The sequence below is a fragment of the Sciurus carolinensis genome, chromosome 2 (assembly GCF_902686445.1).
Source record: "Sciurus carolinensis chromosome 2, mSciCar1.2, whole genome shotgun sequence".
Taxonomy (NCBI): Eukaryota; Metazoa; Chordata; class Mammalia; order Rodentia; family Sciuridae; genus Sciurus; species Sciurus carolinensis.
The window spans coordinates 169,093,304-169,155,281 of record NC_062214.1 but is presented as its reverse complement, the minus strand read 5'-3'; the positions used below and the strand labels follow the sequence as shown (position 1 = coordinate 169,155,281).

General features: G+C 37.7%; 2 protein-coding genes, 1 non-coding gene and 1 pseudogene across 5 annotated transcripts; 3 read left to right on the top strand and 1 right to left on the bottom strand.

Annotated features, from left to right (window-relative positions):
* Positions 1-6,829: 6,829 nt before the first annotated feature.
* Positions 6,830-29,159, top strand: LOC124977440 (cytochrome c oxidase assembly protein COX16 homolog, mitochondrial). 2 transcript variants are annotated; one of them, XR_007107187.1, is made up of 5 exons: positions 6,830-6,968; positions 14,598-14,669; positions 21,692-21,754; positions 24,749-25,000; positions 25,280-29,159. XR_007107187.1 is itself a non-coding variant. In XM_047540997.1 (4 exons), the coding sequence occupies exons 1-4, from the start codon at positions 6,900-6,902 to the stop codon at positions 24,863-24,865; spliced, it is 321 nt and encodes a 106-aa protein (XP_047396953.1). In that variant the 5' UTR covers positions 6,830-6,899; the 3' UTR covers positions 24,866-25,259. The 2 variants fall into 2 exon arrangements, 1 of the variants encoding a protein (XP_047396953.1); XM_047540997.1 differs by lacking the exon at positions 25,280-29,159 and having other exon boundaries at positions 24,749-25,259.
* On the bottom strand, positions 9,182-12,008 carry LOC124974058 (14-3-3 protein epsilon-like; annotated as a pseudogene).
* On the top strand, positions 17,917-17,988 carry Trnad-guc (transfer RNA aspartic acid (anticodon GUC)). The gene has a single exon. It is a non-coding gene; the product is annotated as a tRNA-Asp (tRNA).
* Positions 29,160-60,031: 30,872 nt separating the features above from the next.
* Positions 60,032-61,291, top strand: LOC124978202 (mitogen-activated protein kinase 14-like). Of its 2 annotated transcripts, XM_047542366.1 has the most exons (2): positions 60,032-60,883; positions 60,963-61,126. In XM_047542366.1, exons 1-2 carry the CDS (start codon positions 60,124-60,126, stop codon positions 61,124-61,126), a joined length of 924 nt encoding a protein of 307 aa, XP_047398322.1. In that variant the 5' UTR covers positions 60,032-60,123. The 2 variants fall into 2 exon arrangements, with proteins under 2 accessions (XP_047398322.1, XP_047398321.1); XM_047542365.1 differs by having other exon boundaries at positions 60,032-61,291.
* The last annotated feature ends 687 nt before the right edge of the window (positions 61,292-61,978 follow it).

Here is a 61,978-nt window from a genome sequence, read left to right as displayed (position 1 = left end):
CCTCTGCTACGTTCCCTGGGGACTGGAGCTACCATCTGGGCCTCGGACCCTCACTCTGCGTCGAAGCTTCTCGCTGTGCGGCACTCCTCTGCAATGCTCCCAGTTGACTGGGTTCTCTGCTCCAGCATGGGTCTCCCTGGGCCACTCTACTCCAGGAAGTTCCCTGCATTTCGGGACTACTGCCCCATCTGGGGAGCCCAACCAGTGGAAGAGACTCACCTGTTGGCTCTGAGTTGGTCCTGAATCTCTCAATACCTCCTCTTCTTGGCTCCTGGGTCTTGTTAAAGGTCCTCTATTTCCTATAGGTGTCTCTGGAAGGGAGCTGCCCTTCCAATGATGATGGCCATGCCCTCAGGAATAATTCAAAATGCCTACAACCAGCCTATAAAGAAGCCTCTGGCTAGCTCCGGGATGCAGGCGGGCTTGCTCTGAGATTGTGACAGACCTCAGCGTGGTGGTCGGGTGGGGTTGCTCAGTTATGGCGTCTGTGCTTGGCCTGGTGGTTGGGCGGGTTGGCTGCCCACCGCCTAGCTCCTCAAGGCAGGTGGGTTGGGTGCCCACCGGCTACCTCTGTGATGCAGACGGCCTGACTCACCCGCCAGCTCACTCCACGACTACGACCCGGTCATTGAATCTTTACAATCTTTTTCGTCACCTTATTTGGAAGACTGGTGATTAAATATCTCCTTATTTTTCTGTTACCTTCTTAGATCAACACCTGACAGAACAATGGGGAAAGAGGAAACAAATCAGTGATCAATTTGAGGCTTAACTTTGACATAGGAGATAAGGAATAGAACACTTATGTTCTGCTAATAATAAAAATTGGCTAACCGTTATTAAGCTCTTGCCAGTAGTTATTGTAGTTATTGTTCTAAGTTCTTCACATTTATTCATTTAAGCTTCATGACTAAGATAACTGATATTTTATTGGCCAAAGCAAGTCATGGCCAAGACTGGAGACACGCAGGAAGGGGACACTAACTCTCGGTGGAAGTAGTGCAGACTGTGGGCATTTATATTCACCACATAAAGAAATCAGACTTCAAGTAGCAAATTTTTTCTTGAAGAGCCAGATAGTGAATATTTTAGGATTGCAAGACCTTGGGTCTTTTCACTTGTGAAAGCCACCATGGACAAATATTTAAGCAAAAGGGTGTGACTGTGTTCCAGTAAAACTTCATAGTCATTGGTCACTTAACCAGCACACATTCTGTGCATACTTAGCTGATTTTGTCATTGTTGCAAATTTATGTAATTATGCAAACCTAGAAGGTGTAACTATTTCTCCTAGGCTACAAATTTATATAGCATGTTATGTACTTCATACTGTAAGCAATTGTAATATAATGGTAAGTGTTTCTATTATCTAAACATAGAAAAGATAGAGTAAAAATGCAAGGTAATAGGAATTTTTCAACTCCATTTCAGTTTTATGGAACCATCATCCAATACATGTTGTTTTGTTGACTCAAAGGACATCATGTAGTACGTTACTCTAGTTCCCAAAACAGTAGTCCTTGTTAGTTTATTTGAGGATCAGTGCCAAAACCTATTGCAGATCGAGATTGCCTTTAGGAGTAAAAAGGAGAGGAGAAATCTCCCCAATGTTGAGTCTTTGAGCCCAAGTTTGAAAAGCATTGACATTTTCTAGGAGTAACTCTTTAAAAATCTGACCTCTAAGAAATAAGAACCAGGGAAAGTTCAACAGTTTCCCCTATTGTAATTTTGGAACTGAGGCGAATTGTGACCCTTGTCAGACTTGATTGTGGGCTCCCATTATAGCCAAAATACTATTTGAGATTCAAGGATTAACATAAAAATAGTAACTATATTGAGTACATACATTATTTCCTTTAATGCTTAAAATATGCCAATCAAATCATATTCCCTCTACTTTAAAGATAAGAAAATAAGATTTTAGAGAAAAGTTTCTATTTCTAGTTAATATTTACATTTTGAGAGTCAAGATTTGAAGCTAGCACCAGAACTTTCTGAACATGTGCCATGCGAAGAGCTTGAGGTTTTGTTAGGATTGCACAGGCATCATTTACTTCACTTTTCCATACTGCCACCTTTCTTTTGTTGCCTTAGATCACCCAACTTCTTTACCCACCCCCCGAAAATCCCAGAATCCTATCTCTGGGGAGGTGGATTTGAGACCTGCTGTCCTGTCTTCACATGAGGTCACCTAGTGAATAAAACTCCTCTGCAAAACTTGTTTCAGTTATTGGCATATTGTATGAGAGCAAAATAGGCCTGGTTCAGTAATACTATTTGATTTTTGAAGTGGTTACTTGAGGAAGTGGTTACTTTGAGGTGTCAAGTTCTAGTTTTTATTAGATTAATGTGCTTTTTGTTTGTTTTACAGGAAACTGTGTACAATGATAGTTGACCAGTCTTTTAAAACTAGTGGTGGACAACAGATGATATTCAAACAATATAAAGTGTACATAGAGACGGACCTTTTTTAATGGTGTCCTTTTCAAAAAGTTTATCTTGAGATTAAAGTATACTGGCTCTGGAGTCAAACATTTATGTTTCTAAATTGTTTCTGGAAAGTTTAAAAACCAACAAATTGCAATAAATAAATAAAATTCTGTTTAACCATTGACTTTTATCACAAAGCACACATTCACCTACCCAAGAAAGAAACTATTGTTAACATAATTGACGATATTTAGACAGAAAGCTTTCAGATGAAGTTTTAGGCCTATTGCAACTGGAAGGCTATAGAGATCCTGCTTTGTCCCACCTGATGAACTCTTTAACCCAGGTAACAGTGTACTTTGAGACACTGCACTTAACTTTGTTCCTTACAGATTCGTTAGTCTATACAGAAGAGATCGCTACCACTTTTGTACAGTATAGTTAACCCTTGATTTTCTCTAAAATGTAACAGAGAAGGTTTTTGCTTGGTTTGGGAATCACAGAATTCTTAACTATACAGTATGCTATGGGAAGCTTTTACCATTTAATTTGTTTTTAAATATAAGTTGTGATTTAGCATTATAAGGAAGTCATGAAAGAAGTGTATTAGGCATGGTTCCATTTATCCCATAACTTACACCCCATAAAAAGTAATATGGCAGTAGAGGAATAATTCTAAGACTATAATGTTCATGATCACTGTTACAAGAGAAATGTGAACTAAAGGAGAAACAGTTGATTTTCTAGTTGAATAATGTCAAGGAATTTTAATTGGTTTCAAGTTGAACTGAAGTCTCAGCTACTTTAATTCTAGCCATAGAAATTAAATCGAAGAGAACGCCCAAACTATATCTTTGGTGGCATATTGACCTTGAACGGTTAGAAAAACATTCAAACTCTGGTTTCAGTTTCTGGAAATGTAGCAGAAGTCATCTACACTGTGATAAAATTTGAAGTCAAAATGAAAATTGAATTTATTTAGGGAAAGCAGAGTAGTGGTTCTCTCAATATAGTCCCTGGACCAGCATTATCAGCATCACCTAGAAGGTTGTAGAAAAGCAGATTTTCAGGCTCCATCCCCTATCTGCTGAATCAGAAACTCTGGTGATGGGGCTCAGCAGTCTGTGTTTTAGTTCTTGGGGGGATTTTGAAGCACTCTGGGCCAGAGGAAGAAAATGGAAAAGCACTAAAGATTCCAGTTAACATTTGCAAGGCTAGACAAGAAGTCTCAGTTGGAAAGGATCCTTGGAAGTAAAATACCCATGGAAACCACAGGAGGAGTGAATTTTAAGGAGTTAGTCAGTAATCGATATTGTCAAATTCTATGGGAAGGTTGGTTGTATTTGGGATATTCGTATACTTTACAAAGTGTGGCCTTGTACAAGCCTTTAAGCCTTGCTGAGTCTCAGCTCACTATAAAATAAATCATGCTTCAAATCTTACAATGACTTTGAGTTAAATTATATGGTAGGTATCAATGGCATTATGAAACCAAAGATTCTTGAAATAACTAGCCTTTCCCTACAATAACCATGAATTTTGGCCATAATTCTAAAACCTTTAACTCAGTGCTAAAATTCTCAAAAAGGCCTGGTGTTTTTCTAACAATGCTCCCATGTACTTAAATGCTGGTAGAGCAGACAGTGGGTGTCTGCTAGATATCTGGATAACTTGCTTAGAAATCGAGAATATACTTATCCTTAGGGACTGGCATGGGTCGTAGAGATTTCTTCTTTCGTGGATAGAAATTTTATATCTTCCCATTTGTGTGACAGTTAAGATGATCACTGTACACTGAAACATAGAAATTGAGTTATATTTTTAGAAAGGCAACAGATTCCATACCGATGAGAAATTTTTTTCTTTTGGGGAGTGAGAATTATGAAATGACAGCCAGTTATCACTTACTCTGATTTACCAGATGGAGAAAAAGGTATACAACAGTGATGCTTAAGATGAGCAGTAAGCATAGACAGTAGAGATTACCACAGAGAGTATGACTTGATAGGTGCTTAAATTCCCGATTGCCTCGAAATTTGTCCCCTGACACTCTGCTAGTATACTTGTAATTCCTGCTATTATATTTACTGGTACTCCTTCAGGATTATTGCAAAGTTCTCAGTAAATGCTTATTTAAATGAACAAACAAGAGACTAGAGACCTAAAGTCACTTCAGTTGGATATATGCCTTATCTGAAAAGGGCAACAGACTATTGGCAATAGCATTATCCAGAATATATGTGTGCAATTTAATTCATTAACTACTAGCCGGGTGCAGGGCTTTGGTGAAGTAGGAGCCAGTAGGATAATTTTTTAGGTAGTGAATAGGTAGGAAAATGACTGGAGTTTTTGGGCATTCCTCTTGTCTTCTAGGATCTGAGGGAAAGTGGGGGAAAATAATACATTTATGTAACCTGGATGTTACATGAATTTTGAAATATCAAAGGGAAGTGAAACTGTGTGGTGGTGCATACCTGTAATCCCAGCAACTCAGGAGACTGAGACAGGAGGATCTCACCTTCAAGTCCAGCCTCAGCAACTTAAGTAACTTAGTGAGACCGTTTCTCAAAATTTTTTTAAAAAAGGGCTGAAGATGTAGCTCAGTGATAAAACCTCAGAGCTCCACCCCAATACCACCCCCCAAAAAAAAGGGTAGTGAATAAAGTGAAAATTAAACTATGCGTTATACACTTAATAAATTATTTACTCCTGCAGCCCCATATGGTCATCTCTACACAGAGATGAGTTAAAAGACAACAAAAACATACATCAATCCAAAATACAGTATAAACACCAACATTAAAGGAGATCTTATTCATAAGCCATAGCAACCCTGTGTATATACCTATTCCTCCAGTTCTAAATTCTGCTCCAGAATTTTCCCCACTAATCTACACAATTTCCTATTTGCCTGTGTGGTTTAACTTAACCTTTTAGGCTAAGGCCTCCATCTTTCTACTGCTTCTGTCCCGGCATTTGTGAATTCCCTCTTCCATAGTCAAGTGGGGTAAGGCAAGGCTTAGCAAACAGTCACTTTGAACCTTGTTCTGATCACTTCCAAGTCTTCCTTCCCTTAATGCAAGTGATGCTTCCCCTCCCCTCAACTTTTATGTCCAAATTGGAATATTCTTCCCATTCTGTTTTAATCTTGCTTATATGCTAGTTCAAGTGATAATTACCTAATACACTAAAAAATGATAATGCAGTGTGACAGGACTGTGTGATATTAGTCAAAGATTACTGGAACTCTGGGAAGGGAATGATTTACATTGGAGAGTAATAGGGATTTCAAATATTGGTGTCCTGGGAGCTGCATATAGAAGATATAGAATTTCATAAAATACTCAAGAAATAGTATGTTCTCCAGGAATGGAGCATGGAGTGAACAGTGGCAGGCCACAGTCACATTAAAAAGGGTCTTAAGTTTCTTGCTAAGGAAATTGAAGGAACACTGAGCAAAAGCAGAATCTTATCAGATTATGTCTTCCAGCAGTGTGAAGAATCTCTTTAAAATTTGACCCTAGTCCTATTAGACTTGGTGTCACTGGAGCAGCATAAAAGTAGATCTGGCATTTCTCCTCTAGAGAAATTCATTAGAAGGCTGCTTTAGTAGGTGGAAAGATGATAACCAGGAACATTTCAGTGACAGGGACAGAGGGAAAGATTTCAGAGATAGTATGGGAGACATTGATAGAATGGGAGACATTGATTGCTCTATGTCATCTGCACTCTAGCTGAAGTTTTCTCTGATTTCATTCTGGCAAATGACACCGTGGTGGCTTTTTTTCCTAGGTTATCACAGTACTTTAGACGTGTTCATTTTTTTCCTCATTAGATCGCCACCTTCTTTAAGGCGGGAATATCTTTTCATCTGTATTCCTAGAGTCTTTCAATGGCATGCAAAAAGGTACCGTGGTGGTTGAAACAGCAGAAAATAGGCATTCATAAATAGTTGAAGATTGGAGGCTACCTCACAGATACAGCATTAGCATTTACATTTCGGTGCTAACCGGTAAGATATCATAGTGATTATATTCAATCAAAACTTTCTAGCGATTTACTTTTATTAAGCTGTTAAATTTCCCATCCCACAGGTAGGCATAGCTTCAAAAATTGCTTTTTCTTCTTTTCCTTAGCTGAGTTTATCGAGTGGCTGTGCCAGGGAGTATTCTAAGACGTCAGTCAAGACCCAGAATATTCGAGGTATTGGCTTCCGCACCAATTTGAAGGGGATCGGGAACCAGATTCAAGCCCCTAAACGCCCTCAATTGCTCGCCGGCATCACGGAACTAAAGCGCCGACTCCCCAACTTCCGGGCGGTCGAGGGAGTGTGTTACGATGAATCGATTACTTCTGCCTGGCGGGACTGGAAACCCGGACCAAAGGAAAGGAGGTGAGTCCGCCATGCATTTCGGAGACCGCACTGGGTCGACTTGGAGGGGCGTCTGAGCGGGCGGGAGAGTTCAGTCATGGTGGCGCCCGCGGTGTTGCGTGCTTTGCGCAAAAACAAGACCCTTAGCTACGGAGTCCCGATGTTGGTGAGTGGATTGAGGCCCGAACTCTGGAGGCGGGCGGAGGGGAGCGGTTCCTGGTTGGCTGGATCCAACCTGCTTAAGTCGGCAGGAGAGTGCGGCGACCGAGATCGGGCTAGGAGTGGGCGGGCGACAGGTTTGAGAATGTCCAGGCAGTGGTTTTCCTCCTCTTCTCGCCCCACTCAGGTCGGCTCTCCAGGCCCGCTGGTAGTTACCAGGACCTGTGCAGCCTCTTTTCCACAGGGGACGCGATTGTTAGTATCCCCAGCTCATAGTTAAGTAGGTGAATCTCGGAAAACTATCAACCAGAGTTTAGCCCAGTCCTGGATGTTACTAGCTTGTTTCATGGGTTTTGTGATGTAAATAAAATGTTCAGTACGGTGCCTGCCACATTGTGACAACACTCAAATGGTCACAGTGTTAGTTTATATTTCTAAAGCACTTTCGCTTTGGTGTTTATATGGTTGCTTCGAATTCTACCCTGAGTTCCTGTGATATGTCATGAGGGTACGGGTTCAGGCTGACATAAGACCAGTCAGAGCTGGAATCCAGACAACTACTTTTATTTGCTGTCGAATCATGTACGAGTTATTTCGCTTCAGCAAGCCATAGTAAATGAAAATCATTTAAGTCAAGCGTATGAAGAAAAGCTGCTTTAAAACTACTTTACTTTGGTGTGGTTATTGTCACAGGTGAACTTACCACCTTCTGCATATTAAGCAGGACTAAAGGGGAATATTTTTTCATCTTTAGAAAACTTTTTAACATTTTTTAAAAAGTTTAAAGATAAATGTCTTTGTAAAAATAACATAGAAATTATATTGGTGTAGGTGTTGGTGTATAAAACACTGCCCTCTGCGGATTCCTCTGCCATTTGGAAACATTGAGGTTGTGGTCATTGGCTTTTCAGTAAGCAGCATGTTCCTTTGGAGTCCAGTTTGAGTTTCTTACCTTTCAAAATTATCAAAGCCAAGGTTATAAAACCACTGCACACTGAAGTACCATCTAGGGTTTTCTCTTTTGTTTTTAGTTCATGAACTGAAACGTACTTCAAGTAGCTTTCTTCGTAAGTATGTAACCCTGGACTGCTTTGTATGTTTGTATTGTCCCTAAACATGTAAATAATTTTGTAGAGAAAAATGCTGTATTTGGTATTCTAAAATCTAAACCTACTGGGAAGAAAAGATACATCCTTTTGCCAAATATTCTTAATTACTATGCTACATTTATCTTCAAGTTGGTATTTTTTTCTCTTGGGTAAATGTTAATGCTTCATAGAAATCTTTATTCAACAACATACAGAAGAGGATTTAGAATACCAGGTATTTGCTGATAATGCCCTCCTTATCTTTCTTCCAAAATACTTGAAAAACTTGGGCAGCTGAGAAGAAAGTGAATTCAGCTGTTTTTGGATGAAATAGGCTATAGATGTTTTTTTAGGTTCATTTGATAATATTTTTTAGGTCTGAAGTAGTCTTTACTGATTTTTATGTCTGGATGATTATCTAGTGGTAAGAGAGGTATGTTGAAATCATTCAATACTTACGTATTGGAGTCTGTGTGGTGTAGAGTTTGTTTTATGTAAGGGGGTGCACTGATAGTTTACTAGCATTATATCTTCTTGTTGGATAGTTCTGCTTATGTAAGTATGAGGTGACCTTTGTTTGTTCTGATTAATTTGACTTGAAGTCAATTTTGTCAATTATGAAAGTAGCTGCTTCTGTTTGTTTTCATTTTGTCCATTTTGGGGGGACTGAATCCAGATGTACTTAACCACCCAGCCACATCCCCAGCCATTTCTAGTTTTATTTTTGAGACAGGGTCTTGCTAAGTTGCTTAGGACCTCGCTCAATTGCTAAAGCTGGCTTTGAGCTTGCAGTCCTCCTGCCTCAGCCTTCCAAGTCACTGGGATTGCAGGTATGTGCCACCATGCCTGGCAGTTTGCGCATATTTTAATCTAACTATGTTTTCCTTTTATTGAACAGAGGTTTCCTTAAAAACTTAAACCAGTAAATCTCCCAGCCTTATGGGCATGCCCAAACAAGGGATTCCATGTGCTTGTTTGGGCATGCCTTCAACATTTAGCCATACAATTTACCATTCTGCCTTAAGCCTTCATTTCTTGTTTGGTGTGAGCTTCAAATTTAGTCAAAGGTGAGATTTAGGGCCTTCTCAGATGTTTCCTGATCATACACAGTGCTCTGGGCATGTGCACTGTTCTACTCAGGTATATGACTTTCTACATTTCCAGGAATGTTTGAGCTTTTCAACACCCTGTGGTCAGAGTTTCTCTTGATGGCTTTTATGTCTCGCTGATTCTCATCTTCAACTTTCTGCAGCTCTTCTTTATTCTGCTCTTCACCATCACCCTGCATGTCTGAAAATCCATGGTATCAGATTATTATATGGTGACTAAATGATCAGTATAGAGTCCTTACAGTTTTTGTTTTAACTTGGCATGTAAAGTTATGCAGTTGCATCATCAAAAGCACTTTTGCCAACCTGTAAATGTGGTTAGGGGAATTAAAAATTTTATAGTAAAAATTAGAAAAATTGAGAGCAAGATCTAAATGAATGGGAGGTGACGGTGAAAGTTCTGTCATTGCAATATCACTAGCAACTTTATAAGCCAGTTGTCTATTCCCAGCAGCCTCTTTTCTGTCATTTCCTTTGACAGATTCAGCCAGATACTTAGGGTAGTCCCTTTTCATTTTATAGTAGAAAATCTTGGACTTGCCACCGTGAGCTGCTGGAATGAGGTATTTCCCAGTATATCCAGAATGTCACATTAGTTTAACTTTAGCTCAATCTCAGCTGTTTGCCTGATATTGACAGATCACTTTTAGCTTGTCTTCTGTTTTTCCTTATTTCTGTTCATTGCTGCTGATTATTCTTTAGAAGACTCTTCTAGATCCTGTCATATTTTTGGACACAACAAATGAGAAGTGTCTTTTTCAGGGGTCAGCTCCATGTCTATCCATGTTACTTTCTCCCTTGACTTCACAATTTTGTTGTTTCACTTAGCCTTCTCGGCCCTGTGTACCTCCTAAGCTGATGCTTCTGATCATCCATAGTGGCAGTGGCTCTGGCAAGGTCTGCATAATGGACAGGAACCAGTAGAGCCTCCTGCTCCCTCAGTCTCCCTGTGTTTAGGCATTTTAGGCATAAAAAATATGGTTCTTTCTTATATGTTTTATGTTTTTGAGTTTTTTCTAAATTTTCATTTATTTTTTTTAAAAAACCTGTAATTAATATGATCCTCCCCCCACCACCTCTACTACTAGAAATTAAACCTGAGCCTCGAAAATGCCAGGCAAGTGCTGTATTACTGAGCCATATCCCAGTCCTGTAATTGTTCTTGGAAGTATTTTTATGATTTCCCCTTTAAAATATTTGTCAGATAATTAATTCTAACATTAAATTAATCTACATGTTTTCAACATTTGATAGTCTCTTTTTGTTCAAGTTATTCTCATGATATATATATATATATATATATATATATATATATATACCAGGAATTGAACCCAGAGGCACTTAATCACTGAGCCACATCCCAGCCTTTTTTTTTTTTTTTTTTTTTTTTGAGATAGTGGTCTCACTGAATTGCTGAGACTGGCTTTGAATTTGTGATACTCCTGCCTCAGCCTCCCAAGTCAGTGTGACTACAGGTGTGTTTTACCAGGCCTGGCTATTCTCCTGATTATGATGATGATGATGATGATGATGATAATGATGATTCTTCTTCTTCTTCTTCTCCTTTTCTTCTTCTTCTTCTTCTTCTTCTTCTTCTTCTTCTTCTTCTTCTTCTTCTTCCTCCTCCTCCTCTTCCTCTTCCTCTTCCTCTTCCTCTCCTTCTCCTTTTCCTCCTCCTCCTCCTCCTCCTGTTGTAGATGGACACAGTACCTACCTACCCCCCCCCTTTATTTATTTTTATGTAGTGCTGAGGATCGAACCCAGTGCCTCACATGTGCTAGGCAAGTGCTTACCACTGAGCTAAATCCCAGCCTCTATTCTCTTGATTCTTGACAAGTGAATTTTTATTGTATCTAGACATTTTGAATGTTAGATTAGAAAACTATATCCTATCCTATTTGTCTTCTGCTTTAGCAAGCAGTCACCATGTTTAGGATTAGCTTATAGGTAGTAGACTAATGCTTTAGGCTATTTCCTGATAATTTAGGTTCCAGGGCCTTTGCGGTGCTAATGTAGTCTGTTATTCTCTTGGTAGCACTGTGACTTCTGCTTAATCACATCTGTGTGGAATGTTGGGATCACAAAAAAAGTGAATATAGATAGAGAAAAAGACCAACTAGAGGGTTGAACTGTACAGTAGATTTCAGATTGATTCTGAAATAAAAGAAAAACCAAGTGTGAGGGAAGAGGAGAGTATGATTGAGTTTGTCAAATTTTGTTCACAAAATAAGATGAGGATGGAGAGTTAATTATTAGATTTAGTACTGTGGATGTCAATGATGGTTGAAATGGATCTAAAAGAGTGGGAGGAGCATTAGGTATAAACAACTCATTTGAGAAATTTTACTGTAAATAGAAATAAAGAAATAGATGTTGGGAAAGTGAGATCTAGAAAAATTTGTTAGTAGGAGAAATAATAGCCTTTTATGATATTTCAGGAAGAACTGAGCAAAATTTTGATGATACAGAAGAAGGGAAAAGTGATGAATCGGTATACTTTAGTGGATGAGGGAAGATGGGATCTAGTGCAGAAATTAAGATTCTTAGGAGTGTGGATTTTAAGGTAAAAGTGGGTGGTGCAGTGCAGTGTGTATGCTAAATCGCAGTGTCTGGATAGACTGTACAACCTGACAGCACAACCCTCCACAGAGCTCTCGCTTCAGGTGTAAGCTCTGGGATTTTCAAACTAACTGTTGCTTCTGAACAACTGGTTACAAATTCAGATGTTCCCAGTATTACCTCAGGTTCAGAATTGACTGTAATGACACAGAACACAGGTGAGCTTTTGCTCACAAATTCTGTTTCATTATAGAGCTTATGAATTAGGACTAGCCAGAAGAGGAGGCACATAGGGCAAGATATAGGAAGGTCCTGAATGTGAAGCTTCTGTGTCCTCCTTTGGAATCACAGCATGTCACTCTTCTAGCACATTGATGTGTTCACCAATCAGGAAGCTCAACCAAGCCTCAGAATCCAGACTTTTTATTGGGGTTCATTATTGAGACAGGAATTATTAGACTTATTGACCACATGATTGCATTCAGTCTCCACCCCTGTCCTCCCCCTCCTGGAAGTTTGGAGGTCAGGTTGATAACACTCAGCTCAAAACCCTAGCTACTAGTCACATGGTTGATCTTACCAGCATGACCAGTCTCTCTCTATTCTGAAACTGTCTAGGGGTCCCCCATGAGTCATCTCCTTAATATATATGTCCTAGCATTTGCCATAACAAAGATACTCCTATCACTTAGGAAACTGCAAGTTTGAAGCAACTTCCCAGAAACCTAGGGCAATGACCAAATACTTACTTATTCATTATGTGGGTTCTGTGAATGAAGTAGTCTAGGAAAGAGATGATGGTAGCCTGAACTAGGGTATTAGAACATACTACACTAAGAAATTGTCAGATTCAAGAAATATTTTGAAAGTAGAAGTGACAAAAAGTAGAGATGAACTAGATAGGTGAAATAAAAACCAGAAACTTAAGATGACAACAAAGAAGTTGACTTCAAGAACTGGATGAAAGTAATTGACATTTACTGGGCTCAGAAAGATTGGTTAGAGGTGGATTGGGGTAAGGATCTAGTATTATTTGTATATACTTGTTAGACTTTGAAGTGGAGATGTCAAATAGGAAAGCAGGTATTCAGTTTGGTATAATATTTCCCACTGAAAATACACATTTGGAGGTTGCTGGGCCATAGAGGCTGTTTAAATCAGTGGAACTGGGTAACATCACCTAGGGGCTCAGTGTTGGTTGAGAACAGGCAGAAGCAATGAAAAGACTTGGCCTTTTGGGGTGTTCCAACATTGGGAAGATAAAAGGAGGATAAAAGGAGACTGAGAGTAGGTAGGGAAACCAGGGATGTGTGTTTTCATATTGAAAGTAAGGTGCAAAAGTTACTTATGTGATAAATTTCTTACACATTGACATTGCAGGTATTAAACACGTAACATATACCAGATATTTTTCCTGATTTGTTTTCTTTTGATTTTGTGTCCTTTTGTTTTATTTGTCAAGGTAGAAGTTTTAGATTTTTATGTGGTCACATGTATTGGACTGAAAAATCATAGCTTCAAAAACTTGTTGATACTCCCTTCAAAATTGTAAAAAAGTTTATAATTTATAATGTTTAATACTTTTTATATTTAATTCTTTTAATCAGTAGTATATTAATATAAAAAGTAAGATAGGAATCAAACCTTTTTCCAGATGGCTAGACTTTAGTAGCTTTAGAATGAAAGATTAAGGCTAGTTAGATTTTTAGAGATGGTAAAGCTGCAATGACAATTGAGGGATTTTTAAAACAATTCACCAAATACTAAGAAGTGTGGCATATTTCATATGGTTCCTTTGTCACTAGGTAAGAAAATGAGACAATGTTTTCAAGTTGGCTTATTTTGCAAAATCATAAAATTGAAAGAATCCTGAATTTAAAGAAATAAGGTCAGAGTTTTATTCCTTTGCTTACCCCGAGTAGTCTTTATATTAAAAGAAAAACTTTAAAGGAAACAAACTTTGCAGTATTTGAGCAAAGAAGGTTCATGAGTCAGGCAGCATTCAGAACCAGAAAAGGTTTGGGGATTTCCCTTCTGGGACCTGGGCAATGAATATTTATAGACAGAACAAGGAAATAAAGTACAGAAATAGATTGATTGGTAACAGCTGGGCATTTGCCTTATTTGGCCATGGTCTGATAAAATTTGTTTACCTACTAAGTTAGATTGGTAGGAATTCTAAGTATAGAAACAGTCTCAGGCCAAATTTGATATAACAATGGGCTAGTCATTTATAGTTAGCTGGGCTTTTATTTCCTCATCTGTTAAATGGCTCTTCCCCCCCTTAGCAGATAGGTCTGTTGTAAGGATCAAGTGATATGTGTTTGACTTATAATTTAAACCATAAGATCAAGTACAGGTTATAAGGTGCAATTTTCGTATTTGATAACAATGTAATTTTTCCAAGACAGTTACAGTGGCCTTTCTTATCTCAGGTTTCACTTTCTATGATTTAACAGTCAAATGCTATCTGAAAATATTTAATGGTAAATTCCAGATATAAACAATTTATGTCTTAAGCAGCTTTTATTATAGTATATTATCACAACTGTTCTATTTTATTATTATAGTTATTGTTGTTAATCTTATTGTGCCTAATTTATAAATTAAACTTTATCATAGATATATATATATATATATATATATATATATATATATATGTATCTAGGAAAATACAGTATATACAGGTTCAGTATTATCTGAGGTTTCAGGCTCCTATGGAATATCTTCAAATTGTATCCACTTTGTCTACTCTGAAAAGACTCACAGGAAAAATAATCTATAGGATTTGTAGAGTCTGTCTCTGTTGTTGTTTAGATAAATAATCTATACATAAATTCTACTCTTCTATTTTGTTTAACTTTCCTTTCTTTGTTTTAGTTGCTGGTTGTTGGAGGTTCTTTTGGTCTTCGTGAATTTTCACAAATCCGATATGATGCTGTGAAGATTAAAGTAAGAATTATAATTAGAGTTTGACTTGTGTCTGTGTGTATGTATATTTTGGTTTAGAAGTATATGTTCTGAGTACTTAGCAGTCTGAGTTTGTTTTGTTTTTCAAAGTCAATATTCAGTTTCTCTAAATACCTCTACATTCTCTTATTTATTTTTTTTGGTACTGAGGATTTAACCCAGGGGTGCTTTACCACTGAGCTAAATCACCATCCCTTTTTATATTTTATTTTGAGACATGGTCTTGCTAAGTTGTTTAGAACCTTGCTAAGTTGCTGAGGCTGGCTTTGAACTTAGAGTCCTCCTGCTTCAGCCTCCCTAGCTGGTCAGATTACAGGTGTGTGCCACAGTGCTCCGCTTACTCTTTTTTTTTGCACCAGAGATTGAACCCAGGGGCACTTAACCACTGAGGCACACCCCAAACCCTTTTTTGTATTTTATTTAGAGACAGGGTTTCACTGAGTTTCTTAGGGCCTCCCTAAGTTGCTCAGGCTGACTTTGAACTTGTGGTCCTCCTGCCTCAGCCTCCTGAGCTGCTAGAATTACAGGTGTGCACTGCTGCGCCTGGTCTTTATTCTTTAAAATCATTAATGATCACATGGAAGTGAATCATGTAAATAATTTAGTAATCTTTCTCTCTGTTCACTAGGAAATTTGAATTATCATTAGCTTTCTCCCACACATTGGTGTAGTTGTTTCTGGGATTTAAAAGGGACTAAAGAACATGGATCAACAATCTTCATTTTATTTCTCCAGTTAAAATTTATTTCTCCAATTAAAATTAATTATTTTATATTAATACTAGTAATTTTTATGAATTATATTGATATGTATCTTTTGTAGTTGATACTGAAAGAAAGGAAAATATCTTTTTTTTAATTTTTATTTTGGTTGTAGATGGACAGAATTTTTTAAATTTTATTTCTAATGTTTTTATTTTTATGTGGTGCTGCTGAGGATTGAACCCAGTGCTTCACATGTGCTAGGCAAGTGCTCTGCCACTGAACTGCAGCCCCAGCCCCCCAAAATTATCTTTTATTATAAGTAAAGATAGCTGTCTTTTCATATGGTCTACTTTGTGCTAGAACTATGCTAATTCCTTCATTTTACATGTGAGGAAAATGAGCTTTCTAAGACTCAGAAAACTTAAGTATCTTGCCTGAAATCATGTGACTGAATTAGTGTAGAGTTAGGAGTCTCACCTTCTATTATTACACATTTACTGTCAAATTCATGTCAGGTGTTACAAAAGAATTATAATTAGAGTTTACAATGAGAGTTTATAATTACAATTAGAGTTTATAATTAGAGTTTATAATTACAAAAGAGCTCAGTGTTCATTGAGAAGTATATAGTTTTTATTTGCATCACATATTTGATATTGGAAGCTTTTTCCAAGTAATTTATGAATATCAATTTTCATTTTAGAAATATCTCTCTTGCAGTGGAGTAGAGGGTAGGTGGGGACAGGGAGAACAATATAGAAGGGAAGAGATTGTTTAAAGAGACTTGTTAGAACTCTTTGGTAGCAGAGTACATGAACAATAATGGCACCCAAAATAAAGCATTTGCAATGAAAATAAAGAAAAATGAATGGGTTCCAGAATAAATTTTAGCAGCAAATTGATTGTATCTGATGGACAATGTGATGTATGTCATATGAAAATAAGAATGATTCTAGAATGTTTCTAAGTTTTGATTTTGAGGACTGGGTAAATTGTGGTGTGAATTATCCAGTTAAAGAGAGAGAATGTGGAAGGTTGGGATGAAAGGAGAAGCCTAGACGGTGGGGGCAAAATAAAGAAAAAAATGTAAATAAGGTCAAGACAGTGAGGTTGATTGATTGATTGAAGTTTAGGAGATAAAGTCAATTGAAGTCAAGAGAATAAGGTTAAAAGACTGAGGTCAGGCTTTCTGCTCGTGGACTCTGCAAAGAAAGCATCATTAAAGTCTCTCTTCCTACTGCCATCATGTCTAAATCAGAGTCCCCTGAAGAGCCCGAAGAGCTGTGGAAGCTGTTCATCAGAGGGCTGAGCTTTGAAACAACTGATGAGAGTCTGAGAAGCCATTGTGAGCAATGGGGAACATTCATGGACTGTGTGGTAATGACAGACCCAAACACCAAGTGCTCCAGGGGCTTTGGTTTGTCACTTAAGCCACTGTGGAGGAAATGGATGCAGCCATGAATGCAGGACCACACAAGGGATGGAAGAGTTGTGGAACCAGAGAGAGCTGTCTCAAGAGAAGATTCTCAGAGTCCAGGGGCGCACTTAACTGTGAAAAAGATCTTTATTGGTGGAAGACACTGAAGAACATCATCTATGAGGTTATTTTGAACAGTATGGGAAATTTGAAGTTATTGAAATCATGACTGGCTGAGGCAGTGGAGAAAAGAGGGGCTTTGCTTTTGTAACTTTTGATGACCTTGGCTCCATGGATAAGACTGTCATTTAGAAACACCATACTGAGAGTGGCCACAACTGTGAAGTGAGGAAAGCCCTGTCAACGCAAGAGGTGGCCAGGGCTTCAACTAGCCAAAGAGGTTGACGTGGTTCTGGAACCTTTGGTGGTGGTTGTGGAGGTGGGTGGAAATGACAATTTTGGTCACGGAGGAAACTAGTGACCATGGTGGCTTTGGTGGCAGCTGTGGTGGTGATGGATGTGGTGGCAGCAAAGATGGCTACAATGAATTTGGTAATAATGGAAGCAATTTTGATGGTGGTGGAAGCTACAATGACTTTGGCAATTACTACAGTCATCAAATTTTGGACCCATGAAGGGTAGAAACTCTGGAGGCAGAAACTCTGGACCTTATGGTGGTAGAGGCCAATACTTTGCTAAACCATGACACCAAAGTGACTGTGGTGGTTCCAGCAGCAGCAGTAGTTATGGCAGTGGCAGAACGTTTAAATACTGCCAGGAAACAAAGCTTAGCAGGAGAGGAGAGCCAGAGAAGGGACAGGGAAGCTACAGGTTACCACAGATCTATGAACTCAGCCAAGCACAGTGGTGGCAGGGCCTCGCTGCTACAAAGAAGACAATACTCATGTTTATGGGCAAAAAAACTGGAGGACTGTATTTGTGACTAACTATTTTAGTTTCTGTTCTGTGGAAAGTGTAAAGCATTCCAACAAAGGGTTTTAATGTAGACTTTTTTTTTGCACCCATGCTGTTGATTGCTAAGTGTAATAGTCTGATCATGACGCTGAATAAATGGGTCTTACAAAAAAAAAAAAAGAATGAGGGGGCTGGGAGTGTAGCTCAGTTGGTAGAGTGCTTGCCTGTCAAGCACAAGGCCTGGGTTCAATCCCCAGCACTGCAAAATAAAAAATAAATAAATAAATTAAAAAGAATGAGGTCAGATCTGTATATAGGAGAGGATGGGCGGGCAAGGTTGAGGTGAGAAGGATCTGAGGACAAGGCCAACCGAGACTGAGAGGTTGAGGGTGGTTAATGATGAGAAATCAAATTCAGATGAAATCAAGAGTTCAGTGATTGGTTGAGGCCTACTTCAAATCAAGGATGAGGCGGGCTCATGTTGAGAGGATAAATTTGGACCTTAAGAGTTGAGAGCATGAGATTACTTGACGTTGATGGTAGTAAGGGTCAAGAAGTTGAGGTCAGGACGCGGCATGGTTAAGAGGGCAAATTGCTAGGACCAATGCAGATTGAGACTAGGGTCTAAAGGACAAAGTCAGCTGATTTTTTTTTTTTTTTTAATTTTGTTCTAGGTGTCAAACCCAGGGCCATATGGATGCTAGGCAAGCCCTCTACCACTGAGCTACATCCTCAGCACCAGACAAAGCTAGTTGAGAAAGAAACAAGGGAGAATGAGTTCAGTGGAGAAACTGGGAGAAGGAAGGAGAAGACAGTAATGGTACAAGGTGACCAGAGATTGTAAATTTTCCCTGAGATTGTTCTCATTTTCATACTGAAAGTTTAGCATCCCAAGACACAAAACTCCTTTTCAGTAATGGGTACTTAAAAGTTGAGAGGATTGTAGAAGACCCACAAAAAAGTAAGAGCTGGAAGGAGTATCTTTTCGTTTTTAATGTGATGTTTTTGTGGTAGTTTGCTATCAATAGGGGCTGTTGCTTTTTTTCCCCCTGAATGCTGATGCCAATAGTCATGGATCTGTGATAATGGATCATCCATTGTTGGATCACTCCAAGTGATGTGATTTAAGTGTGCAGATTAAGTACATTGCATTCATAACTTGCACTTGACATCATGGAAAAATAAAGCTAAATAATCCTGTTATTTTAATGACAGATGAAAAGGACACATACAGTTGAATTAGGGAGTTAAATAACCAAAACAGAGCGTATGCAAAAAAGAAATTGAAATTGGGCATATTGGAGATAGGGATTTGAAAATACAATGAAGATTGAATCTCACATATCCAGGGTGAGACAGGCAAGTAGGCAGGTATTTATAAATCAATCATAAGTTTATTTATCCCCCCCAAACAAAATACTCAGTCTAAAATAGCTCACTTAACTTGTGCAGACCATGCTAATAAAATAAGCATTTATTATTTTTTAAAATAAGAACATTCATTTTTATTTTCCTTGATTGACCTATGAAACTGGGTAAAGTTACTTTTTAAATTTTTTTCCTACTTTTTTTTGGTACTAGGGATTTAATCCAGGGTTGCTCTACCACTGACTTACATCCCTAACTCTTACTATTTTTTTATTTTGTGACAAGGTCTCACTAAGTTGCTCAGACTAGCCTTGCTATCCTCTTGTCTCAGCCTCCCAAATTTCTGAGATTACAGGCTTGTGCCATAGTGCCTGGCTACATTTTTCTGATTCAGAGATTAGAACTAAACTATCCTTGGGTGAACAAAAGGGAAAATTCTAACACCAGATCTCTTGACCTCCTACCGTGTATAACTGATTGTGTAAAATTATACCAAGTATCATGCTTTCTGTTTTGTACCAAGCAATGAACTGTGTTATGGCAACAGGAAATGTTTACCATAATTCTTAAGTACTCTGATTTGGAAAAAAAAAAATAGAGTTTCAAATTGTCTTCTGATTTCTTTGAAAAATTTAAATGAAACCACGTGAAAGTAATTGTCAATGTCTTATAAAATGTTACTTTTGCCCAATTTTCTACTTCTCTTACGAGACTTCATCAAGATGCACATTAGACTATTTAAGTATATCTAACATTTTTTTGTTTAGCTTCTTCCCTCACTCATTTTTTTTTCTTTCTCTGTTTTCATTTGTATATGTTCTGTTGTTTTATCTTCTAGTCACTAAACATGTCTTTTGCTTGTTCAATCTTTAAAGCTATCCCTTGACTTTGTGATTTGTTAACTATATTTTTTTTACTTCTGAACGTACGTTTAATTCTTATCTATTCCAGTATTCTGGAGAAATCTTCGGTGATACCATATTTTTATCTGCTTTTTCCCTTCATGTCTTGAATATATATGAATTATAGTTACTTTAAAGTACTGTCTCCAACATCAGGATCAAGAGTAGACTTACTTTTATTGTCTGTTTTTTGTCTTTATTTTTTTTTTGGCAGCATGACTATCTTTGAACATGCCTTATGATTTTTAAGTTAAACATTAAATATTGGTCATTGTTTGTAAACAACTGTAGAGGTTCCAGGTAGTATTGTTTTCTTCCAGAAAGGTTGTTTGTTTGTTTGCTAGGCATATAGAGTGGGGAGGCAATCCACACAGTATCTGGGAGTGATCCAGGTCATGGCTTGATGGAAGTTTTAAAGTATGACGTAGTCTCTTTCTGTTCTTCCTCATGCCTTGAACGCAGTCCTAGGTAACATTCAGTTGGGACTTCAGGATACTTAGCTTTACTTTTCAGAGATTTTCCAGCCTATCTGTATAATCTTGACTTATGTAGTTCAGAACTGCTTTGAGGGAGATGGCCATTGTGAGTTCTTTGATCTGTTTTTGTTATTAAAGGCCTGGATGATGTCTCTAACCCCATTAGCAGCCATCTATTTGGCGTCAAGCCTTGGTTCTCATTCTGTGGCTTTACCAGCTTTGGCATGTGTGCCCAAAGACAAAATGGGCTTGCAGCCCCAATTCTCATCTCTTGTGAAATCCTTCCCCCCAAGTGGGTCTTTATTTCTTAAGCCCAAAGAATGGCTTTTCTGGTTTTGTTTTGTTGCAAATTACTTTGACATCATTGGACACATTTTTAATCATATCTGATAAAAAATAAAGACACAGGAAGATGGTGTATCAAAATGTTATATAGTCTATATCTTTATGCATCATTCTAGTGGAATCCTGGATATACTTCTAACTTACCAATTGCTCTTGGGGTCTATGGAATCATCACAGCATCTGCTGTGCCTTTTAATTTAACTTATTGTTGTTGTTTATTTATTTTAGCAATCATACTCTTCTAAAGATTTTCCATGAACAGGTAACATGGCATCAACCCCTATGGTACCACTATGGAATCTTAATATTTTCATAGCTATCTCTTTATTTCTGGTCTGTGGAAGGTGTTTTTTTTAATTTTTTTCAAGTGCAGTAATATATTTACTACCATTTTTAATATTATTTCTGTGTAACATAATTTAGGTTGGTGGTTAATAGTTTGACCTCTCAAGGCAAAGGGTCAATACTCACTGCCAAGTTATTCCAATTCCTTGTGTCCTGTTTTCCTTACATGTAATAATGGAGATAAAGATAAGACAGGCTTTATGAAGATTAAACAATGTACATGTCAATGCCTTGCACATAACAAGTGCTCAATAAATATCAGAAACTGTTGTTGTAGTGGTGGTGGTTAATATCATTATGTGACTGGAGTGGATGGTGGAGGTTTTGCCATGTGTTTTAAATAAGCTTTTTTTGTTTTTTGTTTTTTGGGTGTTTTTTGGTGCTGGGGATTGAACCTAGGGCTTTGTGCATGCGAGACCATGTGTTTTAAATAGGCCATATTATCCTAACCATTCCGTCTATATAACTTTTAAAACTGGAAATAGAATATAACAGATTTAAGTAGTTTACAGTTTCTCTTTCTTTTCTACAGATCGATCCTGAATTGGAAAAAAAACTGAAAATGAATAAAATATCTTTAGAGTCAGAGTATGAGGTACAGTATGTTAAAAATCTGTGTTTTGAAACTCATTAATCATGGCTTGTTCTGTCTGCCTTAAGATAAACTTAAATTAGTAATGCAGGAAAAATTATTTATTTTGAATATATGGTATTTGGTAAACTACTTGGGACCAGGAGTGTTTCAGATTTTAGAATTTTTCAGATAAACTACTAGTGGAGCATCTCTAACCTGAAAACTCAAAATGCTCCAGAATCTGAATTAGTTTCCTTCTTCCCTCCCCTCCTTCCTCCTCCCCTCCTTCTTCCCTCCTATTCTTCCCTCCCTTTCTTCTTCCTTTCTTCCTTTTTTTCTTGTACTGGAAATCAAGCCCATGTCCTCACACATGCTGAGCAAGTACTATATCTCTAAGCTACACCCTTAGCCATAAATCTGAAAGTTTTGAGCCTTGTATCAGTGCCCAAAAAGTTTCTGATTCTGGTGCATTTTAGATACCAGATATTGGGCTAAGAGATACTTAACCTGTACGTGACCATTTGAAAAGAAGATAAAGATGGATTCATATTTCATACTCTACAAATAAATTCCACAGAGGTCAAAAAATTTTAACAAAATATGAAAGTTACTAACAGGAAAAAAATTGCAGATTTTCTTTTTTTGTGGTTTTAAGTCATAAAAATTCAGTCTAAAACAATGTTGTGTGTAAAGTCCCGAGTTAAATAAGAAATCCTAAAAATGTTCTCATCTTATGACTAATTAATTTATTAAATATGGAGAGCAACTACAAATCAATGTGAATAAGTTCAACAACTCAGTTGGTCAGTGGGCGCATGGGCAAAGCATGTAAGGAGTTCAGAGAAAAATAAATAAATATTATTAAACATATGAAGAGAGGCTCAACATACCATAATAGGAATGTCAATTAAAGTTATAACAAGGTATCATTTTTCCACTGAAATGATTAGCAAAATCAAAAAGTTTAATGGCATGGTATGTTAAGGAATATGGTAAGGGAGGATAGTCTCTGTCTTACTTGGTTCATTTTTTTGTTGTTGTTCTGTTTTAATTTGTTCATTTTTTAACTAGATCACACTTTTCCTGTTTGTATGTCTGCTCATATTTGATTGAGAGGGAGACATGAGAATAATACATTGAAGAAACTTCTGAAGTGCTGCTTTTCATTTTACCAGGCAGTTTAATTATTGGCTGATCACTTTGAACTTGCTTTGTGCTTTGTAAGGGAGAAGCTGTGGAAAGACTGCTGTTTCCTAGGCCCCTGTAACTTGGTGGGACTCATTCTCCAGTCTCGCCAGAGGATCTTGTCAGGGTTTGGCTTTAAATTTTGTTGGGGTGAATCTAAAATAGATTTTGAGCAATCCTTACTCCTAAATGGCAGCTTTTTCGATGTTTTAGCTGGATGTCAAGGTAGTAACAAGATAATAAGGAGAGGTCTCCATTCAGGCAACTCAGAATTCAATATTCCTAACACTGCTTTTTGTCAGCATTTCTTGAGTCTGTTCCACACTCAATACTATGAAAGTTGGATATTAAATGATAAGTCTCAAGTGATCTTGCCCAGCCTGTGTATACAACCTGTGGTTCAGCCACTTTGCATGTTTTACAGAATTTCTACAAAAATATTTTCTTCAAAAGATCTTTACAGACTGGACACTTTTACATGGACTTGTTCTGTCAACCTTGCCTCTTATCTAAGAATGATTTGAAATTGTCTTATGTGTATTTATCTTGTTAGCTGGATACTGGCCATTACTTTTAAAAATCTATACCTTTAGAGCATACAGACTCCTGATTTTAAAAAAGCATTGTTTTCATTCACTCCTTCTGGTTTTGGCCAAAAACTGTAACTCTCTACTTGAAGATCTACTAGTACTGTCAATAGTGATGCTATGAGGGATTGTTGGGGAGTAGATATTCCTTCTAGTTCCTTTAGAAGCTATAAAATTGAAAACTAAAGACTCCACATAGAACATTTGGTTCCACCTTTTCATTATTACTTTTATAAGGAAATTAATTCCCAAAAGGTTTCAATCATTTGCTAAAAGTTATACAGCTATTTAGTAAAAGAGTAATGCTCAGAATCCAAATGTCAAGATAGACTTATTCCATTTTCCCCATCTTTGGATTGTGTTATCTTGTGTTCTCTCCATGTCCTGTTTTTTTCTGTTTTGCTCACATATTCCAGAATAATCAAAGCAGCAGTTATGTAAAAATTTATCAGAGTGATAGTTAATAGAAGAGAGAAGAAATGTTCCTGTTCTTCCCTTTTATTCTACTTCATGCCTGTATTTGAGAGATAACCTAAGACCAAACAAAGGTAGGATGCCCCAAGCTGTAGTTGAAACCAATTTTGATTGCTCAAAAAGGTATTTCTGGGGCTGGGGAGATAGCTCAGTTGGTAGAGTACTTGCCTTGTAAGCACAAGGCCCTGGGTTCGATCCCTAGCACCCCCCCCCCAAAAAAAAAAAAAGATATTGCTTATCATAATTATGGAAAAAGTCTTTTCATTCTTAAGCCCAGGCTCATTTCTCAGGTGTAAAACAAATCATCTTGGCTTATTTTCTTCCTCGAAGAATATTTTAGGGTCTCTACCTGTGTTCTTTTTTTTCTCCCTCTCTCTCTTTTTTCTTTTTCTTTTTTAACCAGCACCCATGCTAATTCTTTTAGTCTTTTAAGTTAAATCAGCATTCAGATTTACCCTTGTTTTTCCAGCTTCTTCCTTTTCGTTGTGCTTTTAAAAATAAGACATGTAGACTCTTTTGTATTAGTAGTTTTATTATGGAAGGAGAGAGAGGCATTAACATCAATACCTATCAAAAAGCTATCAATTCTAAGAAACATGACAGTTTTTCAGTTATTATGTTTGGTTTGCAGTTGACTTATTTGCCAACAATGTAATTGAGTGCTTATTGAATTCTTTCTACTCATTTGTTTATTAATCAGTGATGTCCTAATCAAAACCACAGGGCTCCTGCACTAATATGTGTACTTTTAACTTTTGTAATTCTATAGAAAATAAAGGACTCTACTTTTGAAGACTGGAAGAATATCCGAGGTCCGAGGCCTTGGGAAGATCCTGATCTACTCCAAGGACAAAATCCAGAAACTCTTAAGACTAAGACAACCTGACTATTCTTTTTTGTTCGTTTAAATATTATCAAATGGATATACTTCTAATTCAGTGGGGAAAAAGTTCCAGACCTGCAGAAACCTGGAAATAAGTAATCTAAATGGCAAATAATCTTGATTAAGAAGTAAGTACAGGTATTTACACTTTGCAAGTGGTCCATTTGCAAATGAAAGTATCAACTGTGAATACATACATATCTTTCAATAAAAATGTGAATACTGTTACCAGAGTGTGTCATGTATTCCACTCTGCAGCTAGCCATTTGTATTTCTTTTCTACCAGCCACTCAGGCAATGTTGGGTGTTTTATTTTTATTTTTTATTTTTTGGTATTGGGGATTGAATCCAGGGGTGCTCTGCCACCAAACTACATTCTTAACCCCCTTTTTCTCATTATTTTTTGTTTTGACCCAGGGTCTCACTAAGTTGCCGAGACTTTCATTGAGTTGCTGACGCTGACTTCAAACTTGTGACCTTCCTGCCTTGGCCTCCAGAGTTGCCAGGATTACAGGCAGATGCCACCATGCCTAGGCCAGGGCTACAGTTTGCTCCTTCATTCTGATTCTTAATGAGAATAGTAGACTTGGATCCAAATGCTCCAAATTAAATCAAGCAGTGATTTTGTGTTAAAACCTATGTAGGAAAATAATAATGACATAATCTAATAACATTTTAGTTTTATTTATAGTATCTTATATATAGTGTGCTAATCAGTCTCCTAAAGCATCACTTGATTATTGTATTGATACCAGTAAATGTGTTAAGAAAATTATGTAATTCTTGGTTGAGCCAAAAATAGTGATGTTCAGATAATCCATAAATAACTACAATTTGGGGAATATTGATATAATGTATGCCTTAGCATAATTTCATGCAAATTGACCCTAGTTTTTTTTTTGTTGTTCTTGTTGTTTTGTTTTTTGGGGCCAGGGATTGAACCCAGGGGCACTTAACCACTGAGCCACATCCTCAGCCCTTTATATATATATTTTAATTTAGAAACAGGTTCTCACTAAGTTGCTTTGGCCCTCACTAAGTTGCTGAGGCTGGCTTTGAACTCAAGATCCTCCTTCCTCAGTCTCCCAAGCTGATGGGACTTTTTTTTATCCTTACATTTACTATATAGTCTGATCCCTAGGCAAAAGGATAGGGAAGTTAGTTTTTTTTTTTTTTTTTTAACTCATTTTCTCCTTTTCATCCCTGTCTTGGACACCCTTTGATCCCCTATTTTCTGGTATTTTCATGCTGACTTCTAAATGCCTTAAGTCTCAACTGAAATATTCCCACCATAATTGCCAACAAATCATAAATCCATGCTGTCCTTCCCCTAATCAAAATTTGTATTCTTTTCAGCAGTTAGTTTTAGTAAAAAGCAGAGTAAACTGATTACCTGGTGGTAATAATTTGTGATAGAGATTATTCTTAAGCCTTAGTTACCTAGAGTATGTGGGCAAAAGAAAAAAAGGGGAGGGAACCTCCACCCAAGCCTCACAAAAAGTAACTCAAAAGTGGGTCACTGGCTTAAATGTAAACATATAAAACTTAGGAAAGAAACAGGGAAAAGTCTTCTATACGTAGTAAATAATTTATGATTAATAGTTCTTACCTCCCCCCCAAATCTTAAAAGAACAACTTGACAAATTGACCCCATCAAGGTCACAAACTTTTCCTCCCTAAAGACTTAAAAAGGATGAAAAGGCTGGGTCCCTTGGTGCATGCCTGTAATCCCAGCAGCTCGGGAGGCTGGGGCAGGAGGATCGTGAGTTCAAAGTCAGCCTCAGCAAAGTCAGGCCTTAGTGAGGGCCTAAGCAACTTAGTGAGACCACGTCTCTAAATATATATATATATAAAGGGCTGGGGATGTGGCTCAGTGGTTAAGCACCCCTGGGTTCAATCCCTGGTATCAAAAAAAATAATAATAATAATAAAATAAAAAAAGAGAGAGAGAAAAGAACCTACAGACTGAGAGAAATTATTGGTAAAGACTCATATAGAAAATATATCAAGAACTTTAGGAACTCAACAGAAAAATTCCAAGCATATGAAAAGAATGTGCACTACCCACTAGGGAAGTGTTAAATTTAGACCACAGTGAATACTACATATCTGTTGGAACAGCTAAAATGAGAAAAATAGTGGCAATACCAATACTGGCAAAGATGTGAACAAACTAGATCCCACATATTGCTGGTATCGTGTCAAATGGAACAACTGTTCTGGAAAATTGACAGTTTCTTCAAAAGCAGTGTAAGGGACTTCTGCTTTCCAGATTGACATATAAGAATCTTAGAAGTTCTTACTCCCCTCCTAACAACTACAACAAAAAGCTAAAAAGGTAAACATCAATTCTCCTTTGGCCCATCAGAATTGAGGTCATAGGACAAGCCACCAACCTAAAACTGGAGACAGGCAGAGAATTAATTTTCCTGGAGGAGAATCTGCCCAGAAACTACTGGTGGAGCTAGCACTAAGTAGGAGTAGTCAAAGAGGAATTGACTAATTGCTGGAAACAAGCAGGGCCAACTTAAGAGAGAAAAACAGTTGGAGGCCAATTTGGGGAGAAAGGCACAATTAACATGAGTTTTACCTTCATGAGTCCTACCAGATTCTCACAGTGAATATCAGAGGAAAATCCTCTTATGCTTCCAGAAGTAGGGGAAAGTAACCATTTTGAAATATGACCAGATAATTTGGTTTCCCATAACAAAATCCTGGTCTCAATGGAAACTTTTGCTAAAGACTAATTACATTGGATTTCATAAGAACCTAACCAACTGGGAGAAAAGAAATACTCAACCCTGGCCCTCTTCAGCCTTCCTGTTTCACTTAAAAGGGAGCTGGGAAAAAGGGAGAAAGAGTGAGAAGTGCTTGCAAAGGTGAGAGCCCAAGGGCCTAGTTTCCATTTTAAAAAACTAGTCATAGGACTGTAGAATGCTCCTTATCCCCATTATCACTGCATCACTAAATGCCTAGTCAGTGGAGCTCCTTTTGCCCAGTACATCATTTAAAATATTCTGCAAAAAGGAAAGACAACACATTTTGAAGAGACAAGCATCAGACCCAGACTCAGATATGGCAGTGATATTGGAATTACCAGACTGGGAGTTTGAAACAACTATGATTAGGGTTGGGGTTGTGGCTCAGTGGTAGAGTGCTCACTTTGCATGTGTGAGGCCCTGGGTTCATAAAAATAAAGTCATCAGCACCACATACAAATAAAATAAAGGTATTGTGTCCACCTACAACTGAAATTTTTAAAAAGCCTTCAGAAATAACTATGATTAATATGCTAAGATCTCTAATGGAGAAACTATACAATGTGCAAGAACAAATTGATAGTGGAGAAATAGAACTAATCAAAATAAATTCTAAAACTATACACTGAACAGATGGAAGAATGCCTTTGAAGGGATTATCAATAGAGTGAACATGACTGAGGAAAGAGGGGAGGAGAGGAAGAGAAATAGATATTCAATGCTAATACTAATCAAAAGAAAGTTGGAATCACTGTATTAATTTCAGACAACACTTATTTAGGAGCAAGAAAAGGGGCATTATATACTTAAAAGGGGTTCATTCTCCAAGAAGACATAATCCTTAATGTATATGTGTCTAAAAGTGAAGCTGCAAAATACATGAGGCAAAAACTGATATAACTACAAAAAGAAATAGGTAAAATAGACAATTATAGTAGATTTATATAATCTATCCAAAAATGACACGCAGCAGGCAGAAAAATCATTGAGGACATAGAGGAAATGAAGAGCACCATTAGTCAACTGGATATAACTGACATCTATAGTGAACACCTCATATCCCCCCCCCCAAAAAAAATACATATTCTCTTTAAACTCACATTGAACATTAACCACAGTAGGCAACCATAAAACACAGCTTCAAAAAATTTAAAAGACTGGAACTCAAAGTATGCCTTTAGAACACTGGAATTAAACTAGAAACCAATGAGATTGAAAATTCCAAAATACTTGGAGATTAAACAATACTACTCTTCTAAATAGCACACAGGTCAAAGGAGAAGTCTAAAGAGCAATATAAGATATTTTGTACAAAATGAAATTGAAAATACAACTTATCACAGTTTGGTAAGGCAAAAATTTTCTTTGAAGGAAGTTAATAGAATGAGTACATGTGTAAGAAGAAAAGGAAAATTAAAATTACTAGCCTAAGTTTTTCTACCTTAGGAAAGTTAAAAAAAAAATTAAAAAAAAAAGAGCTAATTAAATGCCAAGAAACCAGAAAAAAATGGGTGAGAAGGAGGGCTAATAAAAACCAGCAGAAATCAGTACAAATGAAAACAGGAAATAGTAGAAAATTTCAAGTTAACCAAAAGCTGGTTCTTTGAAAAGATAAAACTGATAAACTTTTAACCAGACTAAGAAAAAGACAAATTACTAATATCTAATAGGGGGCCATCACTCCAGACCCCATAGACATTAAAGTGATAAAGGAATATTATGCAAAATATTATGTTTAAAATTTGATGACCTACACGAAGAGGATATATATTTCTTAAAAGACACAATATACCAAAACTTACACAGAAGGAAATAACAATCTGAATAGCCCCAAAGCTATTAAATTGAATCAATAAGTAGTAACCTTTTAAAACACAAAGCACCAGCCCAGGTGGGTTCTCTGGTAAAGTCCAAACATTTAAAGGAGAAATTATGCCAATTTCTACAATCTCTTCCAGAAGATAGAAGTAGATAATTTCCTACTTCATTCTGAAGCCCCATCCTAATGGCCAAGGGAAAAAAATTATTACAAGGAAATAAAACTGTAGACAATTATCTCTCATGCATATAGATGCAAAAATAACAAAATATTAACAAATCAAATCCCAACAATGTATAAAAATACTTACACTTTTTTCCAAAGTGAAATTTCATCCAGGTTTGCAAGACTGGTTCAACATTCAAACACCATTATGATCTATCACTTTAGGCTCATTAAGAAAAATTATATGATCATATTAATATATGCAGAAAAAACACTTGCAGATTCCAGCACCCATTCATGAGTCAAAACTTTCCCTAAAGTAGGAACGGAGAACTGCCTCAACTTAACGTCTATCAAAAAAATCTCCAGCTAACATCCTTAATGGTGTGTAACTGAATGCTTTCCCAATAAGATCAGGAACAACGCATGAATTTTCCCTTTCACCTCTCCTGTTTAGTAAGACTACCTTTTTTTCACATGTGACATAATTGTCTATGTGAAATAGACATGTGAAAAATCCTAAAAACAACAATGACAAAAACCGGAACAAATAAGCAATTATATAATGGGTGCAGGATATAAGGTTAATATATAAGAACCAGTTGTCTTTTCTGTATACAAGCAATGAACAGTGGGAATTTGAAATTTTAAAAATACAGTTTGCATTAGCACACTAAAAACCTTTGGTATAAATAACAAAATACAAGATTTAGATGAGTAACCTACATACCTCTGATGAATGTAATCAAGAGAGAGCGAGGGAAATTGAGAGATGTTCCATGTTCATGGAAGACTAATATTATTAAGATTTAATTCTTCCCAGCTTGACCTATACATTCTATACAATCCCAATAAAATCCTAGCAAGTTATTTTGTGGATATCCACACATTGATATTTAAGAGTATATTTATTCTCCAAATAGTATTTTTCTATTTCACTGGCAGAGCAATTCAGGAGGGCATCTTGGAAGAGAGAGTGGGTCATTCATGACTTCTTATTCCCCTGTAATACACTGGCAGTATGTGCTTATTGATAGGCTTGAAGGCCCTGGGGTTCTCACTGTGCAGATCACAAAGGGTTTCAATATGTAACCTGCAGCATTGTTCCCCAACAAGACTTTTATTCTATCCTTAAAAACCTTTCAACCTGGCCTTGACTTGACCTCCTTACGGATGAAACTCTTTCAGCCATCTGTTTCCAGAATTACCAGGTTTCATCCATATTCAAGATTTGCTCTGGCAAGTAATTTTCCTTCACTATCAGCATATGTAGAGTTTGCAAAGATTTTTCCTCTGCCTTCATATCAGCACTTGCAGACTCACCGCTTGCTTTGACATTATGTAGTGTATAATGATGTTTGAATCATTTAAACTTCCCATAGCTAGGAGTAAATTCAGCATTGTAGTTGGGTCCAGCCTTTTCTTTGAACATTGCAAACTTTTGGCTTGGCTGTGATGACTATGATCCTGAGAGCATACTTCTGTGTCTGGTCTTCAATACAGGTCATTAGAAGTTACTTGATATCCGATATAATCCCTCTTCAAGTTTTTGTTACTCTCATTGCCTTCAATGAAGTCAAACCTTTAACAGCTTCTGTCTCTTTGTACTAGTTCTTCAAGATTGTATGCATGGTGAAATGGGACATGCCTGACTGGCAAGGAGTAACCATCACTGGTTTTCCCTTTCATAGTTCTTCATTCATTTTCATTCATTTCATTTCATTTCCAGGTAAAATATAGTTTCTTTTTTTCTCCTCCCCCCTCCTCCCCCTTCCCCCTCCCTCACTTTCCTCCTCTCTTCCTACCTCCTCCTATTGCTCTATTGCTATACTTTTACGTGACTGGAAGTGCAGTAGGTTTACACCAGCATCACCACAAACATAAATAATGCATCGCATTATGACACTGCAATGGCTACAGTGCCACTAGGCAATAGGATCCATTATAATTTTATGGGAACATTATATATGCAGTCTGTCATTGACTCCAGTGTTATTTTGTGGGGCATGACTATTTAGTCTAAATGTCAATATTTAAATGTTAAATTTCATTTAATGTTTAAAAATATATAAATGTATATATAAAATTTTAAGCAAAAATTTGTGTATATTGTTGTTCAACAAACATGTTATTCAGTTTATTTCTGTTTTCAGAGTATTCTGTGAGACTCTTGGGGCTAACATCCTGGTTTCCAGGATACAAAAGAGGAAAAGAGATCAGAGAAGGTACTGACTTGTTTAAATCATCACACAGGTAGGATCTTGGCCAGAACCCAAAGTGTGGAAATACATTGGCATTTTCTTTATTTATAGCAGGACTGTCCCAATCATTCTATAGCAAAGAGTTGGGGTTAGGAGAAATCAGGCTGCAACCCACCAGCCAGTGTCACAGCAGCATCAGGTTAGGATTGGTTGTTAGCTGGGGTGTAAAGGGTAGGGGTGAGTGTTAGCACATTGTTTGATACAATGAGGCCTAAATAGCAAGGCAGTTGGGAGTTGACCTAGGTGCAGCCAAGTTCTTGCCACCTTTTGGACTTTGTTTTCTCTCTAGAATGGAAAGTGGGATCCTAGACATAGTGGTGACATTAGACTCTCGTAAGACTAAGCCTCAGGCAGGGAATTTTTCTTTTAAGTGTTGCCTCCCATTTCTCCTCTCCCCTCTTTCTGCTAAAGACGGTGGTTTCTGAGCTAACTTGACCTTCTTGCTGGTTTTTCTAAGAACTGATGAGGAATTACTATATACATTTAAGCTGTTGACATTTTTGACTCCAAGAGTTGTTTGCTTGTATTCTACCAGTGTTTTATGAACTCCCTGCCCTAACAGAAATTTAGCTCCAACAGGAAGTATTAATAATCAATGTAAAATTTACTGAAGATTTCATAGAGAAGAGAGAGGAGACAGTTTACATTGCATCATGTAACTATCGACTCTACAAATGCCCTTCCCAAATTTCTTTTCTCCACCAAGTCCATTATATGCTGCACCTCTCATGGGTACCATGTTCTCTTCTCACTTGATCATTTCCCTATGCAGGGCTCTTGATGGGTCCTACTTTTTTCTGTTTCTGGATCTTTACCCATTGTAACCAGTACCCTCCCCTGTTCTCCTCTCTCCCACACCCTTCCCCCAAACTCATTAATAAGTTGAAAACTTTAGATTTCTTCAGCTCCTATAAACTAGCATACTCATCCCCAGATCACCTGAAAATAAGCTTATTTCTATTACAGGGAATTACCCTATACCATAGTGAGGAAAGTTACCTTCTACAAACTGAGTATAAATGGGACTAGTTATCTTGGGAAAATTATTTAACTACTTGATGCCTCAGTTTCCTTATGTGAAAATAGGAATAGAAGTAATAGCAACATAATAAGGTGGGTATGAGTTAATTTTATAAAGTTCTTAGAACAATGACTGGCATGGAGAAAGCACTTGACAGATGTTAGCTATTGTTAATACAAAATAGGAAAGGATTATTAGTAACAAGTAGTCAAAATGTCACACTTGGCAGGCTATTCAACTTGTAGCAGTTGATCCTATGTGGAGAGCTCTATCTGAACCATCTTGAATGTCTCTTTTCTGTAAACATCAAAATTCAGCGGAAACCCAAACTGGTAAAATTGGTAAACCTGATTTGGATTTTTTTTTTTTTTTTTTTTTTTTTGAGAAAGAGCAGGAGAGAGAGAGCAAGCCAGGGAGAAAAAGAATCGACTCAACCCTGTCATTTACAAACTTTGTAATATCAGATCAATTATATAACCCTTTTGAATCCTATCTCGTCTGTGAATTTGACTTGTGTGGTTGTACATATATCAGTTCACCTAGGTATGGTGTGCATAAAACTCTGAGGAGGTAGTAAAGAAGGGACAACTAGTAACGAGGGGCTACTGCTATTAATTAGTACAATACAAATCTGCTGACAGATATTCTGATATATATGATAATAATTGCTTATATGTATAAAATAATTGCTTATATATAGAGAATAATAATTGCTTCAAATAATTCAGTCGTTAAAAAATGTCTCTACTGTTTGGAACTTTAAACTGTGAGTAGCCTATTGGAAGCATCACTAGAGCTATAGGAGAATGGACAGGTGGTTTCTGAAATCCACTGGATGGATGATGTTTGTGTGTGCTCCTTTAGATGGAGAATGGAGACCAGGCTTTGAGAGTGTCCTTTAATATGTAATGCTCCCAACAGAAGTCATTCTCTCTCCTCTGGGAAGGCCTTGAAGTCACTGCTCCTAACCACCAGATGGCGTGCTAAGACCACGCAATACAGTACTGTTTTGCAGCTAGAACTCTGGTGAAGTCCAGCTTTTACTAGGACAGTACCCCTGACAGGGAGTCTCAGAATCATGAATCTTCAGTTTTTCTCTCTGAAGACAGCTTTAGACACAGTGTAGCCAAGAAATACATGATTGTATGAATTGCATTGGCTACTATATCCTCTTTGTGTGAAGCCTCCTCCCCAAAGAATACCTAATGCCTGCAACCCAGCAGAGTCTCACAAACCCTGGTCTCCAAAAAAGAGACCAAGGAGCCACAGACTGTATGTTTTCTCTCTTATGCGAAAATGAAAAGCAAAATTTTTTAGTGACCTGAAAGTAGAAGAGGGACTATTAGGGATTAGGAAAGGGGCCAAAGTTTGGAGAAGGTTGGGGGAGAGAGAGGGTAGGACATGATTGATGCACAGTATATGCAAGTATGAAAATATCACAGCGATCCCACTAGTTTTTACAATTAATATGTGTTAATAATAATAACCAAGTCTTTCACATTTGATGCTTTGAGGAACTACTAGCATATGTCTGAGCTGGGCTCTAATATCTTTTTTTCAGCTATTTCGTCTTCCTTTATGTTTCTTGCCCAGCTTTCTTCTGTTCCTTCTCAGCTCCCTTTTCCTTGTCCAGGTATATTGATCACAAGAAAGCAGGGCTCCTTTCCATCAGATGCCTCTAGGCAGTAAGAATCCTCCTGCTGGTCCCTTGGACCACCAGCTCCAGAACCGTACTGACACATGGACATGTGTATGCGCGTGCATGCACACACACACACACACACACACACACACACACACGCCAGAGAGAGAGAGAGAGAGAGAGAGAGAGAGAGAGAGAGACACCAACCAATACCTGGTGGTTGATGCATAGGAAAGTGCCATCTGGCACAGCAGTCCCAGGAGACAGCCCTGAGCCTGCCTTCAGCCTAAGTCAACAGTATGTCGCACCTGAACAGGGCACATTTACTCCCATACACAGAAGTTACTATGCGTTTAGAAAATAATGTTTCCTTTGACCTAGGGAGTCTTCTGAGCAAATCAAAATTTGGGAGATGTTGGGAGAACAAGGTAAAAAAATTGTAAAGCCTACACTGGATACTGTGTGAGAACATGTCCAACACTCACAGTTCCCAGCACTCTGCTATCATGGGCAAATCTGGCAGAGAAGAGTTGGCAAGGATTAATTAACCCAATAATATTTACTAAGTGGCTTCTGTGAGCCAAACAACAACCTCCCATCTGAAATGCAACAAGGTTAAAAACAAAATAAGATCCCTACCCACGCAGAAATAATATTCTTATAGATATATAGATAGATATTTATATAAATAAATATATAATATGTTAGAAAGAGATCAATATTACAGGCAAATAAGAAAGTAAAGATAATGGAAATTGGGAGTGTAAGGAGAGGGGGCAGTAGGTTGCCATTTTAAATAAGGTGCTAAGGGTTGACTTTATTGAGATAATATTTGAGCAAACACCTCAAGAAAGTAAGGTAAAGAAGATAAGAAAGTGCGTATATGGAACATGTGGGCTTCAGGCATCTTGGTACAAAGGTCCTGAGGTAGGTGTGATTGGAGGAACACAGGAGGCAAGTAGGGTTGAAGACAAGTGAGTGTGGAGAGTAACAGGAGAGATGCAGTGAGAGGTAAAGGGAGGAGGGAGGTGCAGATCAAAGACTTTGGAGACCACATTAAGATTTTTGGTTTTCTCTGAAGGGAATAGTGGGACACTGGAAGGTTTTGAGCAAAGCATGACATGATCTAACTTACATCATACAAGAAACTCTGGTTTCCGGGTCCAGGCTTGTTGTTTACTTGAACCAAAGGCCTCCTTAAGATGATCTTACATGTCACTTTAAAGAATTAAGCTGATAAAATATGGAGGGTGGCACAGGGCAGCCAAAAAAGTAAAGTTCAAAGTCAGTTATGGAGTCAGCTATGGAGAGGTTTGCTTTGAATAATCCTGTGCTGAAATTCCATAAACACTTCCCAACATTCAATAAGCCTTTTTTTGCAGGGATTGCCCATGTTTGTGCCTTAGAAAGAATGCCTACTCCAAGTATGCCTGTCCAAGGATGTTAAATAGGCCCCACATGGTACAGTGCGGGCTTCTTTGTAATGGGCAACACAGGACCAGAAGCCCTGAAACCTCAGGTTGCTACCTTCGGCTAACTCCAACTGTTTTTTTCCCCTAAACAGAGAAGCAGCAGCTTTAAAGCAAGTAAAGTACTTCACAGCATCATGTTGATTAAGGCAACCACAGATGACTCTTATTAAAATCATTTACACCATTCAATGAATATTCATCTAGTATTTATCATAGGTTAGGGTCTTTCCTAAATGCTAGGGATTCAGAGAGCAAGATTCTCTCCTGTTTTCATACTGATTACACTCTACTTGAGGTACTGATTTATACGTTAAAAATGATAATAGAATATAAATACTTTGTGATATGTGAGTCAAAGGCCCTGAGGCGGTAATGGTTTACATTGCCTGCAGAGTAGGTAAGGCTTCATGAACCTGATCTCCCTGAACCTGCATTTTTCCATGAAAACTCAGGCAATGCTGTCTGTAGAATGTAGAATAAAGTGAATGGGAGACAGTGGTAGACAAGTCAAAGTCACATTACAAAGGGCCTTAAGTCACTTGCTGAGGAAATCAGGAAACATTGTAGGCAAAAAGGAGGAGAATTCCATCAACTTTATATCTCTTAGGTAACTTTCAGCAGTGTCACGATAGACTTGAGAATCACAATGAAGTTTGTTTTTCTTTCCCTCTGTATGTTACCTGCAGTGGATAGTGTAGAGATCAGGAATTTCTCCTCTAGAAAGTCATAGGAAGCTACTTTGTCAAGTGGAAAGACAAGAGATTAAAACAGAAAGGTTTCAGAGAGAGAGGGAGAAGTTGAAAGATTTCAGGAATAAAGCATGAGGGATGGGTGGGGTTTTGGCTAGTGGCAGAGCTCTCTTGTCTAGCATGTGTGAGACATTCGATTCTCAGCACCGCATATAAGTAAATAAAGGCCCATTGCCAACTAAAAAAATAATTTAAAAAAGCATGAGAGATATTACTCTATGTTCCCTGCACCTGTATGACCATGTCAGATCAAATAGGGTTCGATAGGTGACACTCATCCTGACAAGTGGCGTATGTATCTGTTTCTTAACCTAACATTATACTTCATTTGTGTGCTTGTTAGATGCCAGATTCTTCAAGACAGGGGTCATATCCTTTCCTCTCAAGTGTTCCCAGAGCCTTCCAATGACAGCACAAAAGGAAGGGCTGCTTCGTGGTTAAATGAGTGATAAATAAGTATCTCCAAATGATTGAAGATGACAGGTTATCTCACAGTGTAAGCATTTGCATTAACGGTTCACTGATGGCAAGACACTACCCAATTACCATTGAGCCTAATCTTCCGTAGAATGAGAAAAGTTTTTCTTTTTAATTAATTTGGAACTTTTCCTATCCCTCAGGTAGATTTTGTAAGAGGTTAGAGTACTAGTTTCAAAACACTTTTTTTCTCCTGAGCTGATTTTATCGAGTGGCTGTGCCAGGGAGCATTCTAAGAAAACAGTAGTCAAGACCCAGAATGTAGGAGGTACAGGTTTCCATATCAATTTGATAGTGATCTCGAAACAGTTTCGCGCCCCTCAACACCAATCGAGCACCTCGTTCCGGAACCAGAGAGCTCATGCCCCAATTCCCGGCGGAGGCAGGAGTGTGTTACGATGAATCGATTGCTTTTGCCTGGCGGAGGCGTATCAGAAGAGGACTGGGCAGCGATTGGCCCAGAAAAGGCAGTAGGCCCTTGACTTCTTTGTCCCGGAACAAGCTTGAATGGCTGAGGTTGGGGAGGCCGCGCTGGATCTTCTTAGACAGGTGTCCCTCCAGCCGTGTGCTCCCAGGGTAATGCGCGCCTTGCGCTAGACCAAGGTCCTGCGCTACAGAGGCCCCATAATGGTGGCCGATTTGAGGAGGTGAGGGCAAACAGGCTTAAGAAGCATGGGGCAGCGACTCCGGAAGGGGCGGGGCCGCCTGCTCGGCCGGATGGGGAGGCGGGGAACCTGTGATGTGTAAGGCCAAGGTCGGGGATGTTTCCTCGATGGATTTGGAGTGTTTATAGATAGTTCCCTTTCTCCTCGAGGGTGAGAGACTTGTAGGAGGTTAAAGTCTCCTTTTTTCTTGTCACATCATGTCGCCTCTCTGATCGCTGGACCGAATGTAGTTCCTTAACTATACATATCAGACATCTGTGCGTCAGTTTCTTAGTTTGTGAAATGGGCTTAATTTGTATTTCACATTTGAAAGTACACATGAAGTGTTTAGCCGAGTGTCTGTCAAATGGTAGAGACTCCCAAAGTGAAATGTTATTGTTTATTTGTATACATACTTGTAGTGTATTACTGTTCATATGATCTTAGATTTTGTTCTTTGTGTGTTGTGCCTTGTATATTGAGTTCCCCAAAGATAGGAACTCTGACCCTTTGTTAATTAAGGACATGCAGGTTGATACTGGCATAATGATGAAAAAATAAGCCTTGGAATCAACCAGTTCTGATTTGGACTACAGATAACTTTGTGTATTTGCTCAGTGAACTTAGGCAAGTTGTTTGCTTTTGCAATCCTCAGTTTTCTACATTTTTAATTAAGCTTTGGAACACACGCTAGGCCTTACAGTCTAAGTTAATTGTACTAACTAGGCCAAGTGTAAAGGCCACTTCATTTCAAACACAAAACAGTGCTACTTTCAGAAGGGTTATAAGCCTTATCTTATGTGTCTTGTCAAATACACCAATTAACTTGTTGCACAACTGGAGTTAAGGTAGACAGAAAGTGTTCCATTCAATGCTATCAAACTCCTCAGAACTTCTTGTTAGAATGAACTCAAGTAATAAGTCTTTTCCCATGTAGGAATCTTAGGTAAAAAAACAGCATATTATTATACATAACATAATTACAGTGACATCTTCATGGCAGACTATTTCCTCTGGTAAATATTAGTAATCTTTATGCAATGACATGCAGAAGAGAGTTTTAAAGTAACAGGTATATGCTAATAATTTTCTTCTTTCTTTCTCTGATAAACCTATTTGGGAAAAAATGAATTTTCTAATTGTTTCTTTCTACTCATTTCCTCAATTTCCCCTGTTAATATTATCAGAGACTCATCACTTTCTAAGTATTTGCTCATGTTCCACCTGATTGTATTATAGTATGTGCTACCAGTGTCCCTTCCTGGTTTGTGAAAACCTTTGACCTACAAAAACCATTGTGCATCCATTGTTTTGCTAGCTTGCAACTTTTTCTCATTTTCGTTTATTATTTTCTTTGTCCATTAACTTGTATTTTTCAGTTCTCCATCCTAGTTGCTTGTGATTCCAACATGTCTAAAACCGAATTTGATTTCTTTGCCAAGTCCTTTATTCTTATATCTTGCAGACACCACTGCCAGAGTTCACCAAAGTCTTAATCTGTGTCTTAAATCTCTCTTTAATGCCTATATATTTACCCCTTTGACTTAGTCATGTCATATAGCTCTACTCAGATCTTCACATTTCCTACTCAGTGGGTAGGAGTATTCTAATAGCCAGGGGCCAGAAGTGTCTTGAGGCAAATTCATGTCCATATTTAGTTCCTAGGCTGGCACCTAATCATGGCATCTCCAAGTGACTTAGACTCCTTATAATGTTCTGGGTTCCCAAAGGGGGCAACCTGGGAAGTAATGTCTGGAGACCGAGTTCTATATGAACCAGGCGAAAGCTTCTTTTTATTTTTATTTATTTATTTATTTACTTAAAAATTTTTACCTGGTCTCAGAAGTAACCAAGTTCATTTCTGCTGTGTTCTTTTATAAGCAAACCGTTAAACCCAGATTTGGAAGGGAATTAAGACTCTATCTCTTAGCCTGGTGTGGTGGTGCATGCCTGTAACCCCGGTGACTTGGGAGACTGAGGCAGGAGGATCACAAGTTTGAGGCCAGCCTCAGCAACTTAGCAAGGCCCTAAGCAACTTAATGAGACCATTTTAAAATAAAAAATAAAAAGGGCTGGGGATATAGCTTACTGGTAAAGCATCCCCCCTTGTCTCCTGATGGAGGAATGGCACAGTCACCTAGCATAAGAGAAAATGGAATAGAAGATAATTTTGGCAAATACTATCTACCATATGTGTATATGTACATATATAAGGATATATTTGCTTGTGTACTTGTGTGTTGTGTTTACACACAGTGTTTTTCCAAAAACCAACAGTATTTTTAAATTAGTTTGAACTTCATATCTCTGTTCTCCTGCAGGAAGAAAGGTTTTCCCATATCAATACCATTTCCTTTTCTTCTTCCCATTTTTTTGTAGTAACCTGCCTATGTGCTACACCCCAAAACAAAGACAGAGCAAACCACTGAAGGCAAAATAATCACTTTAAATACTTGTAATAGTGGGTCTGCTCAGCTCTTTACCCTAGCAAGTGACTCTTTGTAAAAAGAAAAGTAATCTGACTTTTTAGCCTTAACTACTAATTTAGAAGAAAGAACACAGCGTGTCTCCTTCCTTTCTGTAATTTGAATGATACATGTAATATCAATTTATTGGCATTTCCCTGGTGTCCATTAACAGGTTGCCAGTCCTTCATAAAAAGTACCCTGTTTCCTGAATTTCAACTAATAACTTTACCACACCTGTGTTGCTTTTCACCATTGGAAGAACATTACTATCACATGGTTGAATTTATACTGATAGCCAAATAAGTTTTTAAAAATATTTTTATTAGTTGTTGATGGACCTTTATTTTATTTATTTATAAGATTTTTTTAATGTAACAAAGATTTTGGAATTGCTCTGATGGTCTCCTAGTTTGGGATGTAGGACCAGAGAGAGATGGTGCCTCATATTCTAGTTATCCTGAGTTTGCTATAAAGTAATTAAGAGAAAGTGTGAACTAGAGTGGAATCCTGATTCTTTCCACCTCTTCCCCTACTTTCCACTGGCAACTACAACCTAAGACATACAGGTGTACCTAATTATCCCTACAATCCCCAGTGCTTCTCAAATTCTGTGTCCCTTTGTTTTGCAGTATCTATGTACTACCTCACTATCTGTGTTTATTTTCTATTGCTACATCAACAAGTTACCACAAACTTAGTGGTTTGAAACAACACATTCGTTATTTTACATTCCAGAAGTCAGAAGTTGGACATGGGTGTTGCTGGGCTAAAGTCAAGGTGTTGGAATGCCTGTGCTCCTTTCTGGAGGATCTATGGGAGAATCCATTTTCTTTGCCTTTTCCAGCTTCTTGTTCATTACCTCATGGCTCTCTTCTATCTCCAAAGGCATTAACAGCAGGTTGAATCTTTCTCACATCACATCCTCTGATCTCCACTTCTGTCTCCTTTTTCTACTTTTAAGGACCCTTGTGATTACCTGGGGCCCACCTAGATAGTCCAGGATAATTCCTGTGTTAAGGTAAGTCATTAAGAACCTTAATTCCACTGTGTGTGGTGGCTTAGGCATGCAATCACAGTGGCTTGGGAGGCCCAGACAGTAGGATAAAAAGTTCAAAGGCAGCCTCAGCAATTTAGCAAAGCCCTAGAGGTAGTGAGATTCTACCTCTAAATAAAAAATAAAAATGGCCTTGGGGGTGTTGTTCAGTGGTTAAACACCCTTGGGTTTAATCCCCAGTATAAAAAACAAACAAACAGAAACCTTAATTCCATCTTCAGGTTAATTCCTTTTTGGCCATGTAAAATAACATGTTTACTTTCCAGAGATATTTGTTATATTTTATAGTATATAATTAATAAATAATGCATACTATATATTTTATATATTTGCATGAATAGTATATATTATATATTTTATATTATATATATCTACTCACTAAATACATGAATAACAATGTAAAACCACCTACAAGTTACCACTTAAACCTTATAATCTCTTCAAATTCAGTAATATCCAAAGCAATATTGATTAAAGAAATCTTCATATATATAAATATATACACGTGTATATATAGTTGTAGATGGACAAAATACCTTTATTTTATTTTTTTATTTTTATGTGGTGCTGAGGATCGAACCCAGTGCCTCACATGTGGTAGGTAAGCACTCTACCACTGAGTTACAACCCTGGCCCAATTAATGGCATTAAATAACATTATCTATAAATCATATTGTAAAAGATTAAAGTATTTGCTAATGTGTAGTGTTAATGAAAATGTGCAAAAATATGCACACTTATTCACTGTTGGTATTAATTTGATATCAATTTAATATCAAAATGTGAAGACTATCCCTTTTGACCTAATATTTCCACCTCTGTAAATATTGAGATATTCTTTATAATACTGTTTGTAATTTTGAAGAAAAAATAAGATAGTCTGTGCATGCCTATAAAAATAACTCGAGTATATAAATTGTGATATGTCTCTATGTTCAAGAAGAATACCCATTCCCTCAAAAAATGTATAAGCAGCCAGGTGTGGTGGCACACACCTATAATCCCAGCAGCTCAGAAGACCGAAGCAGGAGTACTGCAGGTTTAAAGCATCTTACCAAGGCTGTAAGTAACCTACTGAGGCCCTGTCTCAGAATAAAAAATAAAAAGGGCTGGGATTGGGAATGTGGCTCAGTGGTTATGAGTTTCTGGGTTCAATTCCTGGTACCAAAAAAAAAAAAAAAAAAAAAGAAAGAAAGAAAGAAAGAAAGAAAGAAAAACGTATAATCAAAAGACTTCTAGTCCTGGACAAAATGAAATATCCCCATTTCTACTTACTATTTCCTCTTACAACTAAAAAAACCCTAGACATAATACAACAGACAAATGTAGGAAGACTCTAGAAGGTTCAAAGAATGAGGACTGCTTAGGGACTTCATAATATGGACTGGCCTCTGGATACTAAATATTTTCTTTGCTTCTTGTTATATGTAGATCTTTAGGTAAATATCAAAGTGTGTTTTCATAAAAGAAAAAAATTCTCAGGGACAAATGGTAAAATCAGTCATCCTCAAGCCTCTTTAGATTTACTCCTTAATTTTGGAGTTGATGGATTTGCGAACAGGTTAAAAACTTGGCTGTCAACCTAGCTGAAAAACCAGATGACAGCCTTTGGGGAATTCCAGGCTTCTGAAGAAACATTTTTATTATAAAACTATCTGTGAAATTAGATGAGAAATGTAATCATTTTAATTAATAATTCTGTGGTTCTACTTGAAAGGCATTGATAGGATGGTTGGTGGGACACTTGGCCCACATGGCAGCTACTGAAAAACTCCTTTTGTAAGGAGTAGAATTCAAATGGCTCAGCAGATAATGACAGAGCAGGAACATGGAGATTTCTGAAAAGAAAGCTATGTGGAATGGATCATGGTTTTCTTAAGCAGGGAATCTAGGGCAAGGAAAAAATAGGCTCACGGTAGACTGTCTTCCTGGATCATTTCATTTTCTTTTATCATCTGTTTATTCCTTGGACATGTTAAGATTCACTTTGTAATGAATCTAAAACCTACTTTCTAGTTCTACAGGATTTCTTTTTTTTTTTTTTTCATTTTTCAGAATAAACTTTATAACCAAATCATGGGTCAAATATGGTATTTGATAAACAAAAGAACAAAAACAAAAATAACATTCTCTACAGGATTTCTACTTTACACTTTTAACATTGAGAATAGATTGAATTCTTATTATCAATTCCTTCACAGAACCAGCTTTCTCCAAAATTTATTATACTCTCATCCTGCTCTCCCTTTCCTAGATTTCCTGGTTCTACCTTACTTCCATTTCTTTTCCTTTTAGTTCTTCTGTTCAGCAGCTCAGTGTTTCCACTTTATTCAGGAGCAGATTTAGCATAGATGCTCACAATCTCACTGGTGATATGAGCTGCTGTGTCTGGGCCTACTGCTCATGGGTATCCTTGTCTGCCCATGACCACCTGTGTAACTTGGACTACTTCTGGATTTACAGTCCCCTTAATTGACTCTTGAGCTTCCCAGATTCTGTGAGCAACTTAAACTACCCAGCATTGATTCCATCTTGAAAGTAAGAAATTAGACAATAAAAACATTTATAAAGCATCTTACTGGTGTTACAGATATGAACAAGACACAGTCCTTCCCAGCAAGGGCTTCATAGTAGAGTTGGAGAACTGGCAGCTGCAGAAATGACTGTAGGATTTCCACTATCAAGAGGAGACCAGGTAATGCTAATCAGACTCTGAAAAAGCTAAAAAATTAGGTAAAATTTGTATTAAAAATCTGCTTGAAGGCTAAAGATATAACAAGCTACAGAATAAATAATCAGATTGAAAATGTAGAAAAGAAACAGAATCCCAAGAGTTGTGTGTGAGGTTTGGTATTAACCTGCCCTGGATGTGTGATCAGTTTTGGAAGGGGTAGCTGACGGATTGAGAGACTGAGCAGCATATATGACTTTGTTGCAGATATAAGGGGGGGAAAGCTGAAATCCAGGGCCCACAAGGAGAACCTAGTAAACTATCAGGGCTTTTGATTGGAATGCCAGAGGACTGCACATTCCTTCATGTATAGTGTTGTGCCACATAATGACATTTCAGTCAGTGACCAACTACATATGTGATGGTGTTCTCATCAGATTATAATGGAGCTGAAAAGTTCCTTCCTCCTAGTGAAATCATATCTGTCAAATATGATGCAGTACACTGTGCACATGTCTGTGGTGATACTAGTGTAAGCAAACCTGGCCAGTCCTATAAAAGCATAGCATATGTGGTTAATGTATACTACATAATACTTGATAATTAAAATAAATGGCCATGTTACTAGCTTGTGTTTTTGCTACCCTATACTTTTTTTTTATCGTTAGAGTGTACTCCTACTTATAAAAAAATAGTTTTATATTCTATGCCGACAGCGGCCTCATAGATCTCGTGTCTTCCAGGTCTTTTGTTTGTATCCAAAGGCCATGTTGAGTGGTTGACTTATGTCATCTAGGTTTGTGTAAGTGCACTCTGAAGCTTCCACATTGATGAAACCACCTAGTGATGCATTTCCCTGAATATGTCACATCTTTAAGGCCCACATGACTGTATTTCCTATGTATTAATTAGGTGGTTACTAAGTTTTGGGCATTGAGCTGGGTATCAGAACCACAAAAAAATCAGACACATTTCATGCCCTCAAGGAACTATCTTGTAGGTAAAAGCAGATGTATAAAGCAGTCAGTGAAATTGAACATTGTAGGGCTTTGAAAGACATTAATTAGGACATGACTTAGGGAGCCCAGAGGGGGAAGTAGTTGATTCTCTTGGGAGTTAATTTTGAAAAGGAGTACTATTGCTTTTAGAGGGTATTTAAACAGACATTCAGGAAAGGCAGCAGCATGAACTAAGCTTCAGAGCCAAAAGTCTGTTGTGTTGGGGAACTTTATTGTGACTAGCTCTTTGCTAGTCTTACGTGGTGTATTAGTAAATGGCAGACTGTAGATACAAAGTGCAAAATCTATTCCTAAGATGACAACCTGGTCTGAGAGTTAGTTTGGTGGTAGAATGCAAGGGCACTGCAAAATAAATTAAAAAAAAATAAACAAGGTGACATTCTGAAGGAGATATAAAACAAATGAATATATGCTACAAAGGAGGCCTAAGTAAAAAAATCAGGATAAAAACAAAAACTCCCACACAAAGTTTATCATGGAATGACATCATGCATGCATGACAAGGACATGAGTTTTTTCAAGGGGCATGTGTCCACCTGTCCTATGCTTCTGAGATTGTGTGAGAAGAGACAGTATTTGGCAACATGGAGGTCATTAGGAACCTTCCTGGTCATGTCAAAGAAGGATCATGAGTTCAAAATCAGCCTCAGCAATTTAGTCAGAATTTAAGCAACTTAGTGAGACCCTGTGTCAAAATAAAAAATAAAAAGGGATGGGGATGTGGCTCAGTGGTTAAGCACCCCTGGGTTCAAACCCTGGTACCAAAAAAAAAAAAAAAATAGAATTATTAAATAAATTACTATAAAGCACTTCAATATCTTAGTATATGTAAAGCACTTAGAATATCTCTTGACACAGTGATTATTAATAAGTAATTACTACTTACTATATAATAAGTAATTATGACTATGCTGACCTGATTATTATGCATTAAACCAGATGCTGAACTCAGCCTCTTTTTTTCTTTCTTTCCATTCAAAACAGCCCTACTCTGTACGGTGTGTGTGTCTAAAAGACTTTTACTAAAGATTAGGGAAATGAAGGAGTTTTCATTTCATTTGTGCCAACAGAGTATAATTTCAGGGCATATAATTCTGTTCCTAAAAGTTCCTCAGACATTTCCAAATTGAATTTACCCTCCTCTTATTCTCCATTCATTCTCCATTTTTAATCTTTATGAATGCAAAATAATTTATCTTTTTCTTTGCCGTTAGCGCCATTAATCTATGTTCTCAGTCACGTCATATATTTGTTGTGTGACCAGAATCCCCAGCACGAACAACCTGGAGGATAAAAACTTGGTCTTGGCTCACAATTTCAGAGGTTTGGTCCACGGTAAATCAACTCCACAGCTCTGGGTCCAAGGTGAGGAAGAACATCATGGTGGAAGGGTGTTGCAAAGGAAAGAAGCTCAGGACATGACAATCAGGAAGCAGGGGAGCTCCACTTACCAGGAACAAAATAATCCCAGTGTCACCCCAAAATAACCCCAGTGACCTACTTCCTCCAGCCACACCCTACCTACAGTTAATATCGGTGTGTTAATCCACTGATTAGGTTAATGATCTCATAACCTAATGAATTCACCTCTGAACATTCTTGTATTGTTTCACACATGAACTTTTGAAGGATACTTCATATCTAAACCATAATATACTTATTTTTCAAGAAATTTCTTAAGCCTAGGTATTTGGTCCTGCATATATCATGCAGTAAATGGATAGTTTCTAATAGTTCTTTTGAATTCTTGAGTATTGAAGTGTGTTGGAAGCAATCTGATTATTTTATCATTTGAACCATCATGACTGGTTTTTATGTAAATCCACATTTTCACATCTCAGATTGCAAAAGTAATGCAAAAGACTCTGAACCCTTAAAGAGCAGAAATTGAATCTTTTATATTTTTATGTCCACAGTGGTAACTAGCAAGTGCCTCAAAAGTTGATGGGGGCCGAATACAGTGGCACATGCTTATTATCCCAGTGGATCGGTGGGCTGAGGCAGGAGGATTTCAGGTTCAAAGCCAGCCTCAACAATGGCAAGGCACTAAGGAACTCAGTAAGATCCTGTCTCTTAAAAAAAGAAAAAAAAAATCTGATGGATTGATGGACTCAGGAGACTGAGGCAGGAGGATCACAAGTTCAAGGTCAGCCTCAGCTACTTAGTGAGACCGTAAGTAACTTAGCAAGATCCTGTCTCAAAATAAAAAGGGCTGGGGATGTGACTCAGTGGTGAAGTGCCCCTGGGTTCATTCCCTAGTACCAAAAATATTTAAAAATTGGGTCAAATGGTAGTTCCATTCCTAGTTCTTTGAGGAATCTCCATACCACTTTCTAGAATAGTTGCACCAATTTGCAGTTCCGCCAACAATGTATGAGTGTATCCTCACCAACATGTATTGTTACTTGTATTCTTGATAATTGCCATTCTGACTGGAGTGAGATGAAATCTCAGTGTAGTTTTAATTTACATTTCTCTAATGCTAGAGATATTGAATGGTTTTTTTAAAAAATATGTTTGTTGACCATTTGTATTTCTTCTTTTGAGAAGTGTCTGTTCTGTTCCTTTGCCCATTTATTGATTGGTTTATTTGTGTCTTTGATGTTAAGTTTTTTGAATTATTTGTATATCCTGGAAATCAACACCCTTTCTGAGGTACTGGTGGCAAACATTTTCTCCCATTCTGTAGGCTCTCTCCTCATGCTCCTAATTGTTTCCTTTTCCGTGAAAAAGCTTTTTAGTTTGATGCCACCCCATTTATTGATTTTTAAATTTTACCTCTTGCACTTTAGGAGTCTTGTTAAGGAAGTCAGTTCCTGAGCTGACATGTTGGAGTATTGGGCCTACATTTTCTTCTAGTAGGTGCAGGGTTTCTGGTCTAATTCCTAGGTCTTTGATCCACTTCAAGTTGACTTTTGTGCAGGGTGAGAGATAGGGGTTAAATTTCTTTCTACTACATAAGAAATTTCAGTTTTCCCAGCACCATTTGTTGAACAGGCTGTCTTACTCCTTGGTATATATCCAAAAACTTAAAATCGGCATACAACAGTGACACAGCCACATCAATGTTCATAGCGGCTCAATTCACAAGATAAGCTATAGAGCCAAACTAGGTGCCCTTCAACAAATGAATGAATAAAGAAAATGTGGTGTATAGATACATCATGGAGTATTGCTCAGCCATTAAGAAGATGACATTTGCCAGTAAATGGATGGATCTGGAGACTATCATGCCAAGTGAAATAAGCCAGTCCCAAAAAGCCGAAGGTCAGATGTTCTTGCTGATACGTAGATGCTAACCCACAATAAGGGCAGGGGGTTGAAATTCAGTAGATTAGTCAAAGGGGAATGAAGTGAAGAGGGGAGGACAGGAAAAGGAAAGACAGTGGAATGAATCTGACGTATTTTCCTGTGCACATACATGAATACACCACAGTGAATCCTACCCATTGTGTACATCCACAAGAATCATGTCCTAATTAGAATAATAATTATTCCATGTTTGTATAAATCTATCAGTGGATTCTATTGTCATGAATAACTAAAAGAACCAATAAAAAAGTTGGTGGATGCTTGTAATTCATTGTCACTGTCTTTTCAGTAAGAATGAAAACCCCACCTTCTGGAAGAAGGCTTCAAACCTGGTGTTCATTTATAATTAGTGATTTTATAGATGAAGAATTTCTTCATTGTCATGATGGTAGTGCATGGGCTCAGCTGGATGATAGTGTGACCTGAACGATATCTATTCCATTGCTTAATCCCAGAAAATTTCAAAATCACAAGTAATTCTCATTCGTTTCCCTCCACAGGACTCCATATCTAACTTTATGTTGTTATAATAATCCCTATTGACATTTGATTTCTTGTGTGTAGTAGTATATTCAATTTTGTATCATATTTAACAATTTCACAGCAGTTATTCCTCTAGTGGGGTGTTCCTGGAAGAAAAAAAAAATGAGCGAGTGGTTTCTAAAAGGGAAAGGTGACATTCTTTTCTTGGCAGACATTTCCAAAATGGCAGATATCCCCTTTGTTTCTGACACAATTTAAAAATAAAATTTTTTGTAATAATGGATCTTTTTATTTATTTAGTGCTGGGCATTGAACCCAGGGGTACTTTACTACTGAGCTATCTCCTTAGCATTTTTATTTTTTATTTTGAGACAGGATCTCACTGAGTTGCATAGGGCCTGGCTGATTTGATGAGGCTGGCTTTCAACTTGGATCCTCCTTCCTCAGGCTTGCAAGTGGCTGGGATTAGAGGCAAGCACTGCTGCATTTGGCTTGGTTTTATTTTTTGACGTTTGATTCTGGTATCTTTTAAACCTCACCTTTTCTTCTTCCTCTTCTGACCCACATACAGGCAAGCTGATAAGAAAACCCAGATGGTCTCTTTTTTGGTACTAACCTGGAAATTCAAACTGTGCATGGGAACCCTGACCCTACTCCCACTTCCTAGTCACCATAAAAACCCTGAGCCAGTTTTCTTTCTGAGCTTTCTCAAGCCATTTTTTAGACTTCTTGCGGGATATTCTGTTCTCAAAAAGCTTCATTTTGCACATAATAAATCTGTGTGTGTGTGTGTGTGTGTGTGTTGTGAGAGAGTGTACATCAAAACCAATTTTGAGATGGAGGTCCATCCTGACTCTACGGTGTCCCCAACAATTTTATTAAATATTTAATGAATACAAAGGAATGTTTGTATGTTTTAAGATAATGAAGTAGTTATTTTAATCTGTTCCTTCTGCTACAACAAAATACCTTAGACTAGGTACTTTATAAACAACAAATTTATTTTGCACAGTTATGGAGTCTGGAGAGTCCAGGATTAAGTTGCTGTCCAACGAAGAAAGCTCCCTGCTTCCCAGATGGCTGTTTGTTGCTGCATTCTTACATGGTAGACAGGACAAAAGCTGTGTCTTATCACAGATGTCATGAAGATGGCAGAAGAGATGGAAGGGCCAGCCAGCTCTCTAAAACTTCTTTTTATAAGGGCATTAATCCCATTCATGAGGACAGAGCCCTTAACACTTCCCAAAAGGCCCTCCCTCTTAATACTACCTCAATGGGAATTCAGCTTCAACATATGAACTTTGAAGGGACATAAACAGGAGCAATAAGAAAATAAGCTCAGACCTATTACCTGGACTAGGAAATGGAATGTTAAAAATATATTTGAAGTGCTTACCCTACCTAAATTAATCTTCCATCCCAGCTTGTCAAAATACTAATTTGTCTGAAGTTTTACTATTTACTTAATAATCACTCCTCATGACTTATATTTTAACCATAGATGTAAGCATTTCTAAATTCTATATTACTTTCTTTTATACGTTCATAAACTTGATATAAAATGAAATCATACTGTATATGATATTTTGGGGAGGACTCTTTCTTCCCATCATTAGATTCGAAAGTCATTCATATTGATTCATGTGGGTTCATGTAGTCATTTTCTCTACTATATTGTATGTCCATTGTCCCCAAGTAATTTATAGATTCTCCTTTCAGCTGGACATTTGGGTTTTCCTTTCCTTTTGATCTTACATGTAATATCACCACAAACAACATTCTGCTATGCGAGCTCTGATGAAGACTGCACACGTTCCTCCAGCGTGCGTCCAGGAGTACACTTGAGAGACCACACAGTGAGAATAGCTAACCATCTGATCAGATAGGTGTTCAAAGGAGCTGTAAAGGCTTACATTCCAGTTACATGTCACACTATTTGGATAATCAGTTTTCCCAGTATCAATTACTGAAGGGTTCTTAACTCACTGCTGCTCCATATCACCTTTGCCATAAATCCAGTTTGCAGGTGTATGTGATCTGTTTCTGAGTTCTCTGTTCTGATCTGTTTATTAGCCTGTTTTCCTCCGTCTCTCCAAGTACAGAGCAGGCTTATGCTATAGCTTAGTTATAGTCTTGACTCTGATAGAATAAGACTCCCAGTTTATTCTTTTTCTTTAGGAGTATCCTATCTTGACCTTTGTTCTTCTATAGCAATTTTAGAACAGCTTGTTGAGCCACTTACCAAAAAGAATACTGGTTAATGTTTCAGTTAGGATTGGATTAAATCTAGACATCAATTTGAGAACTGCTATCTTTGCAGTATGGCGTATTCCCATGAAACATAGCATAACTCCCTACTTAGAGAAATCTTTAATGATCACAGTTTTCTCTAGGAGAGACTTGTACATTTTTTGTTCGAATTTTTCCTAGCTACCTATTTTAGTCAGCTTTTTCATTGCTGTGACTAAAGGACCTGCCCAGAACGATTTTAGAGGAGAAAAGTTTTTTTGAGGGCCCACAGTTTCAGAGGCCTTAACACATAGAAGTCTGGCTCCATTCCTAGGGGCTCGAGGTGAGGCAGAAAATCATGGCGGAAGAGTGTGGCACAGGGAAGCAGCTCACATGATGATCAGAAAGCAGAGAGAGAGGTCTCTACTTGCCAGACACAAATATGTACACCAAAGCCACGTACTCAATGCCCACCCCCTCCAGCCACACCCTACCCACCTTCAGTTACCACTGTGTGAATCCCTATCAGGATTAATTCACTGATTGGGTTAAGAATCTCACAACCCAGTCATTTCTCCTCTGAACCTTCTTGCACACATGAGCTTTGGTGGAGACCTCACATCCAAAACATAGCACTACCTTATTTTTATATGCTATTGTAAATATAATCTTGTTTTTGAGATTTTATTATGTTATTAATGCACTACAGTTTTACATAATATGGGGATTTACTTTTTATGTAATCATACATACATGAAATATAATTGACTCCAATTAAGTCCCCAGTACTTTCTCTTCTTTTTCTCCCTTCCCTTTTCCCATACCTATACTCAATTGCTCTTCCTTCTGTTTATTTACAGTTTTTTTTTTTTTAAATTATTGCTTTATAGATGTGTAAAGGTGAAACTTGCTATGGTATATTCATATGTGTTTACAGCATACATTGATCAATTTTGTTCCATCAGTCCTCCTTTTCCCATCATTCCTCCTGCTCCTTCAGTCCCCCTCTGCTTCACTGGTCTCCCTTCTATTTTCATGGGATTTCCCCCAACACCCACCTTTTCTCCCCCCTTATTTTGTTCTAGCTTCCACTATGAGAAAACCTTCAACCCTTGACTTCCTGAGTCTGGGCAATTTCACTTAGTATGATGTTCTCCATTTCCACCTATTTACCAGCAAGTGTCATAATGTCATTCTTTATGACTGAATAATATTTCATTGTGTATATGTCCCACATTTTCTTTATCCATTCATCTGTTGAAGGGCACTGAGGTTGGTTCCATAACTTGTCTAATGTGCATTGCACTGCCTTAGGAGATTTTTTGAAAAGAATTAAAATAATTGAATACAACATGAGATTATTAACCGAACATTTAAGAACCAAAAAGCATGAACATTTTTTAATGAAATGTCATGCAGGTAAAAATAACTCCAAATCAAACCTGAATGGATGAATTATCATATCAGAAAGAAGACTATCTGCTACCATTTTAAAGAACCACATGACTAATGTACTTTGATTATATTCACCATCATCATTACTCTCTTGCTTCCTCCTCCTTCCACTGATCCCCTTTCTATATTAATCCCCCTTCTACTTTCACATTGTTTCTTTTGCCCCCTAGATTCTGCATATGAGGAAATGTGATACTTATCTGAGTCTGGCTTATTTAGCATGATTATCACCAGTTCCACCCATTTTCCTGTGAATGACACGATTTCATTCTTCTTGATGACTGAATAATATTCCAATGTGTGCGTACATGCGTGCGTGTGTGTGTGTGTGAGTGTGCATGTACAAATTTTCTGTATCCATTTCATCCATTGATTTTCTGTACTCATTCATTTCATCCATTCATCAGAAATGATTGGGTTGTGAGAATCTTAACTCAATCAGTGCATTAATCCCCTGATAGGGATTTACCCAGTGGTAACTGAAGGTGGGTAGGGTGTGACTGGAGGAGGTGGACATCCATTTTCTGTATCCATTTCACCATTGATCATCTATCAGTGATTCCACTACCTGGCTATTGTGCGTAGTGCCATGATAAACATGGATTCACAGGTCTTACTTTTGTATGCTGTCTTCATTTGCTTTAGGTGTGTACCCAAGAGTGGCATTGCTAGATCATATGGTAGTTTTATTTTTAGTTTTTTGAGAAAACCTGGTATTGTTTTCCATACCAACTGTTAGTTTGCATTCCCATCAATGGTGTGTAGGTCCCTTTTCCCCACACCCTCATCGGCTTTTGTTGTTTGTTTTCTGATAATAGCCACTCTGGGATGAGATGAGATCTCAATGTAGTTTAGATTTGTATTTCCCTATAACTAAAGATGTTGAGCATTTTTTTTTCACAAAATTATTGGCCATTTGTACTTTTTCTTTTGAGAAATATCTCTTCAGCTTGTTTGTCCATCTATTGATTAGATTACTTAATATTTTGGTGTATGATTTTTTTTAATATACCAATTATTAGTCTTCTGTCAGATAAGTAGTTGCCAAAGATTTTATTTCATTCTGTAGACTATTCACTCAGTTGATTGGTTCTTTTGCTATGCAAAGACTTTTAGTTTTATGTAATCCTGTTTGTCAGTTCTTGCTATTAGAGTCCCGGTCAGGAAATCATTGATTATACCAATATCTGAAAGTTTCTACTAAGTTTTTCCTATAGTAGTTTCAAAGTTTTGGATTTTACATTAATGCCTTTGATCCATTTTGAGTTGATTTTGAGAGATAGGGATCTACTTTCAATCTTCTACATGCATATTCTTCATAATACTCAGTTTTCCCAGAATCATTTATTGAAGAAACTATCTTTTCTCTAACATATGTTTTTGGCTCCTTTGTTGAGAATCAGATGGCTGTAGATGCATGGTTTATTCCTGGGTCCTCTATTCTGTTTCATTGGTCTACATGTCTATTTTTATGTCAACGCTATCCTGTCTTTGTTACAATGGCTTGATAGTAATATTTTGAAATTGGATATTGTGATGCCTCTGGCCTTGTTGTTTTTGCTCAGGATCGCTTTGACTGTTTAGGTTCTTCCATGCTTCCATATGAATTTTTGGGTTGTTTTTTCTAGTTCTGTGAAGAATGTTATTGGTATTTTTATGGAGATTTTTATGGGGATTGCACTGAATCTGTAGATCACTTTGTGTAGCATGGCCATTTAAAAAGTATTAATTTTCCTAATCCATGAACATGGTAGGTCCATGAACATCTTCTAGTATCTTCTGTTTCTTTCAGTGTTTTATAATTTTCATTGTACAGGCCTTTCATCTTGTGATGGGCTGATAGATCTGACTCCATGAGAATGTTATAGGCCAGAATATAAGGGAAATGACTAAACAGACTCCATTTTGCTCTGATGTTATGTAGGAAATAATCTTCTCCCATGGGAACACCCCGCCTCTGTACCCATCCTCAGTTACTTAGTGTGACATGTTTAGCAATACAACATAACAATTCTTATGTAATGAAAAATTGCTCTCTTTTGATCTCTATTGCTCTTAACCAATGTACCATGTAAATGGTAATTGTGTGGATGTTAGTAACCATTCTTTAGGTTGTACCTTTTGACCCACCTCCCCCGCTGTTGATGATCTCATGACGTTAGTTTGTAATTTCGAATCATAGCAACAGACACTTATGATTGATGTGATTTTTGGTATAAGAACCCCTACAACCCTATGGTTGGGGCTGTTCTCCCAGTAGCCATTTTTTGGGGCATTGTGTGAGACAGTCAGCTGGCCAGCTTAAGAAATTGACTTCTTAGTGGTGATCGGTCTGTTCTTAAGTTGCGCCCCATAACAATCTCTTTGGCTAGGTTTATTCTTAGGTATTTTATATTTCTTGTGACTACTGTGAATGAGATGGTTTTTCTGACTTCTTTCTCAGCAAGTTCATTCTTGGTATGTAGAAAAGCTACTGATTTTTGTATGTTGATTTTATATCTTGCTACTTTGCTAAATTTATCACTTCTAAGAGATCTTTAGTGGACTTTTTAGGATTTTCTGGTTATCACATCATATCATCTGCAAACAGGGATAAATTTACTTCCTTCTTTCCTATTTGTATCCCTTTTATTTCTTTCTCTTGCCTGATTGCTGTATAAAGTCTCCAGGACTATAGGTAAGAGTGGACACCTTTGAATCATTCCTGATTTTAGAGGCTATGGGTTTGTTGTGTCTATCCCCTAAAATGTTGACATATGATCCTAGTTTACCTAGTTTATTCATGGTTTCTGTCATAAAGCAATGTTGAATTTTATCAAAGGATATTTCTCTATCTGTTGAGATGATCATGTGATTTTTATCCCTGATTCTATGATAAAATGATTTACATTTATTGATGAATATATATTGATCCAACCTTGCATCCATAGAATGAAATCAACTTGATTGTGTTATATGATATTTTTAATGTGATGTTGAATTTGATTTTCAGGTATTTTATTTAGGATTTTGCCTCTGTTCATCAAGGATATTGGTGCTTTGTTTTCTTTTGTTTTTGATGTATCCTTATCAGGTTTTAGTAGCAGGGTTAATATTGGCCTGGTAGAAGTTTGGAAGACTTTCCTTCCTTTGTTTTGTGGAATAGTTTGAGAATCATTGGCATTAGCTCTTCTTTAAAAATATGGCAGAATTCAGCAGTGAATCTTTCCAGTCCTGGGCTTTTTTATTTGGGAGACTTCTTATTACTCCTTTAATCTCAATGCTTGTTATTCCTCTACTTAGATTTTTATTTCTTCTTGGTTCAATTTTGGTAGGCCAGAAATCTATTTCTTGTAGATTTTCTAGTTTATTGGCATAGAATTTTTCAAAATATTCCCTAAATTGTCCTCTGGATTTTAGTGGTATCTGTGGTAATATCATCCCTTTTCATCTCTAATTTTATTTATTTGAATCTTCTCTCTTCTTTTGATTAGGTTGGCTAAGGGCTTGTCAATTTCGTTGCTCTTTACAAAGAACCAACTTTTTGTTTCATTGATCCTTGGTTTGCTCCCCCATATTGCATAAATAAATAAAATTTGAAAAACTTCTTTGGAATTTTAAATTGTTTTGCTGCACATGTAATTTATTATTATACCAAAAATAAAAGTCTAGTTTTCTATTTCTTGTCATTTATTGTGTTATTTTTAAACAGACACACTAGACGGACCACTAAGGAGGTGATATTTATTCCATAGAGCTTTAAATTACACTAGCTTATTAAAGAATCGCTGGTTTTGATTCTATAAATAAAATCTTTAGTACTTCCAATTCCAGGCAATTACCTTGACCCTCTCTTACTTTGTTCATTTCCTTCCAGAATCCTACTTGAATCCAGAATATACTCTGTATCTGACCTTTGCCTTTATTTCTCATTTGAGACCCAAATTTACCACTTGGATTTGAACACAAATTTGGCTTTCTAAGTTTTTGTATATGGATAGTAATATTTACCTTTGCTCATGTCAGTGATCTTTCTGCTTTTTATTGTCACAACTGAGCACACCACCTGATCAGATCCTACATCAAGCATCCTGTTGTTTTTAGCCCCCTGACTTTTGCCATGAAAAAGCCTGTCCCACTGAAAAAATGGAGGGAAATCAGAAAAATGATTTCTACCCATTTCACCTTATAATAATCAAAATTTGGTGTTCAGAGCACAATATATTCTAAAAATGCTTGTGTTTTACCATTAGCAATATTGGTATTAATGTTAAGGCATCTCTTACTATGTGCCAGGTATTGATCTTTTGGTATCACATTCAACAAGAGTTCTCTACTACTCGATGGCTTCTTCATAGGTTTTTATTTGCACAGACTGTCCATGCTTTTAGAGTCGCAGCATGTGACAGAGCTCCATGCAGGGTGCCTGGTTCCAAGGAAACACATTTTCATCTCCAAAATAATACCATGGAGAAAGGAATGCGGTGCTCTTATTGGCTGGGCTTATGCCATGTGACAACTGCTGAGGCCAGGAAAGAGTTTAGCTTAATGCAAGTCAAAAGAAAAAAGAAAAGAATTTAGCTTAGTAAGTAGAGCAGGTCATGGTGCCCTTATCAGAATACAAAGGTGCAGGATAAACAAAAACAAATGTTCACTGCAACTTCTCACCGCCCTTTAGACCAAGTCCCAAGTGTTTAGTATAAAATGTGTCCTTACCCTAAAGGCCACCACTCTTTGAACTTTCTTTTCTTAGACCTTTATATGATGGATTAAATCTCCCAATGCCCTCCTCTCCTTTGCAGTGTAGACAGCCCGATTCCTGTTAACCTAGAAGAATTCCCACCTTTCCCCAGGCATGATCCCATTCCTTGGGATTTGCCATTCTCCAGCCTGCTACAGAGTTCTGGAGGCCTGAACAACTGTGAGTGAAAAGGAGAGGCAGCTGACCCTGGGATTACTCGTGTAGCCCGAGGGGCCCTGACTGGTTTTACCAGTCTTACCACACGGGGGCAATAGGAAGCCAGAGAGGGGAGCCACACAGGGCTTGTGAACTGGATCCCAGGATTTGACAAGACCTCTTAAGATTGATAAATAGGGGGGAGTAAAAAGGGAGAGTGAAGGAAGGGGACCGAGGTTTTCTTTTTACTTCAAAATGAGTCTTTCTAAGCACAGGGATAACTGTGATGCATAGTCATTGTGTTTTACTTGAGTATATTTCCCATATCTTTACTTATTTCACAGCACAGAATTTTTTAATCACTGGCTAGGTTTCTCATCAAAGGATCTACTGTCTAAAAACACTGCATTTGGACAATCAAGGTATTTCCAGATTTTCTATACTGTAATTAACTTACATAGAGTTTTATCTTTACTCAAAACCATAGTTATTGCTTCTGAAAAAATTGCTATAGGTGGAAATTCTGGATTAAAATCTATATTTTGTGTGCGTGTGTGTGTGTGTGTGTGTGTGTGTGTGTGTGTGTTGTGCTGGGGATTTAACCCAGGGCCTTGCACATGCTAAGCAGGTGTTCTACCATTGAGCCATATCTCTAACCCATGAATATAAGTTTTTAAGGAGAAATATTACGAGATTCTCCAAGATGTGCAATTTTCACTCCACAAGCAACACATTAGTTGCTTATTTCTTTATCTCTACTGTGCCAACACATGGTGATTTTTAACCTTTGACAATTTGACTCTGCTTACTCATATTTCTTAAACTGTAATGAGGTTGAATATTTTATTCATATAATTGTCTGTTTCTTATTTCTTCTTTAAATTTTCTACTAGTAGCCTTCATTCAGAAACATTTTTTTTCTGAATCATTTTATTGGAGTTTGTGTACATAGCATCCCGCTCACCCCAGCATAGGAAAGCACTAGCAAAGAATTAGTATCATTGTGTTTTTAAAAAAGTACTTCTGTTTCTTAAAGTACATTTTTTTTAAAGTTGTTTTTTCTCCCCTCCTCATAATCTCCCCGGCTTTCTCTTTATTTTCCCCTTCACACAACTGCGCCTGGAAAGAGTTTGTGCAGACATTTAGGTCAGACCCATTGAGAGTTCTCACAACAGGAAATTGAGCCAAGCACTCCATTACCACCTGACAAAGCATCCTTTTCTAACCATTCCACGTTTGTGATGAACAGACTTTCACTCACTTTCCTATTCAATCTGTTTTGATGAATTTCACTTCCAATCAATTTTACAATCATTGTATCCATCATATTAAAATGGCACTTAGGAACCAAGTGAGTAAGTGAGGAGGAGAGAAATAGAAGAGTAAGCAGAAAGAACAGAAGGTAAGGTAGGAACTCTGACTCAGGAGAATAATGACCTGGCCTGCCTTAGGCTGGACTCTATTGTTTGGGGATCAAACCCCAGTGTTCCATCTAGAGTGTTTAACACTAGAGTTGATTCTATTTTAATAGTCCTTCCTTTATATTCTAGTGCCCTCAGGCAACTAGTGAAAACCAAGGCAAATCTTTTTTGCAGGAATGTAATATCAACCAAGCCCCAAAGTTTCTAAGTAAAATAAACAGCTCAAGATAAACAAATTATAGGGCAGAAATAAGGCAACATGAAAACCAAAAAAAAACCAACAGTAGCACCAGATATAAGACTTGAAATATTCAAATTGTCAAATATTCATATTGATAGGTTATAAAATAAATATACTTATATTTAAAAACATTTTTGAAAGTTTAGAATAAAGAATTTAAAGAGATCACTAAGGTTTAGAAAACAGCCAGCTAAAACTTCTAGAAATAAAAATATATATAATAGTCAGACTTAAAACCTCAATGGAACAAATAAGAACAGTTGAGAGAGAATCGGTGAACTGAAAGGTCTATTCAAAGAAATTATCTAGAATGCAAATTATCTAGGAAAATATCAAATGGGAAAATGAAAAATATTAAGAGACAAGGAGGTTGGAGTGACAAAGTCTAAAAACAAATTAATAAACTAAGTATACAACTTAAGAAATTACAAAAAGAATTGCAAAGCAAACCCGAAGAAAGAAAGAACAGGGGAAATTAATAAATCCATATGAAATTTAGAAACTCATCAAAGGTAAAAATAGTTCTTCAAGAAGACAAATGAAATTGGTAACTCCAGCAAAGATTAGCAAGGGTTCAGGGAGAAAAAACAAAACAATATGAGAAATAAGAATTATAATCACAGAGATCAGAAAACAATAAAATGAAAGCTACATTAGGAGAAATAAGTTCTAATGGTCTGATGCTCAATAGGGTGACTATAGTTTGCAATAATTTATTCGACATTTTATAAAGAAGTATAAGAGAGGAGTTCAAAGGCTCCCATCACAAAGAAATGGTGTTTAAGGATATGAAAGTGCTAATTACCCTGATTTGATCGTTACATACTGTGTACATGTATGGGATTGTCATAGTCTGCCCTATAAATATGTACGATTATTGTCAATTTAAAAATTTTAAAAAAAACAACAAGTTTGAAAACCTGGCCCGCCCGCTCGGGCGGGCAACTAGGGCCGGGAAGAGGGTGCGGGTGCAGGCGGGGGCCCAGCAGGGCCACCTCCTCGCCCCGCGGCTGCCGCTGGAAAATGTCTCAGGAGAGGCCCACGTTCTACCGGCAGGAGCTGAACAAGACAATCTGGGAGGTGCCTGAGCGTTATCAGAACCTGTCCCCGGTGGGCTCCGGTGCCTATGGCTCTGTGTGTGCTGCTTTTGACACAAAAACTGGGTTACGTGTGGCAGTGAAGAAGCTGTCCAGACCATTTCAGTCCATCATTCATGCCAAAAGGACCTACAGAGAGCTGTGGTTACTTAAACATATGAAACATGAAAATGTGATTGGCTTGTTGGATGTGTTTACACCTGCAAGATCTCTGGAGGAATTCAATGATGTGTATCTGGTGACCCATCTCATGGGGGCAGATCTGAACAACATAGTGAAGTGTCAGAAACTTACGGATGACCATGTTCAGTTCCTTATCTACCAAATTCTCCGGGGTCTAAAGTATATACATTCAGCTGACATAATTCACAGGGACCTAAAACCTAGTAATCTAGCTGTGAACGAAGACTGTGAGCTGAAGATTCTGGATTTTGGACTTGCTCGACATACTGATGATGAAATGACAGGCTACGTGGCCACGAGGTGGTACAGGGCTCCTGAGATCATGTTGAACTGGATGCATTACAACCAGACAGTGGATATATGGTCAGTGGGATGCATAATGGCCGAGCTGTTGACTGGAAGAACATTGTTTCCTGGTACAGACCATATTAACCAGCTTCAGCAGATTATGCGTCTGACGGGGACACCCCCTGCTTATCTCATTAACAGGATGCCAAGCCATGAGGCAAGAAACTATATTCAGTCTTTGACCCAGATGCCGAAGATGAACTTTGCAAATGTATTTATTGGTGCCAATCCCCTGGCTGTCGACTTGCTGGAGAAGATGCTTGTATTGGACTCAGATAAGAGAATCACCGCAGCCCAAGCCCTTGCACATGCCTACTTTGCTCAGTATCATGATCCTGATGATGAACCAGTGGCCGATCCTTACGATCAGTCCTTTGAAAGCAGGGACCTCCTTATAGATGAGTGGAAAAGCCTGACCTATGATGAAGTCATCAGCTTTGTGCCACCACCCCTTGACCAAGAAGAGATGGAGTCCTGAGCGCCTGGTTTCTGTTCTGTTGATCCCACTTCACTGTGAGGGGAAGGCCTTTTCATGGGAACTCTCCAAATATCATTCAAGTGCCTCTTGTTGCAAAGATTTCCTCCATAGTGGAAGGGGTGCGTGTATGCGTGCGCAGTGTGCATGTGTGTGTGTTAATGTGTGTGCATGTGTGTGTCTGTCTTTGTGGAAGAGTAAGAGCATAATATGAGCAAACTATGATCACAGTGACTTTATGTGGAGTTGTGGATACTCCATGGCAGCCTCTGCCTGCTTTATCTGAAAGTTGGCTCAGGTAGATAAGGGCTGCCATCTTATTAAGGATATGTTAAATACAAGAAAAAAAATTTAAATGTCCCTATTCTGGTCATGCTTTTGCCACTTCGGCCTCTCCTGTGGCCCCACCTTGATGGTAGGGAGTAGACTTGGTCACACACCACAGTGGCACAGAAAGAAGGCTCGCACCTTCTGGCTACTTCAGGTTTGAAGCAGGCCAGCGACGCAGACAGTTGAAAGGACCAACTGGCTGCTGTGCACTAGCCTGTGAGCATCTTGCTTAGTATGGGTCTCAGAACTTGACAGAATATGTCTGAAACTGTAAATATGTTTGTGCCTTAAGAGGAGAGAAGAAGGTATAGTTCGTTAAAAGACCGCAACTGCTGAAGTTCTGAGCCAGCCAAGTAGACAGGGCTGTTGGACAGCTACTTGTGAGCCCGAAGCAGCCAGGCAGCCTTCCGAGGCAGCCATGTGTGCGCATGCATGTATGTGCTTT

Coding starts and splice junctions, on each gene's coding strand:
- LOC124977440 (XM_047540997.1), top strand. CDS start 6,900: ATGGTGGCGCCCGCGGTGTTGCGTGCTTTGCGCAAAAACAAGACCCTT. Junction 6,969..14,597: donor GCTACGGAGTCCCGATGTTG/GTGAGTGGATTG, acceptor TCTTTGTTTTAG/TTGCTGGTTGTTGGAGGTTC. Junction 14,670..21,691: donor ATGATGCTGTGAAGATTAAA/GTAAGAATTATA, acceptor TCTTTTCTACAG/ATCGATCCTGAATTGGAAAA.
- LOC124978202 (XM_047542365.1), top strand. CDS start 60,124: ATGTCTCAGGAGAGGCCCACGTTCTACCGGCAGGAGCTGAACAAGACA.